This window comes from Scaptodrosophila lebanonensis, unplaced genomic scaffold, assembly GCF_003285725.1.
Source record: "Scaptodrosophila lebanonensis strain 11010-0011.00,11010-0021.00 unplaced genomic scaffold, SlebRS2 tig00000001-arrow-pilon, whole genome shotgun sequence".
Taxonomy (NCBI): domain Eukaryota; kingdom Metazoa; phylum Arthropoda; class Insecta; order Diptera; family Drosophilidae; genus Scaptodrosophila; species Scaptodrosophila lebanonensis.
The window spans coordinates 25,232,835-25,304,923 of NW_022060529.1; the positions used below are offsets into that span (position 1 = coordinate 25,232,835).

At 40.7% G+C, this 72,089-nt stretch overlaps 1 protein-coding gene across 1 annotated transcript; it reads right to left on the bottom strand.

Moving 5' to 3' along the window:
- Positions 1 to 3,170: 3,170 nt before the first annotated feature.
- LOC115624040 (protein slit) lies at positions 3,171 to 57,586 on the bottom strand. The gene is given in 5 exon segments (XM_030518621.1): positions 3,171 to 5,755; positions 15,064 to 15,403; positions 33,036 to 33,101; positions 44,512 to 44,562; positions 57,092 to 57,586. A coding segment is annotated over 1 exon segment (2,304 nt). The 5' UTR covers positions 5,497 to 5,755; positions 15,064 to 15,403; positions 33,036 to 33,101; positions 44,512 to 44,562; positions 57,092 to 57,586; the 3' UTR covers positions 3,171 to 3,192.
- Positions 57,587 to 72,089: the final 14,503 nt, after the last annotated feature.

Sequence of the window (72,089 nt, forward strand, 5' to 3'; positions counted from 1 at the left end):
GCACCTCTGTACGATGTGGGCATATAGAGGAACATACTTGTATTAGTGAGCCTCAGCCTCGCCCCGTCGTCGGCTACCAAGGACATGTGCATATGCGACATTAGCGTACAACGCAAACAACGTACACACAATTAGAAGAATTAACGGTAGTTAGGTAGTTAGGAAACAATAACAACAACAGAAGAGCATGCAGGCGACTTGTTGGCAAGAACGTCAGTCGTTCTTGTTTCTGCTGCTTGTAAGGTTGTTGGTGAGTGCACTTCAGTACCCGAGTGTGTGCTGCCGGCTGTTGTTGCCACAACTTATTGGCCACAACGTGGCAACTTATTAGGCAAAGCCGCAAAGGTTGTTAATTGTTAGCTTCTATCACAAGACTCAGGTACAAGATATCTGGAGCCAGTACGCTCAGGGAAATATGTAACTAACTAGGCTTTATTGTGGACCACTTTCTTGAAAGACTACATTTAATCAATCCCAAAAGTGGAGTAGACGCACAAAACTAGCTAGAGTTCTCTGCATTTAAAATATTTACTGAGAATACGCCCTCAATTCATTGATTCTTATGTATCAACAAACGAAACTCAATATTAGTAATATTTGAATATATAGTACTATGTAGAATTACTTTGAGCAGAGTTTCTTTGGGGCTTTATCTAATATTGCAGATAGATGTGCAAATCTTAGATCAAAAACTCTTTATACTATAAGGAAAATCAATTTCTAGAACAAGGACAGCCCAGTCGAGGACTGAACTTTTAGTAAAAACAAAAATGTAATAAATGTTCTTCAACTGTGGTAAAGCTATACAGATTTTTGGATTTTTACAAAAAGTGTTTTTATTCTTACAATGCATTGTAAACATTGCAATCTTTTACTACGAAGAAATTTAATGCACAGTATTCTTTACGAAAAATACTCCATTCTCCTGCTGATTGTTCACTATCGCATACTTTTTCTCGTATTCTTCCAAAAAACGCAAATCTATCAATAAATTTCATTATTTTTAACGTCGCGTCGTGAGATATGACAACAAAGATTGTATTGTTAACGAAAGACGGTTCAATGGTAACAATATAATATTGTAGTCTATTATACAGTATACTTGAGAGGTGCACTCAATCAAAAACAGACTGATAGATGAACTCGTCTGATCGTTCAGATATGAATATACCAATTCACTTTTATGTGTTAAAATTGTTCATGCAAACCCCAATGGATTCCTTCAGTAACTAATTACACCGATTTATCAGTAGTTCAATATGTTAAGTTTGTGATTTATTTGTGTTATCGTCTAGCTGTTGAACATTTTGCAGTTTACATTGGATTTAATTCGTTTAATCGTAATTTAATTGCTATGAATTAAAGTTTCTTGAATGCTTGTTTTGTTTTTTGTTTCTGTTCACTGCGTTTCATAGTCGATGATGTCATTTGGTTGCTTTTAGTTACTAATATTAATGTTTATATGATGCAGCATTTTAGACGCCTTTTGTTTAACTATGCTTCCCTTGTAATTTGCTCATTGCTTAGGCATACGAAATTTATCAAATTTGTAATATATGTATTTGTGTGGTATATTATATAGTCGTATGTACTTGTAACTAGTTATAAAATTGTGTCAATTTGTTTTGTTCGTATTTTGAAATGCTGGAAGTATGCACTGAACTTACGATAATTAAGTTTTAATTTATTCTCTTTAGGTTACTTTGAACTCCCTTGTATTAGTTTTGCATTTGTTCCGTTACATTTGTTTTAAATATATTTACAACTTTTTCAATAAAACTACTCTAGGCAAATTTGCAAGCAATGTGGTGTTGCAACCACACAGAAATAAAATAAACAGGAGAAGATGTTACAGTCAAGCAAGTCCGACCATTAAATACCCTGTACCCAACAGAAATCTTTTCAATACTAAACTCTGGCGTGGGATTTAAGAATTGAAGTCGATCAGGTTTTAAACATAACCAAAATCCAAGTGTTAGCCCAGACAGGTAGACGGACGGACATGGCTAGATTGATTCGCCGCGTCATGCTGATCAAGAAAGAGTATAGTGGGTACATACCCATTTTTCAGTTCAGGTATAGGGTATAAAACTCGGCCGGCTGGCTAACAAACCAAAAAAAATAAAAGCAACTCATGAATACATTTTTTCGATCATAGCTTTTTATTTACACAGTATTCTGCATTTATTTATGATTCGCACTCATATTTGCAATTTGTAGTACACTTGTATGTGAATATTACGTAGTAGTATGTATTTGCATAATTTTTTCTATATTCTTTTTAGATGCTCGATACACGTCAGTATGCATATCGTAAACTATTGATTATTTATTAATTCAATAAGTAATAAATTCATTTTTTGTCATGACTATTACCTATAAAAATCGTGTGATTGTGAGTACTTGTTGCTATTTTTCTGAATTTTTGTTTGTGGCAGCATGCTTCTACTATTTGATGTAGAACTCGCTTTTATTGTGTGGCTGGTTCAGTGTATACTTGGATTCGCAACGTACTTACTTATTATTAAATACATACATACATAGTTTAAATGACTTGTCCTTAAGTGCGAAAATAACCGCCTCTCCCAATTTAGATACATTTCAAATTGTATACATTGCTCATTACGCAGATTTAGAGTTATCAGTGTAGGTTTCATTTTTGATATACACGTATATTTACAGGAATTAAATGTTAGAAAAAACTTAAAAGTTAAGATCACTGAACCTGAACAAATAGTATACCAAGCACAGTGTTGGTAAACATGTCAAGTTGTGCGCACAAATATGTACAAAGCTTTCGCACGTCTACAATTAAATGCTAATTTATACAGAATAGATATAAACATCGTTTCTCGTATGTGTAGTGCCATAAACGTCGAATCCTCATGCGGCAAGTCGCTCAGCAGCCTCCAAATCGCAGAAGATAGCTTACCATTTAGTTTGCCTTCTCCTTGGCTCCTTCTGCCTCTGCCTCCGCCTATCTAAACTTAAATATTCATAAACTAATTCGTAATTGGTTGCTTTGCTTACTAAATTAAAGTAACACATTTTGCAGTGGCTGCCCAACGTACATTCGCGTTCATAGCCCCCTCAGCCCTTGTAGAAATGGTGCATTTCGATATCCGTGTCCAGGCCCATTGCTGCGCTCAAGGGTGTGGTGCGGCCCAGAGTGCCGCACGACTTTAGCGTATATCAGTGATACCTACGCAGACTCCCGTTGTTGTTGCCACCCGCCACATTATGGTTGTTGTTGGACATCATGGTCAAATTGTTATTGTTGTTGTTGTTAAAGGAGCGCCTGCCAGTGGTGTTGCCATGTACTAAGGCCACACCGACCCCGTTGCGCAGCGGCAATGCCGGAGGCGGGGGCGTTGGTGCGGGAGGTGGTGGCATATCATGATCGAGAGGAAGCGAGTAGTGGGAGTTGTTATGGATATAGCCGTCGGTCATGGCGTCGCAGGGCTTGGCGTAGCCTCCATTGTGGTTGAAATGGTCTTGCGTTAGGCGAATCGCCAGCGGCTGACTGTAGTGGGACAGCGTGCTCTCCTGCATTGCCTGACGTTTGGCCAGGTGACGAGGTAAGGAGGCATTAAGTGGCTTGCCGCCGTTGGCTAGCTTGCGCATGTCCTGCTCAGAGTAGTGCGGATGAGGGCTTGGGCGTGGTACCGTCGTCGCTAACGGCGTTGTGCTGTTGTTGGTCATATAGTGGATGTGGCTAAGTTGGGCGAAGGATGTGTGCGCGTCAACGGAGCTGGGCACTTGCAATTGCTGAAGAGCAGGCTTGTGACATGCTGCTGCTCCCCGACCCCCCCGAAGTTGAGGTGGGGGCGGCGCTTCTAGCTAGAGCTCAGTGACCGGTATAGACCGTGTGTACTGCGACTGGGAGGCGGCGTTGTAACTGCCTAGGCAAGGATATGGTGTCGTAGGATGCACGCCCCCGCAGCTAGGCGATGGGCGTCCCATATATTCCTCGTCGGAGAAGGTTTTCTGGTACTCCCGCTCTTTGCGACCCAGCGCCGAGTGCCCCTTGAGCGCTTCGCGAATCCGCTTTCGACAGGTATAGACTATCAGAGCCAGTGCTGTAATGACCGCAGCACAGACCATTACCAATACGCCAATAATGGCTTGCTTGCTTGCTGCTCCATGGGTGCAACCCAGCAATGGTTCAGAGAGCTGGATAAGTTGTAGCTCGCGTACGTTGGTCGGATAAGCACATAAAACGGGTGCGAACTGGCTGCTGGAATTCTTGCTTATGAGGAGGTTGCGCAGCCACAGCAGCTGACAGTCGCATACAAAGGGATTCTCCGAAAGGTCCAGTATCTGCAAGTCTTCCCAAGGAATTAGGCCTTCGGCCAGCGTGCTCAACTGGTTTTCCTTGAGCACTACAGTACTAAGGTGCGGCAAGCCACCGAGAGCATTGGAATGAAGCTCACTCAACTGCTTATTGGAAGACAACGTCAAGTGCTCCAGGTTCGTGTTCGATGTAAAGGCGCCGCTTTCCACGCGACGCAGCCGCTGTGCACCTGTAATTTCCAGCTGCCTCAATTCGCGCAGACCTGCAAAAGCATCCGCCGCTATGACTTCAAAGTCATTCTGTCCTAGTGATAGGTGCTCCAAACGGGCCAAGCGCTCAAGAGCTTTTGTAGGCACCGCTAAGAGACGGTTGTCCGAAAGATCCAAGTAGCGCAAGCCTTCCAAGCCTCTGAAAGCCTCGCTGGAGATGTTGTGCAGTCCCGCACCGTTTAGGTCCAAGCGTGTGAGACCTTTCAGATCCTGAAAAGCACCCGCCGGTATGGTAACGAACGAATTGGTGCCCAAAAAGAGTTCTGCAAGACTGGGCAGTGCCTGGAATGTGACGTCTGAAGGTACAGTTGTCAACATGTTGTCGTCGAGGTAGAGAACGCGTAAGTTGACCAGACCGTCCAATGCGTGAGCGTCGATGTGGCTAATGCGGTTCTGCCCGAGGTTCAGCTCCGCCAGCTTTGTCATTCCCGCAAAGGTACCATATTCCAGCTCGGCGAGCAGATTTCCGCGTAGGTTAAGCACACTGATGGTGGACAGGCCTTTGAACGTCTTATTGCTCACCTGACCGATCTTGTTGTGGTTGAGGTGCAGCTCCTGTAGCTTGCTCTGGAATGCAAACGTGCGCTGCGGTATTGTGACCAGGTCATTGAAAGACAGGTCGAGAAACGAAAGTTGTGTGTAGAATTGCATGGAGGAGTCTATGGACTTGATCTTGTTGTTCTTGATGACCAACCGCTCGATTGATGGATTCAGCGTGATGGGCAACACATCGAGCGTCCCCACGCCGCATTTGACCATCAACGTGTCGTCGTCACATTCGCAGCCATTTGGACAATTGGCCAGGCCATTTGCCGACGGTAGGGGAACCGCGAGTCCAACAATCAGCAGCGCCAGTGTCGATGTGGCAATGGCCGACATCGCCGCTAACGGCGGTCGTCGCCGTCCCCTGCTGGGGTTGCCGCCGTATCTCATTAAGCTATGTGGCACTTCTACCGCCGCTCGTGCGCTTTGTCCGGCGTTCTTTGTGCCGTACCGACTGCAGTTGTTGTTTCTGTTGTTACTGGTGGGCAGCCTGAATTGCCGTGACTGTCGTCCTGCGGGCTGTCCTGCTAGGGCAGTTTATGCTATTGCTTATTCTGTAGGTTTGGAACGTTTTAGCCGGGTTTGCCAATGGCTTTCGAATTGAATGTCCGACATCCGTAGCCGCAGTCTGCTGCTGTAGCTTTTTAGCCTGAAAAGAGAGTAAAAACAAGAAGGGAAGAAGGTTTTAATATGTTCGCTTGCAATTGATTTTCCATTAGGGCTTAGATATATGCACTGCCATTGTCTTTGTAGTAAGTCGGCAATGAGAGAGCTTGGAAATTAGCAAATAAAGACAAAACAACAAATTTGACAAATATTTAGGAAGGGGAATTAAGGCCAGAGCATATCGCAATGTATAGCCTGCAACTAAATGTAAGACACAAAAGTAAATAGTATATTCGAGTACATACATACTTATATTTGATCAATATGACTAAACACGTAGATGTAGCCACCTCCGTCTCTCTGGCAGTCTGTGTCAAAGCAATGATCTTTCAAAGTATAAGAGCTTGGTGCTCGATTCTCCTAGGTCGGAGAAACATAAGCATAGGAACGTTTTGTATATTTCATATTTTGTTACATTCATTTAATTAATTGAAATGAAAATATAGCTTTAATTTCCTTTTGTCGCAGTAGGTTCAATTTTTGTTGTTGAGTTGATAGCTTCCATTTTGAGTTACTAAAGTGTTTCAGAGAGTTTCAACATACCGGTTTGCCTGTTGAGCCAACCAGCGAATAATAATCATGAACCCTGTGCGTCAATGCCTTCTACAATGTAGCCCAAAGTCAGCTCCATGTACCACCTTAGGAAAAATCCCCTAGGCCCGACCAAAGATATGCCACATTGTTTGCCGAAACTTAAAGAACAACTTGCACTTCGTTTGCCTTAGGACAATTTAAGAGAAAGCGCGGCACGAAAGTGGCAAACAAAACTTAATTTAGCGCACCACTGTGAGAAGTTCAAGGATGCCAAAGGATATTGGGACACTCACACATGAGCCCAAACGGGCTATAAAATAAATAAAACAAAAAAGAAAATATACGAGTATATGTATATACATATAGAATACTTTTTTTTGGGGCAGCCCACACACACATTGACAAATAAAAATAAAGGAAAAACTTCATCAACGTCTCGTTCCCACTTCTTCTTTCACAGTCCTTTACCTTTTTCATATTTTTAAACTAAAGGCGGGTGATGGGGGGTGTGAGAGGAGTGGGCTTAGTGGTTGCTGACTCGATGGTTGTGGCCCCAAAGGCGCTATGAAAATAATCATAGATGTGGGTCATACTTCAGAGCAGGCGGATTGTTTATGCTTTTGTTATGCGCTCAATGCGCCAAAAAGGATAACAGCCGTTATAGCTGCCGACGTAGCCGTTGCCGCTCTGGGCGACTCAACTCAGAAGTCGAGTCGAGTCGAGTCGACTTGACTCTCGTTTTTATTATGTAAATATCACATAAACACCCGGGAGCAAGTCAAGCGCAATCATATGAAAGAACGCCACAAAAAAGAGCGCAGCAGTCGCCTCTGCTCCCTCTGCCAACCCATCATTATAATGCATATGCCATAAAGCAACTTGTTGAGGCGGGACAGCGACGAAGTCAACGATGGAGACGATGTAGGATATGCTGAAAGTCTGGCGGAGTCGACTTTTTGGCAACAAAGCACACAACTGACAACAATTTGGATATGCATGAAGTTAGGCACAAAGGACCCAACTGGACGACCCTCCTATTGTTTACAGACACGACATACAGGGCAGCTGTTCAGACACCCAGTTAACACGCAGTTTGACGAGTGCATGTGAGCCCTGCCCTCGGTGTGTAAAAATCAAATTTAAATTGCTAAAACGCCGCATAAATGGCCAAAACAAAAACAACGGGTACGCAGAGGACCGAAGGATGTGATGAAGGTGGGGAAAATGTGGACCGAGATGGCTCTGAGCCTCCGGCCGTTTACTTGTCGCTTTCCAATGAAGTGCTAAGAACCTTTCCGCCGTATAAGCACGTGGAGTTCTCGATTCTATCCAAAGAGATGCAATTAAGTAAATTTCTAGCCTTCGGGAACTAGCTTCATGTGTCCGGGGAAACGTATTCAAATAAAAGCAGGAAAACTAATTTTATTAAAATTTCAATTTCGCCACAGAACGAATTTCGTGAATGTTGATGCTACGCGGGATTTTGATATCACATGAGAGGAATATTTCTTTCAACAAAATATATAAATAAACTTTTGAACAACCAACAGACACACTTATTCTACAGCCCGCGTTATTGAACATTATTAACATAATTGCATGTGCTCCATGTCATTCATAAATTCATATTTTTTTTAAAATACGAATATGTACTAATGGGATGGTAATTATTGGTATTGGAAGAGCCGGTTCCACGAGCAGTAACAACCTGCTTCAATATCAACAAACTACATACATATATACTCGTACATATATGAGTGCATCGATTTCTGAACATATACATTTCTCTGGAAATGGCCTCTGAGATTTTTTTATTATGGTTACACGACCGATTTAATTCCTTGCCATTGCTGTGAGCGTTTTTTCAACAGTAGCAACATATATTTGGCGGCTTCATAGTCCAGCCGAAATGGTTATAAATGTTTGGCTGTCAGTTGAACAGTAGCTCTGGCAAAGCCCATCCTCCCTGTCAAAAAAGTCGTCCATTGTATTTATTTGTCTGTCTTGTGTCGGGTGGTTGTTCCCAGTTGGCTAGTATGGTTAGTTTTGCTTTCAAGTCTGCGCTATGACTTCCGTTGGTTGTCCACCAGCGCCACGCCATTGCAGACCCCTTTCGGAATCATCCCCCATTACGGCACTACGGCATTACGGCATTGCCGCTCTCATTTTAGCCTTCACACTTTGTTGGGCTTATTGTTTAGCTTTAGTCCGCTGGCTTGACTGTCTGCCAAGCCAGCCTGGTCTGTAGGGTCTGCCGGCCTGTGTCCGGGTTAGAGGTTTGACAATTTGCCAAGAAAAACTTTTTGTAGCAGAGCTTTTGGGCCGTGGCTAAATTGGAAAATAAATGCATGTTTTTGATTTAATACGAGGCGGGCTGCAGCAGGACTGCAACTGTTCCCGGGGAGTGTTGGGGAGTTGAGCAATTGTCACAAGTTTGAAGTCCTTTCAACAGTCCTAGTTCTTAAGGCCATCAATGGGCAGTGCAATGCAGAATGTACAACACTTCCGACTAGCTGTAATTATAAGCGATCAATATTTAAATTTCAATACTTTCTCTCTTTGGCAGTTCTACATAAACTATGTAAGTGAGCAATGTATGTTACTAGGAAAATGCATAATATTTCAATGTGACACCAGATAGCCCCACTCAGTCCCTTTACCTTTCCCTTTCCCTTTCTTGCCAACTCTCTCTCTTAATGTTATTTATATGACAATTTCGCTTGAGCACGCGTTAAAATATCGCCGGCAATATTTTATGCGCTCGCTCATGTTTTTCAGAGCACCCCATCGCCCATCAAATTCCAACGCCCCTTCGCTATGATAAACTTGGCAAATTTATCCTACTTTGTGCCATATGTCTTTTGGTACAGTTTGCGAAGCTCGGGACGTCAACGGCGCACTGTTTGCACAGTTTACAATTTCAGTTTGTAGTTGAACGAACGTCGAACGCCGCGTACCATACTATACTATATGTATGTGTGTATGTATGTACATATGTATACGTAATACGTTGTATCTTCGAGATGCTTTTGTTGGCGTAGCTAAACAAGCGCCCTACAACAGTCTAATATTTGCAATGCGAAGCACAACAACACAGAGCAACAACAATGCCAATGCTGGAGTCAACAGCAAAGGCGGCGACTTAAAAAAGTTGAAGCGCTCACGCACGTTGCAGCTTGGGTAGCTGAAGGCTGTGGGGCACGAATGGTGGCAGTGGCAGCCAGTCGTCTGTGAAATAGAAAACGAAACATTGATAGTGCAAGAAAGCGATGTGGGGGTAACAGATGGGCGGGGAAAGAATGCGAATGGATATAACCCACAAATGTGCTTTCGTGCATTTTCTTTCCTGTTTGCCATATTAAGGCACTTGCTACGGATTGGTAGCAAGTTAGGATCACAAATGACTCATTTTATACTCGTACTCGTGAACAATTGCCAACCCGTTAGCCACACACAAGGCTGCCATCGTACTAATTGCGCACCCCTCTTAATTTTCCACCTCCACTTCAAACTTCATCAAAATCTGTAATCCTAAGAAAAGTTTTTTTTGTGTCTTTCGTCTCCGCGCGCTGGGATTATTTGCTGGAGGGTATTTTCCTGTCGGGCTAACTCCACTCTAGCACTCTCTATGATTTGTTTGTCAGCTTCTATCCGCAAGATATGCCTACGCGAGTACGAGTTTGTAATTTCAAAGCAGAAACATGAATGTAAATACATAGTGTAGGATTTTCAAAGTATTTTCCATTTCATACTGGCTATTGTTTATTTAAATTATGTTTGATTTAAGTTAGGTATTGGCCGGGGCCGGGAATCAAAGATGGCCTTTTGGGGCAGTATTCTAGAAACTCACCCTCGCCAAAGTTTGGCAGAACTCGAAAAAGCAGCGAATTGGCATCGCAAGAAAGTAAAGAGTTATGCCCCAGGCAGCCATAAAGAGACCCAAATATTTTACATTTAAACGACCGCAAGCGAAGGGGGTGCTGGTACTAGTTTTGTGTTCATGCGTGTGTTTGTGTTGAAGTGTGGGGAGGGCTAGGAGATGGTACTAGAGAAGACTAGACGACGTCGCCATTTGTGCCATCATTCTTGGCCGCATGCCCATATTTGGGCGACGGTGGCACAAACGACTGCGTCGAGAACGACGCCGACGACGGCGCAAGGTCGCCGATAGGAAAACTTGTTACCTACTTTTGCCTTTCGACCCGACCCCGATCCTGACTCACTTGGCGTCTTTATCGCTATCGTCGCTGGCGTCGTCTACTTTAAGTCCAAGGCAAAGTTATATGCGGTCTACAGAGCCAGACCAGCAGACTATAAATCCACGCTATTGATCCTTGGTATATGTCTTAAACAAATTTATATGGCAAACGGAAAAGTAGGTGGCCCACACATCCACACACATACACATTCGCACACTCGTACACTCGTACACTCTCGCTGCAATCCGGGGTTAGTTTTTGAAATACGCGCATTTGGCGCAGCCGTTTGGGCCCCAATCCCTCTGTTTTGGCGCCGTAACAGCATGTCGAACATAAAGTTTGCACAGTTGGAGATTTGGCTGTAAGAATATGGAGCAACGTTTAGTGCAGTGGGCTTTAAAATTAAGCGTGCGAAATTTTTAGTGCCCTGGCTTAGTTGGCAGTTGAGTCGGGAGTGGGAGCTCTACAAACATTTTGATAGCAAACAAAGCTGGGTGTTTGCTTTGCAAGTATGGGTTGCGGCATCCACTTTGTTTGAGGGCCATTAGAAGTGTGGAAAGACTTATGGGCAAATTTCCATTGGTTGCTAGGTGGATTTTCCCCTTTCCTGACAAACTTTTAGAACTTTCCCCATAATTTCCTCGGCTGCTTATCGGCAAAAGTCAGCCAACAAATCTGATTTGTATTAAACTTAAGCACAAAGCAGCGCAAACAAAAAGGTAAGACAGTAACTTGTAGCTGAATTAAAACGCGATGAAATTTCGGATGGGACATCCGGCCAGATAAAAACGCAGCAGAAAACACTCACAAAGGATTTGCTCCGGACTGCCACTCCACTTCGGAGGGTTTAACAGAACTTTTGTTTGTTGGCAGCTACACGACTCTAATAGTACCTACAATAAGGTTGAGTACGAGGACGAAAACGTAGACAATTGGACGATTTTGTTGACACCGCCGGTGGCATTGTACCGAAGCAAAGGCTGCAACGCGTAACGGAAAGGGGGACTTGCAACATGCAACGTTGCAGCTCTTCTAGCTTTGGCCAACTGGGCTGACCGCGTGGCGTGCCGAACTATAAATCTTTGGAAATCGCGCGCACAAAGTGCGCCACAAAATGTTGAAAATTACGCGGTAAAAGGTGCCCAGGACGTGCAAAGTAAAAGGCAACCAAAGCGACAGGAGGGGGAGACAACAATCTAATGGGGCAGCTTACAATGTTGTAGGTAGGTAGCCCCGTGCAGGATTACCCTATGCAAGGGGTGGCAGGATCTGAGGCTAGCATACAGCATAAGACTAGTGGACGCGAATATTTACTGCGCTTTAAATTTAGTCCCACAGTTGCGGTGATTTAGTTGACCTGCTTGAAAGGGGCACAGTGGGATAGGCTTGAAGAGCAACGACACAGCAAGAAGAAATTAACTGTCATCTGTAACTTGAAACACATTGGTGTTTTGAGAAATGTTGAACAGACACTCTGTTGCAATCACATCATCTTCCAGCGATGCTTCGCTTTAAAAGTCACAAATTTGATCTAAACAGCGATCGTTTTAGAACACTCCATGCTTTTGCTCTCGGAGATGATCCAACACAAGCTTTTTATTGGAAACCTATTTACTTAAATATATTGCAACCATTTATCTAATGGTGTTTCACTACTTGAGGGTGAAAGATAAGATGGGACAAAGCATTGCTATATTGCTATTACTTGTATTATAATAGCATAAGAGTAAAAGTAGAAGGTAGCTGGTTCTAGATTTAGGATTACAGTTTGTAAAATACAGTCATCAACTGATTTGGAAAGAAGAATATGGCCAAAGATTATAGTCGGCCATTACTCGAGTAATTTTCGAGATATTTGAATATATTGCAGACTTATATAGTGAACCTATTTCACTATCCCTTGGCAGTACAAGTATTATGGCTTATGGGCTTGTGCCTACTGTGCAAAAAATGTACCATATTGCTTGCATTTGCTTTTAAAATTCAGCAATTCAACATAACACAACGACGACCCCGTCTACCACAAACTCTGCCCTCAGCAACCCACACCGGCACCATCGCATTACTCAGAACCGTCACCCTCCCCTCCACCGTTGAGTTTAACAAGAAGCGAGGAAAGCCGCAGTGGCGGCCTGGAACGTTACATACGAGTTTGCATGTGGATAGTCGGGGTTTCTGCTTTAAACAGTGCCATTGTTTATGAACATGCCGTGTGGGGAGTGGGGCAACGGCCGAAGGATGTATGCTCACATACACTTACACACACACACACACACACACATACACACACACTCATGCAGGGCAGGCCAGACCAGACCAGACTCATTTAAAGAGTCTGCTCTGGCGAGACCTCGGCATGAGTAAAGCGCGACGGCGAAATTTATGCGAAGAATGCAGCAGCAATATGTGCAACAGCAGTCGCAACAACAACTACAACAAATCGGACTCCACCATCTCCAAATCCAACCACATGGTGTGTGCCGTGTAGCATGTCGGAAGCCGCCAAAAGGACCAGCATGAACGCTGTTTTCTCCCTTTTTACATAAAGCACAAGACTTTTTTTGCTGGAGCAATGGTGGGCACATATTTTACGAAGCAGTGTAGCGCAGGGAAATATTTAAAATTTTAAGGCCCAATCGGGCGTCTGAATAAGCAGGCTTAAACGATCCCAGGTGAGGTCATTGGTCCTGCCGGCCATTGGCGTTTCTGATAGGTGGCCTTTCAAAGCATACTTAAGACTTTATTTGTTTCCAATGTTTCACTCAATTTTCTCACTCTTATGTTTTTAAAAGATTATTGTATTCGAAAATGTACCTAAAATCAATTATTTATAAATTGCATTCTTTTTACCCAATTTTCTTCTTAATGCACAGCTCAGGTTTCAGACAACTTGTTGATTTACAAAGAATTAGGTCATATGTAAAGTAATGGCCACAACTGTCGATTTTTCACACATTCGCTGAAGCCATTTTTTCCACCTTTCAGTTCGAATTTTTCAAAACCAATTCTAATTCTGCTCACCTACTTTGTGAAAAGAATTGCAGCTTATTAACTCTTACCGGGTTATGATGTGATAGCCAATCAGTAAGGCAATAAGCTAGCCAGGATAAACTGTTTTAAAAACAAATGTATATAGATATGTTTTTTTTTTATGTCGCCACAAACCCGACATGGCTCAATAATTCTTACAACTTGCTAATGTTCAGCTGCAACAGCAACTCAATTGAAAATCTTTTGCTATTCCAGGTCAACTTTAAAGAGCTTAAGTAATATTAATCACCCAAAGGTTCAAGAAGTAACCCGAAATCGGTTGCTTGCTCTTCCCTCGCCGCTCCCCCTACCTTTCGCCATTCAAGCTGCCACAGCCATTGTTGCATGGTCGATTGTTTAATGACGCAAGTAATTGCAACTGCAGAGCGAAGACTTGAGCTAAGGAGCTGAGCAGCGGCCGCTCTGACCATTACGATACATAGAAAGGCAACTGGAACTGCACACAAGGGAGCGACTTAATGAAAACCAAACAATAACAACAATAACAACAACAGCAACAACAAAGATGGCGAGGCGGCAGTAACAATAATTCAAAGTCGGTCAACTGTGCAGTGGAAAACGTCTCTTGGATCGAGTGAGTTGACTCGAGTGGCACCGCATGCCAACATGCCAGCATGTAACATGCAACATGGAACATGGAACATGCAACTTGCAGCAATAATTGATAAACGAACAGATGTACAAGTGTTTAAATGAATGAATGATGGGGAATGAGCTGCCAGTTGAGCGCTTGCATTTGAAGTCTGACATTATGTCGCAGACGAAAATTTATTTGCACGACCATTATTCGTATCAATGAAACCATGATGGCCACTCAACACTCAATTGAACGTGAAAATTAACAGAAATCAATTGATTTATTTACCAACCATACGGCACTGCACTGCAGAGTTTGTGTTTGAGGACAACAATTTTGCTTGGGCTTAATTGAAAACTGTAATTAAATTAATCGCCGATGGGAGCAGCAGAAGATCACTGCAATTTGTATAACTCGGCAAACAAAATACACTAATTACGTAAATGCCTGCTTAACCGGAGGGAGTAGGCGTTCTGCCTAATTGGCGATCCCTACTTAATGGTCCGGCTGAGTTGCAGTTACTTGAAGCGTGGCTGAAGAGTGCCAGATGGATCCGATAATTGTCTCGCAATTCTCAAAGACATTGAGGCGCACCAACCGGAGACAAAGTAGCCTAAGTACTGTCCATTAAAGAAATCTGTCGATCTCTTGTGGTCTTCAGAGCTACAAACAGGACATTCAACACGATTCCGGCGATATTATGTTCGCTCTGCCTCCGCCGGACCCCCCTTCTCTTCAACCTCTAGCATTTGCATTGTTTCATGATAATTGAATTGATATTGAAAACGCGCCAATAGCTGTCAATCAGGCGTGAAAAACCGTCGGCCATTGTTTCAATTAATTGCTATGCATTTAGCAAATAAATGCCAACATCAAGGCGTATTAAATATACTATTGTAGCAGTAATGTAAACAGTTTCGATTTTATTACCTTTAATTGACTTTTCAGCGCTGTTAAATAATCCACAATGTCAGGGGCAGAGGCAGAGGCAGAGGCTGCGTCTATGGCTCTGTCGCTGATGACGATGCTGGCGGCGACGACAGCGACAGCGATAACGTCAGCGTCAGTGACGTCACCATTTAAAAATTAGTGTATTTGGTTGTGTATCGCTCATTAACGTTTAACAATTGAAAATGCGTGTCTGCGCTTCCTTTCACTCAACTGTGCGAGTTCGGTTTGCCTTTAACACCTTTACTGCGCCAATTTCGAATTCAATTCCACCGGCGGAACTCTGTTGTCAAACATATTGTGTGTTGTTGTTGTTATTGAACTGCAATGAGAAAAGTGGGTGTAAAAAATGAATTATTTATTAAATATGCAGTGGCCGTAAATTGTTAATAATATCGCAGTCATGCCAGCAATTTATGAACGAGCTTATAAATAAACGGAACAAAGCATTTTCAATGGATGTGAATTATTTTTTCCGTCCGTATGCATTTTAATTTATTTATGTTAATATTGTAAATGGTCCAATTGCGTAGCCGTAAACAGTGACAGAGCGAGCGTTTCAAAATCGTCCCGCGTTTAGGAAAATCTCAACTCATGAGATTTCTGGAACCTATTCCGATCTTTATGAAAGTGATGATAGTAGGTCCGCAACTCTGGTTAGCCACTCATTAAGCTGGCAAGGCGACAAAGTATAAGAAGCAACATAGCTAGTCGTACAATGTTCAACTCATTTCGAAATATTGGATTTTTAATATATATTCATATTTTCGTGTGATAGAAATGGCAACCGAATGTCGAATGTTCCTTTTTTGTTTATTTAAATGAATTCTTAGCTAAACGGAAATAAATCTAAAGAAAACTGCAAATTCCAATTGTTCCGCTACATACATCACTATTTGTTGATTTATTAAATAAAATTTAAAAAAATTAAAATAAGATGTATTACGAGTATATAGTAATATTAGTGATAAAAACAATAAATAGACAATACCGGTAACGACTCCACATCGTTACTTTAAAATAATTTCTCGATTTAAAAGCTTCATTTTGAAAATTTCAATATGATTTTGTCATTTCATATAATAAGATTAAGACTGAATAGAGAACAAACCTTACAGTTCTTTTGTCGACACTGGAAGAGTACGAGCTCTTCGGCGTCAATGCTCAGCTTATGCTTTGCTAATTTTGTTTGACAAAAAATGATTTTTATTAATTTTAATAAATTGCTGCAATTGATTTTTTTGTAGGTGTTGTTTAAACAAATATAGATAATTATTGGACATTCAATTATTCAGATGGCAGTCATGCATTTGAATCAATTTCCACAATGTTGAGCAAATTGTAGTTAATTGGAGGGTGCATTCAATATAAAAACACACTTAACTCTATGCTTGTCAATGTTAAAAAAAGGTCCTAATTTAAAATTTAAACGACAAAAACAAGAAAAATAATAGTAATAATTATGAAATGCATAGCGTAGGGAAAAAAGCCACGAAAATTGCAGTGGGAAAGCATTAAGGATATGCAAAACGCCTCGTTGCTCACCATACTCGGCGTCGGCATGTGTCCGGACACACAAACACAATCACAAGCACAGACATACACGTATATGGCAAGTGTTGTAAGTATGTGCTTAAATACGCATTTATTCATACAAATATGGCCGGCAGCAGCGAAACAAAAGGCAGAGCGAACGAATTTCCATGTCCATGTCGTCGACGCCGTCCTCATTGGTCTGGCAACTGGCAACTGGTTACTGGCAACTGGCAACTGGAACTGGCAGCGGGAAAATCAGATGCGCAACTAACGAGCGACAACACCGACGACGACAAAGCCAACAGGAAAAAAAATAATAACAGCGACGATGTCGTCGACGACAACGACAATGTCGGAGTTGGCCGCTGCTGAACGCCGCGGGTCCTCTGCTGGCGAACATGGCGCAAATGTGACAAATATGGGCATGAAGTGTGCAAGTGACAAGTCTAACATACTTACAAATTTTCATGAGGCAGATGCAGGGACACAGTTGGGAGTTGGGGGCTGGGAGCTGCGGGCTGGGAGCTGGGAGCGCACCACTGGCTGGCAGCTGCGGTTGTTGCGGCCATATTATCACCAGGGGGCAATAACAACTAAAACCGGGCGCACCATAGGAATTTGCGTTTTCAAATGTATGTTAATGATGTTTCAGGTTCCAGAAAATGCAAAAACAACACTGATGGCGACAATAGCAACGAGATTATTTCCATTTTATGTTTGTTTTCAGACATTTCCGCGATTCATGTTGTTGTTCGTTTTTGTGGTTTGACTGTACTTATATACGAGTATGTACTGTATGTACATACTGCATTGGAATTGTGTTGGCTTTCATTTTCATAACAACATATTTCAATTAACTTTAAGCATTTGCTTTTAAATAAACAATCGCAAATGTTGAAACTAATCTACAAAATGAAGTAATGTTTTTCCCTTCTAACATTCTGCCTCCAGATAATTTTTATAGAAACAGCCCAGTAGCAATTTACTAGCTACGGCATATATAGATGTATAAAGATGCATTCATTGAACATATGTACATAAATATCTGTGAATACGATTTTCACGACGGGAAGGAAAAAATGCAATTCAAAAGTGATTTTTATTCATCGAGTAATTTATGTAATTGCAAAGCGTTGAATTTGATTACTGGTTTTGGTCAACTTTTTATTTTGTTTGGTGCTTGTTTTAGGATTACATCAGCGACATAATATAAAGTGTTTATTTTTGTACACAGCAGTTCCAAAAATGACATATAGTTAATCATGCAATTCTTCTAGCAAAGCTTTAATAATTGAAAACTGCAATTCTTGAGTTTTTATAAATTCTAGCATTTAAAAGCATTTGTTCTTATATCACGAATATGTATGAATAGGAACTCATAAGTTTTCGTAGCCTTCTCTACCGACATATCATGTAATCTCCACCGCTAAACTCATAACTTATATACACATATACATATATGTACAAGTATATATGAGCACGGAATGAAAATATAACCGAACAATTTTCTGTGACATCACCCAGCGCATCTTCAGGCCCGAAAACGAACTAATTTGATTGCGTTGCACCAACAGATACTACCACCAGCAACTGATCACTGACCTAGGAACGCAATTTACGGAGTAGTAGTTTGTCTGACCAAGCTACGCACTTAAAATGTTACGTCAGCCATCACTTGAACACTCACAACCCCCCTACCCCCACCCATCCCACAACTCCACTAAAACGGCTCACTGTTTGTCTGCCTGTTAACGCATTGCGCGTACACACGAAATTATTTAAATACCCACAATAAATTGTAATTACTGCCCTGAGATACATTTGCGTAGATAAATGCTTTTTCGTGTCCCACAGTTTTTTTTTTTGTTTTGTTTTTGTTTGGTTTTTGTTTTGTTTTTGTCGCTCTCGACGGCATTGGCTTTGAGCCGCCGGTCGCATATATACTTATTAAAGCGAGCCATTACTACACCAGAATGCAGAATCATGTATCGTGCAGCAGAAAAGTCAATTGTAAACATACTATTGCTCATACAAAATCAAGTTGTTATCAGGCCTAGATTCCAAAATTGATTTTGGTTGGTCATTATCGACCATTCACCGAGACCTAGGCCTGTTCACCGTGGAGGAGCAGATTGGAAGCCACACAAGTAGACATAGTTACTGGCCACTGAGGCACTGAGGACTGCTTCCTCCCAGGCTGAGAGGCTTAAGCGATTAGATATCCATAAGCTTATTAATCCTCGCGCAGAAGTGCTCGAGGTTAGACTATTCTTATATTTGTAAAAATGTATTGTTAAGTTGCTAAACTTGTATGCACGGACTGAATGCTTATATTAAACATACAAAAAAATTTATCGCAATCATTCAAACTGTATTCAAATATTGATATTTTTCATAGAATTCAATTCAATTGTACAGTGTCATTCCAAGCAGTGAACGTGTTTTTATACCTTCTGGTCAACTCTTAATATGGCTCCTTTGTTCGAATCTAAGCCGCTTTGTCTCCCCATGCTGAGTAAGAACATACGGGGGCGGCGATGCTTCTTCTGTTTCTAACACACTTTCCACAAATCGAATATATGCGTTTTACGCTTCGGGTACAGTGCTCAGAACCTCTTGACAAGACCCAACCCTAAGTGGAGAAAGTGACAGTGAAACTAAAAATATTTCTGACATCAATACAACACATATATATTTATTTATTTATTTAAAAATCAGTAGCAAATAATACTGCCATTTTATACAAAAAAGAAAAAATCGTATAACATAAAAAAAAAGAATTTAGTATTAAAGAAATGCAGCAATACAGTACTAATCTTAAGGGGGTGGGTATCTTAGGCGTGGAAGTAGGCAGCTGTATAACTCCCGGAATTCTTGAAATTTTCAATCATCATTCTATTCGTTCTCCATAAATGCCTATGACAGTCCGTTGTTGTTGCTGCTGCTTTTGCTCAGCTCTGCATAGAAACAACTTTTCCTCGCATGTACGAGTGTGTGTGTGTGTGCGTGTGTGTCTACTCGTAGTACAAGTATTTTATGAGTGATAATTTTTACTTTGCTATTGGAAATAGCATCCAATGCTTAATAAAAAATAGTTGACAAATTGAGCTGCCCATAAATTCTGAACAAAAAGCATTTATCATAGAAAAAGTTGGGGCAAATATTTTGTCTGCACTTGATTGCAACGGTCGGATATGTACGGACATCTCGCTCTTTTGAAGCAAAAAGCAATTTCAATAAATAAATAAATTGGGTCAATGCATTGAGGCTGCTCTCGATGTCGTTCCTATTGTCATTGTCCACGTCTGTTGCTAAGTGCAGAACATAAGTCTGGGTGCGTGTTTGGGGCCCTCAATCCCCTGAAGCTCCCTCACTATTACACTATTGAAGGCAAAGCCGAGCCCAAATGACCGAGCTAGTCACTAGTTGGCTTGGTCCAAGTAGCCCTTGACTGACTGCCTTACTGCCGGACTGCAGTATTCGTAGTAGCAGTAACACACACAGCAAAGGCAGCGACTCATTAGGGTCAGTCAGGTTAACAGCTCGTTGTCGACGTTTTGGCTCATTTATTATGGCCATAATCACTACCGGGGAAAAAAGCGAGACAGTCATTTTGTCGTTCGGTCGTGCACTTTTAGACGCATTATGCAAAATTAAACAAACTAGTTCAGTTCGGTCTTTTGTAAGCTGCATATTTAAGTTGTACAACAGTTGGAAGCCAAGCGATTTGCATATTTTACAAGCGACAACAAAAGTGTTTTGACTTTTCTACTCGGCCAACCAACAACTTTTGCCGCGACAAATTTCTCTCTCATCGTATAAATGTTCAGGTATACAACACATAGCTCATGCACATACATATGTACATATAATACATACGTACAAATATTAAATGCGAGTTCATCATGAAATAAATACGCATACCACTTAGCGTAATTATAGCGAATAGGAAATTAACATTTAAAACCCAATATATAGTATGTATATAGTAAGTAGCATACAAGTATATGTATGCATGTATTTGAATGTGTGAGTGTATTTTTTGATAAGCGCTCGCCGCCGCCAAAGCACAAAAACAACAACTTGTTTTTGTAAATATTTTTGAATATTTATTGCAAAGGTTAATTGGGTGTTGATGCGCGTTTCGCTCCATTCGGAATGTGCATGTGTGTGTGTGTGTTTACGGGTCTACGCCGAGAGCAGCAGATAATGAGCGGAACGATCCATAGAAGCTGTCATGTGAAATATGGGGTTGACTTTGAAATTTTCATAAGTTACATTTTCAGTGCTGGTTGTGCATCCAAATAAACACAATTAATCTTAAATAAGCACTAAAGAGATACAAAATATATCTATACTAATATTATTAAGAGGAAAGATTTGATTGTTTGATTGGACTGAATAGGCTCCGAAACTACTGGCCCGACTTAAATAATTATTTCACTGTTGGAAAGGACATGTATATTTGCAAAAAAAGGGATCCATACTGAAACTCCAATAATGTAACTCAAGTTGCAAAAAAGTTGCCTAAATTATTATATTCCTCATCAGGATGCTCTTAAGTACATTACGTCACATTAAATATTAAGGCAATATTATTCAAAAGTCCCTGACCAAATAAAAAATTACAAATAGATAGACACCGTCACTAATATCGAAGACATAGTCCAATATCCACAGGAATTTTGAAATTCCGTAAACTCGTCTGGACTGCCGCCACATGAACTGAAGTTAAAAATCGGAATTCCAATCATGATGTTGACCAATTGAAGGCCTTCGAGCTGCTTATTAAGGAATTGAAGGAGAATTTAATTGTAGCGACCACTGGCCCAGCAGCTGGTCAACTAGCTCACATACCGAGGATACAGATGATCCCAACTGATATGTCAATCCCATATAAATGACTTCAGTATCCGGTAAAAAGGGAAAGTTTGTGTATCTCTTGTTATGGATCAAAATTATTGAAAATTGAATATGTTTATCGAGAGATATATGTAAGACTATTTACGTACAAGTATTTACGTAACTTGGGTCATAAAAATCCCCTGGAAATGCCAAAGGATTTAGAGTCAAAGGCCAGAGTGCAACTGATATTGATTTCTGATATCAATTTGTGCAGAAAGAGAAACAATACTGAATCAGTCAGTCAGTTATTTAAGAATTGTATTTTCAATATTTGAAATGATTTAGTCTCAAATAGTTTTTCCTCACGTTATGATTTTTTTCAATCATGCTCTAATAAATAAAGGTGGAAATTGCGCAATTATATACACGTATATATGGAACCAAGGCTGGATTTGTCGTATTTTGGTATTGAAAATCGGCGAAAAGCAAGATTAATTCGTATTAAGCAGAATGTATGATAAACAAATAAAAACAGAACAGACACTTTAAACACAAACCGAATGTAATGAGATTTTTAATTTTATTTATTTGTGATTTTCTTCTCCGAGCGGATCTCAATAGCAACTGGAAAATATTTATGTCACGGTTCTTAAAAGATCCGCTCGCATTTCAAATTAATTTTGCAATATTTACTCGCAGAGTTATATACCAACAGTATAGCAGGCATTTAACTTATGCCTGCTGACAACTTGCACAAAATCAATTGATTTTTTATTTATAAAGCGTCTAAAACAGCAGCTTCAGATTAAACTCGACACTGCTCTGCATAAGCCAGGCAAGGCCTTAGCCCCTATTTACTCGTCTATACACCGCGGCACCTTAGCCGAAGCTCAAGGAAAATAGAGCCTCAGAGCTGTGTCGGGAGACGATGTGCAATGCGGACGCTTCAAGAGGCAAACAAACAAACCCATAAATAAATTATTTACTTTGCTGCTGCTGCTGCTTCAGCTATACGCCTAAAAGTTAAATACAAGCGACTCACGATTGAGCCAAAGGACTGGATAGGAAGTGGGAGCAGTATGTGGGGTGGCAAATGATTTCTTCTTTTTTTTTTGAAAAATAAATAAAGCTGAAATGACAAAAGGGCAGTTGAGCGTAAGATGACAACAGCACCAACAACAACAGCAATGGAGCCACAAACAACAGTTGGAGAAGCAATGACGACGAAGGCGATGAAGACGACGATGGTCGGGGACGGGCGGAGACGGGTGGAGACGGGCGGAGACGAAAGGACAAAGCAGGGCTTGGGCTCCGTTCATGTACGTGAACATTATCAAAGTAAACAGGCATAATGGTCGCGCATAATGGCCGGCAAAAAGTGTTCGGCTAATAGTTGTTGTTGTCGGCAGCGAAAACCCTCGACCCTCCGAGCTATGAGCTATGGTTCTGGGCAGAGCCTTCGCACAGTGTGTGTGGTCTTTGACTGGAGTCGGGAGACGGGAGTCGGGAGTCGGAAGCATAAAGCTAAGGCCTAAGCGAAAAAGGTCGCAAAGAAATTAAATGACCAAAGGAAATGGATGGAGAATTGCGATAAATAAATAAATAGCCAAGACTCAAATCGAGTTGAGCCGAGCTGAGTCAAGTTGAACAAAGTTGGCTCAAGCTGGAAATGAGGCAGCAATATAGTATAGCTTAGATCGATTTGTGTGCTGTATGCAAACAAGAATATGTGAAAGGCCATTTAGGGCGGAAGAGGGCAATTCGCTTTGTATATACGTGTAAGTGTGTGAGCTATGGGTCTGGCAGATAAGACAAAATGGACCATTTGGGTACTCTCTTATGCACGGTAGTGTACACTAGCATGGTTTGGGAAATAAGTGGAAATAAGATGGTGCGAGTGCACACTAAAGCAAGAAATGGCAGTCGGAAGAAACAGACTTTGAAAGTGAAAATGCGCCCACCTATACATGTGCAAACGCCAATGTCTTCATATTCCGGTTAAGGTCCAGAATTTGTCAACTCAAGCCTTTAATCATAGGTATTTTGAAACTTGTTCGGGCGCTTCCTGTGGAAGTGTCTGATGAATCATGGCACACGCATCTTCCAAAGCCAGGCAGCTTTGCAATTTGCTACAAATACTGACCCTGACCACCTGCTGATTCATATAATTATTGAATACACACGCAGTCGAAGAAAAATGTTTAAAAATGCCATGAAGTCAAGTATTTTCCAAGAGGTACGCTCAAGCACAAATCGATTCCCTAGGACCAACGAGATAAGCAAATCAAAGCAAAGGGTTTGCACTTGAGGCGCAAAAGCAAAGTTGCTATCAGTTGTCCAGTTGTCCGCTGTTTCCATCAGATAATATACCGCACATGACTGAGCTCCGCTGCCCAGATGCAGATGTCGCTTCTGCCTCCGATTCCACTCCATGCCATGCCATGCCATGCCATGCCATGCCATGGAAAGCCAAGCCGTGGGGCAAACAACGAGCCCAAAACATCAAAAGCCAGTAAGATGTGCCGACCAGCATCCCAACATGAAGCAACGACGCTGAAAGTGTGGCTATGTGTGTTCGTGGCTAACTGTAATTGTATCTAACAGCTACGTTTGACAACCCAGTGGGGGCCGACAACATCTTGGCATGACTCTCCGTCTTCCCAGCTGCCTGGCACTCGTCTTACTTTATATGGCCGAGAGCAACGCGTGCGCGCCACAACTTCGACAATTACAATTGGTCAACAACAAGGTTAGTCTGAAGATGGAGCTGAGTCGCTTCGAACGCGGGCCACCCAAAAATGGCAGCCTGAAGTGGCGCTCAACAGCTTGAAACGCAATCAAACCAACTCGATGCTGGGGTGCTCTGCCTACCGAGTTGGCCGCACCATTGAATTATTGTTTGAAATCAAAAACTAACCATTATTTACCAACACGGCAGCAGGGGTAGGCAAATAGACAAAGCAAAAAAAAAAAAAAAAATACGAAACTACTAATACAAATAAACTGGGCCAGGCTGGAGTGTCGGTGACAGCGAAGGAGGCGGGCAATTGACTAGAAAACGAAGCTATATCCTGATGCTCGTATGCCCCTTGCCTTCAAGTCGGCCAGTCCCTCAAGCATAATAACTTATGGGTAGTGTCAGACCAAAAGCCGTAAGCACTACGGAAATATTTCTGTTTCTGTTTGTGCTTTTCTGCCTGCCCCAGTACACTTCATGTCCCCACCAATCCCCACTTCCTCACCAGCATCGCGCTATCGGGAAATTGTATACACTCGCACAACCGTATAGCGTTTGTTGTTGTTGCCATTGCTGTGTTCTTAGTTATTGTGTTCACTGCTGTTGTTGGCTTTTCTGGGCTTCTTTTCGCGCCGCTCCGAGTTGGTTTCCCATCCCCCTGCGTTTCTCGCTTCTGTCGACGGATTTCGTGGTATTTGGTCGTCGGCATTGAACTATTGTGCAGCGCACGTTATTTGCATCTGTAGATTTTCTCTTAGTTTTGGATTTGAGTTTTCTAAGCTTTCCCTATGCAGAACAAGCCAGACTGCGGGCAAACACTAAAGGCTTTAATTTGCTTATGAAGGAGAGAATTCACTACGAAAGTAGTTTCGCTGAATTATTACTACAAAAGAAGTTTGCTGGAAAGCTGCACAAAATGTGCTGAAAGGTGAATGAAAATATTCAAATATTAACGTTCTTCAATCCAAATCTGACTTCTTCTATTTGGCATTTATCAAAGTATATTATATGTTAAGCTTGATTGAAAATATCTTCAAGAACTACATTTAAGTCAAACCGAAACATAAATAATTAACGAACAGAACGTTGAAGTAGCGAGAGCTCGACTCTTGCATACCCTGTAACAAGTCTCTCTTCAATACAGTCAACAAAAATATAATTTCCTGCACCAGTCGCAAATACTAGTACATATTTCATATCATAATGATAAATCATAAATACCAAGTTGGCTTATACTATATACATACAATAAATTATATTAAGAAGAGTCAATTTTGCCCCGATCAGTTTTTGGATAAGACAAGCCCAAAAGTCCCTAGTTTCAAGTTCTTGGTGCTCAGAGAGACAGACATATCATCATATGTACATACATATAAATAAGTAGTATGTGTATGTATATATATGCATCTTATCACTTTTGGTGAACACGTATTCATAGTAGAGCTGTAAAAATATTGGATTCAGCATCGATTTAATCGATGTTTAATATTCTTACTAAAAACCGATTTGTTTTTGGTTGAACTAGTAGCACGTCATTACCTGAAAGAAGCTGATAATGCAGACAACATCGACCTTTTAGCAGTAGTAGTTCAAAGTGAGAGAGCAGATTTATTTAGGTCGAAATATTCACATATTTGTCATATATTTGCAATCTAATTTTTTCTGTTGAATAAAGGTGCATTATATTGCCAATGATGTGCTTGGTATATGTATTATGGTGGCAAAAAGCAGGGAATTCGACACATACTTGTATAAAAACGGTGTACAACATTTCTCAGCAGGTACATAATAATAATAGTTGCCGATATTTGCTAATCAATTCTGCCAGCCGACAACTGTTCCAGTCTCTCTATCATAAATAGTAGTTTGAACACCACACACACACAGATACGTAAATATCAACAAACAGACACCCCCTTAACAAGCAATTAAAGATTACAGTCCCACACATGCAACAGTCGATGCTAGAAAATGAAATAAAACAACCAGACACGCACACGAACTAACTGAAAACAGATGACCAACACGTGCTAAGCTCATTAAATGCTTTGATTTCTCAGCCAGCAGCAGGCAACAAACTTTTTGTTGGCTTCCAGGCACACCCACATACTATGCGTTTACGTAAAACCCCAAAAAACAAGTCAGAAAATGAAAATCCTTTGGAGCAACAGCAACAGCAACAGCCACAAACTAATAACCAATAAAAAGTCTTAAGCCGCCTAAGCTCATAAATGCTATATTAAAATACAGAAAACAGCGCAAGGGGCCTGCTACTCGTACTACTATATAGTAAGTATAGTAGTATAAGGGGAATAATATGAAATTGCAGTAGTGCCGATTGGAAGCCGAGGAGAAAAGGCAGAGGCAGAGGCAGCGGCAGTAAAGTGGTCCAGTGAAGAAGTCATTCAAGTTGAAAAGCCCTTTTAATAAACATTGCCGGGCTGAACTAAAGTTGCAGCAACAAGTGGCTAGGGGGAGCCTATCCAAGGCGTTTGGCCTTTCAAGTGATGTTCATGGTGATGTTGATGTTTGAGTGAATGAAGTCGAAAGATGGAAAAGATGGGAAAGATGGGAAAGATGAGAAAGGCGAGCCAGAGCTTGATTGGCAGCCAGAAACCTGGGCCGCTTATAAAATAGAGCAGCAGCAACAGTTGCTGTCTTGTTTCTGCTGTTGTTGTTGCTGTTGTTGTTGTTGTTGCTGCTGCTGCTGCTGCCTTGCGGTTATGTACGTGGCAGCTACAATTTAGCTCACGGCCCCCATTGTAGCGCTGTTGAACTTTTAATTTGATGAATGATATACATTTGTCTCGAGTGCGAGCGGCTTGCCACAGATTGCAACAGGCCGGACAGCGAGCAGTCCAGTAATTGTCGTGTTGAAGCGATCACTACACACACAAGTGCAACTCAAACACACACACATACATACATACATACACACACAGGCCGGCTAAGTGTTGCTGGCAGGGAATGGAGCAACCGTTGTTCGCTTGTCTGCTCGCCTGCCAGCAACAGTTTTTGCTCGCAGTGGCCGATGAGGATGAGGATGACGATGACGATGACACATGCGCCTGCTGAGCGTGCTCCATGCCGCATACTTCTGCTTAGCTGCAATTATGTGTGGCAGCTGATCTTGAATCTGGGACCAGCGCACCGGAAGCCTTGCCTCGTCTGCTCTTAAACTTGTTCTTACGGTTATCTGTTGGATTCGCGAATGCCTCGAGTGTCTTTTCTGCTTTCTGCTGGCATGCCACACACAACATCCTTAATTATGACAATCAGCGCAGCTCGATGTTTGCGGGATGCTGATCCAGATCGGTTGCAATGTGTGTCGGCTGCTGTGGTATGGGGCCATGCTTGATAATATCGAGGAGAGAGATCTCAAATCTCAATTACTTTGTGAATGCAACGATGGAATGTTTTTCAGGACGTTTAACTTGACCTGGAACTTGCACTCGAAGGATATATAGTATGTACATGGGGCGTGGGATCCCAGTCAAACGGTATTTAAAGGAAAGCACATCAGAATATTGAGGGACGGACATTTGCTTTTCTTCAATTCGAATTTACAAGAATACCTCAACGACAAAAAGTAAACTACAAATATTATGTATTTTGTAATTTTACTTGTAATCTCTATCCTAGAGTTACAAATATTAGGTTACTTTTAAGTTAGTACGCTAGTCACTAAATATTTAGATCGATACGATTTACATTTTTATTTATATATAAATTTATATATATATATATATATCTTTTCTTTTTTTTATTGTACATATATGTTGCATTTTCATTTAGTTGTTCTCTCGAAAGTGTGCTTCAATACTAATTATAAAATGCCTTTCACTGCTAATTATTTTTAAGCTATACAAGTAACTCGTTCCACAGACGAACAGGAAAAAGTGTCTTTCTGAGGAGGATAATCTACGGCTAATGCAAACTACAATTAATAAAATACTATTAGTTCTTCTTGATGAGTGATGTTTTGTCATACAGATAATTCGGTTCTTTTCTGAAAAGTTGAAAGCGGGAAATATAAGCACTATTTAAGATGTTTAGAGAGTATTCAGGCCGTATCGACTATTGCTAATCAGCCCGAGACTCTCTTTCTCAGTCACAGGGCATTACCCAACCGCTAACATCACTTTCCCTGCAATCAACACATCGAAGTTGTCAGTTTCCAAGCGGCTAGTCGACAATTACGCATTCACATTCATACGACTGGCATACTGACACGCGTTGATTGATTATACAGCAGCCGGTGCCAACGAGATACAATTAAAAGCACAGCTTTCACTCTAATGCAACGCCGGCAGCTGCAACAATAATAACGATAACAACTAATTACTTTCACTGACTTGATATGGCCTGGCGGCTTGCCTGGACTGGCCTGCACTGGACTGTACTGGCCTAGTCATTGCCGTCAGGTCGATCGTCAAGTCAACTTGCAAATAAGCAGTACGAGTGGTAAGGAATCGAGCAGTCAGAGGCGGCGTTATCATGAAGCCATAGGTTAATATGGCAATTAGCCAACAACGAAACCAAAGCAAAACCAGAAAAGAAAGCAGCCACGCCGCTACCAATTAAAGGCCCCCGGATAGACTCATAACTTTCCAATGAGATTAAGGTCGACCTGCTGCCTGCCAGATTGCGTCTAAACAAAATCGACAGATTCTAAGCATACTCGTATTGCAATGCGTACTCGAACAAACAAATAATTATGTTGTTGTTGTGGCCATCAGAATGCGTTGGGAATACACACACACACACACACACACACACACACACAGGCACACTCATGCGTGTGTACCTAGCCCTGGGCTGGGACCAGGTCAGAACGGATGCTGACCACACAAAAGAAACCACAAACTTATGAAAGCACGCTCGCTTGGTGCTGGGCACGAATTTCAACAGGTTCACGCCTTGGAAATAAAAACAGAAACCGCCGGCTGAACAACAGCTTGCTATCAAAAATCGGAGAGCAACAACAACAACAACAGCAACAACAACAAGGCATTTCATGTAATTTTCGAGTGTAGAAAAAAGAAAAGTAATTGGTTGGGGCAGTGCGAAGCGGCGCTCGCCAAAGAAGTCGCCGCAAATCCAAGCCGCGCTAGTCATCCAGTCATCCAGTCAATCAGTTAGTCAGTCAGTCGCCGCATACTCTTACTATATAAGAGACAGGGGCAGAGACAGGGGCAGAGACAGGGGCAGGGGCAAGAAACAAGTCGAAATCGAAGGCTGGCCGAGGCAGCCGCTCGACTTGTAAGTGGTACATCAAATTTGAACAGTTTTTCAAGTGTTTATGATGTTTCTTGGGGAGGCTGGGACTCAGGGACTGGTGAATTGGTGTGATTATCGCAAGTAAACTATCTCTCTGGCCTGGACCTGGTGCTGTCCGGCCAGGCTGCCCAACTATCTGTCTGTCCGTCTGCCAGCCTCTTCGTTGGCCAGTCAGTGACGATGAAGATGACGACGGACGTAGCTGTCGGTTTTTCGTTTTATGAAGATGAATTTATTTCTTATTCGAGATTTATAAGCTTCTCCGGCTGCTCTGCTTGCTTTGTTGTTGAGCTTCGGCGCTGCTGGAGCTCCAATTACTTGAGGTATTGCTGATTATTGTGTGGATGCTGCATGTAGTTTTATGAGTTCCTGTTACTGCTATATCGATGAGATTTTGCCAAATCAATGAATGACTACCAATTGAGGCTGTACAAGTATGTATGGTACACACTCGTACTCTTATTCGTATGCGTACTTTGTTCTTTGTGTGGAGCCGCCGTCATGCAGAATGAGCAAATAGCTCGCATTTTGCTACGCCACCTAATAACTTCTCAAATCATATTTGTGTAATTCCATGGTCGCATTCAACCATCTAGTTCGCAGCGTTTTTACTGCTTGAGTGCCCTCGCAGCACCTGTTATCTCGGCTACTGGAGATGAGAGAACCCACTAAGCCAGTTTATCGCTGCGTGCTGATCAAAAGATTCCACAGCGACAACGACACAATTTACATAGAATTCACATCAAAAATATACATTTTCGTCAATAAATAACTGCCTCCTCATCTCTATACTAGACTACAAGTATACTATTTATGTATTATACTATTGCAGTATATGTATCTCTTTCGACGAATCTGAAGACGGCATAAATCACAGAGTGTGCCGCATTAGAGACAACTAGTTTGTGATCTCGCGCAAAAGATCTTTCCACAACTGGAACTGCACATAAATTCAAATTAGATAAAAATAAGATTTGCCGCACAGGTGATTTAGTACTTGGAATCAAAATATAGAAACGGAGCCAGCAACAACCACAACCAGCAGGTCGCAGGTGTTCCACTATTGAGCTCATATGAAAACGAGTTTGGCGTGGCTTTCTTGATTTCTATTGTACGAATACGAGTACGAGTATGTGTGTTTTTTAGTTTTGGCCTGCTTTGCTTCGACTGGCATATTTGCCTGCTAATTTGTTGTTATTTATGTGGCCGTGTCTGCGCCACAAAACACAGCCAAACAATGGCCAAGTTAATATGATTCTGGCTCGGCATGCCCGCCTGAGTAAGCTGTGTAGCAGAGACTATTGTTGTTCGCTCGACAGAATGGCAGTCACATGCTACGCATTCTGAAATATAATATTTAAACGAATATTTATTTAATAAACAAATTGTTGGCACGGCTTATTGACTCAACTGAGTGTGGCTGCAAAGTAGAAAACGCCTTTGGGGTTCCTCCATAACTAGAGTATTGGGAGCTTTTAGAAACCCCTCAACTCAAGTCCATACTCTGACAATACTATACTTGGTGGAGAATTTAACAACTGCGGAATTAAACTCGCAGAGATTAAAGACCGGTTTATTCTAATCTCTAAAGAAATTTGTCTTCTTGGACAAGAGAAGGTCATGCGACATCATTCTATTGTTTGGGAATGCGCTTTTCAGCAATTACGCTGCAGTTCAAGAAGAAGCAACTGTCTAATTCACTCTCTGGCTCTTTAAGTACCTCTTCAGAAATGCGATTTCTACAAAATAGGTTTTTATTATATTATATTTATACGTATTATCCATCTGTCTAATTGAGCTTATTACTCAGAAGAAGGCCGAATAAACGTTAAAAAGCTTGTTTTTGCGGTTCTCTGAGTGCTTTGAAAAGTGGTTCATGCGAATACAAAAGAATATTGATCTGAATGAAAGGAGATAATACATATATTTTCGATTAAATATCCTTGTTTTGGTTCTTTTTCTCGAAATATAGAAAGGCAGCCCTCGTATAATTCAGCAACGAATTTTGTTTTCTGTAACATTCGATCTTGCTTTTCTCAAGTTTTCTTATGACTTCGGTCAATTGAAGAATTAAGTTTTCTTCGGTCTATTGTTCTTCTTGTCTCTACTTTTCTCAGTTTTGTCGCCATGCGAAGCAGAGTTTTCCATTCCAGCTTTTTTGCATCGCGCTACGCTTGTTTCCCATTTTTTTTTTCACCGACAACTTTATGGCCACATGTCGACGGCGTCAACGTCAGAAACGAAACAAAAAATGTACGTCATAAACAAAAAAAATTGTTGCTTAAATTTTTGCGTTTTTTCGCGACTTACTTTATGTTGACGCGCATGTGTGAAAAAAGCAGGCGGTTGAGAGTTGTCGTTGTTATACCCTATAGCCGCTGCGTAGAAGGAGTATATCGAGTTATTGCAAATGTTTGCAACATTCGAAGCGTTTTCGGCCTCACAGAGTATGACGAGTATATAAGTTGTAAGTGAATACTCTCTCTTATTTCCGTCTACTTTATACCCTGCAGCCGCTGGGTGAAAAGGGTACATTAAGTTTTTGTAAATGCTCGTAACATATCAAGCGTTTTCGGTCCCATAGAGTCTGACAAGTATATATTATAGCTCTTAATTCCGTCTTTCTCAGCTACAGAGTTTTGCCGAAACTGTCCACAGTTACAAGAATATAATTTCAAGCGTAATTCTAACTTTTATTTTCAAAACTATCCATATCGGATAATCCTGAGACACGCCTGAGAGAATAAGGCAACGCATGTGGGGTGAAGGGTATTTTGCTGTCATACTTTCGCGCCAGTTATATTCTCTCTTGTTTCTGTTGCCTTTGCTAATGCGGTGGGTGTGGCTGGTAGCCTGGATTTCTGTTTGAAAAAGCGAGTCCGCGTCTATTTAATGAAGTGCCGTCGCCGCCATCGTCTGCCTTGGGCAGTCGTTGTTTTTGTTTACCACAAGCTAGTGTGAATTTTCACATGTTTCGAATGCACGAGCTTGAATTGTTTTCCCTAGACAGTGCCTGGCACACATTTTTTATTTCCACTTTTTGTTACTCTAACAGGCACATAGGGGCGCATTACTTATGAATAGGAAACACCTCCTTACTTTGATTAAGAAGCGAAGCCTCATAAAAATATAAAATATTGCAATTGATTGGCGCACATGCTGGCCGTGTTAAAAAATTACAATTTAGGTACTAGGTCCCAGAGGATGACGGAAAATTATATTTCAAATATCCAAGTCTCCAGGGGTATCAAAAATTCGTAATGTCTCATAACAGAATACCAAGAAACGAGTCTGGAAATTGCTTGAATACTTGTATGGTTTCTTAAGAGGCATTGCATTTTGTTAAAACTCTTTGAAGGGGCTCAAGGACATACAAGTATTAGATGTGTGTAAGTGAATGTGACATCCCCTACTCATGAAGTTTATAATTTCTGCAACGGCATGATCTACCATGTCCGTACTGCTTGTAGGATCTCTCTATTATAAGATGTAAAGCAAGCCATATCGCAACTAAAGTGAAATTTTACTTGTATTATATTTTTCTGAGTGTACTTACAGAAACTTTCACCACACATGTGCGTTCACACCACACCAATTCCAAACAATCTTTGTGTGTTATAATCTGTAATGAAGAGCAAACAAATATATTTAATATGCTGACACATAATTGATGCTTCGCAGCACTTAAAAACTAGCTGTGGATGAAGTTGAGCACTAAATTAAAAGCAGCTAAAAATGTAAAATTCCAAATTAATCCACTCAAGAAGCCCTCTTCGCCGGGAGAGGGTCGTGGGCCTGTCATAAAAATGTTCTTAAAAAGTTGCGCCTGCAAAGAAATGAAATGTTTTGGCATCTGTTTCCATTTAAGAAGTGTAATGAACTTGGAGCCAGCAAGCACTAAGACGAGGCAATCCGAGAGGAGAAAACGCGACGGCCACTAGATATTAGAGTTAGGTCGACTGAGCTGATATTTTATACGCTTATAGAACTTTTAACTAAGTGAAAATTAATAGCTCGACAATGCTCATTCATACGCACACGCACACGCACGATTCGACATCAAGCCCGAAACTTTCACTTTAATTCGGTGCAGTCAGAAACTTGAAATGACTTTTGAACTGTGAACCGAACACAACAGAACAGTACGAGGCTGAATGAATCGAAACCAAAACAAACTGACAGTGCCACTGCAACATGGATTGCTTGTCTTGAGGGTCGTCGGCGCGTAGTCGTCGCATCATAAATATTTGAAACGTGTCGCTTGCCTTAGTTTCCAGCTGTCTGTAACTGACACAGCCTGAGGGTTTCCTCTGCCTCTGCCTCTCCCTCCGCCTGCATGTGTCATGCAACTCACAAATTCCACAGCAATTTGTGGTGGCGCACATAAGGGGGGCAACAAAAAAAGCAACAGAAACAGAAAAACTCAACACAACAAACAACATTTTGACACACTTAAGTGTTAGACAGCCCTCGCCCTCGTGTTTCGCGAACCAGCATCATCCTCCATCTTCATCTCTCTGGCGAACACACCATTCGGAGTGCGTTGAGAAATGTCAGTCGGCGGCCTGTGACGATAAATTTTGAAATTATGAACATAATTCTTCATTAGCGTGCATCGATAATGGGCCGATGTCGGCGAAGATGGAACGGCGGTGCCGGCCTCTCATGCGCTTTTGCAGAGAATCGGATGAGTGAAAAGTGAAATGCAGCCCATTCCCCTGCCCACACACTCAACTTCCCTTTACTTTCGTTGCACATAGGCTTAACGCCTCCTAGTGATAAATTGGCGACATTACGTGGCGTAAATTTTCGAATTTGGCGTGTAGGCGTCAAAATGTTGAGGTCGCTGCGACGATGTCCGAGCCAGTCTAAAGCTCAGCTCAAAAGCATTTGAAGAATGCCCCCAACCCACAACCACTAGCAATCAATCGCATGGCCAACAAAGCTGACCCGTTTGAAACCCAATACGCAAACAGCAAACAAACACACACACACACACACACACCCACAGGCAAAGTTGCGTTTGTTTGGCATTAAAATTGAAATAACGTGATTTTTGTGGTTCAGTGGCGACAACGACAGCGACAAGTATATGAGAAAGCTCGTGGTCAGTTAAACACTGACATTGCACACACAAACACATATTCCTACAAATATATAATACATACTATATACATATACATATGTACATATTTACATACGCTACACAGATTTTTCCGACTATTGTTTTGCGGTTTTGTGCAGATTTTGGTTTTCTGTTTCATTGCGTTGCGTGCTTAAAAGGCTTGAACGCGTTTGTTGTTGACGTAACTAGTATCTCTATCGTTCCCATAAATATATACAAACATACACATATGTACAAGTACTATATGTGTAGGAAAGAATGTATGAGTCTCGCAGGTGTGGCTGCACAAAGATACCAGCTTGTTAAGCTCTCGTCTCCATTATATGATTCTCTACTGGCCATCAGATTATACTTGTATGATTCATACTACAACGGTCTGATCCAATTTTCACAGAAGGCAACAAATTTATATATGTTATACAATTTATTTCACTTTTCTTGAAGACTTATTCGACTGTATTCACTTATTCACTACGCACCCCGCTAATGACTGTCATTAAAATTAAAATTGTGTATTTGAAGCCGCAATTTCACAATTTCCTTTCTCTAAATTATTAAAATATAAAAAGTCTACGGATTTATGGGGAAAATATAATTTAGATCAATCGTTTGCCACGATACAAGCGCGTTAATTTATAATCAGGAAAAGGAGATATCAGAATTGAAACGACTGGTCAGGGAATTTTGACAGCCCCGCTCGCTTTGATACGCCACTTGCCGATAGGCCTAAAACGCAAGCATATTCACACGATCACTCGTGAGGAAAACTCCTCCTCCCAATGTTTCTCTGTTAGGTAAGACATATGTCCATACAAATCTCATGTATTTGCACTAAAAGTTGTTAGGGTATTGTGAAGTTTCATTTTCATTTCTGCTTTTCATAAAATCATAACATTAATGATTGATTTAAATTTTTTTAAGTTTCTTAATAGCTTTCTCTCCTAAAAAGCTTTCAATTAGATGTAAGTACATAGTCTTAGAATAGTGGGCTCACGTCATGAAGATACTACATTTAGTATGCTTAGCATATCGAATAGACTTCGTTCGGCGTGTTATTTACTTTGGGGTAGAGAGTCTACAAATTTTAAAGCTTATCTGTCACCTTGAAGGCAAGCACTTCATAACACAAATTCAAAAACGGACAGGTGAGGTAGTCGAGTCCGAGTACACAGTGAGCAGAATCAATTCCTAGCTCGTGGAAGTGCCCATGGGAAGCAAAACACACAGATCTGGACTCACGTACGTCGCAAACAGGGACACGTACGCAATTAATTGCAGAATTATTACAAATTTCATTACATGCTAAAATATGCAAATTGTTTGAGTAAAGCGTCGGTATGGCAGCCATTGCTCTGCCCTGGTGCTCGACTAGGGGAGGGAGGGGCGTTCCGTGCTTAAAACGCGCCATGCAATTAAATGCATTTGCATAATATGTAAATAAATAATGCAGCAGCCACACTGAGCGGAGGATTGCAGCACCAGGCGAAAATGTTGCTCCTCGCGTACAGTCCGTACAGTCCGATGGGGCAGCCAAAAAAGAATGCATTTAATTATCATTTTAATGTTTATGGAATTAGAAATGCATGTGAAAATTGTCTACTAAATGGCAAATTTACGAGGGGTGGTGGGGGCGCTGCAGCTGCGTCCTCATCGCACCGGCCCATCAAAGGGCATTAACAAACTACTACGCATAGACACATAAATGGAAACATTTTTGCACAGCTGGCAGCAGGCGGACGGTCGCGGGACACACCGGTGGCTCACAGTGGGTAAAAACTCACATAAAAATAGACTTACAAATTAGTTTCAGATACACAGTGGTGAGATTGCCAAAAACTAACACTGAATATTTCTATTAAAAAATATTTAAAAAAAGCAAAAACAACATTCTAATAATTAACCTTTTTTTGAGTCTTTACAAGCTATTTCATTCTGCGTTTAACAACGTCTCTGACTTCTGTGAATCGGGGCAAATATTCTTGTTGTATTCTTTTTCTACACCGCCAGCTTGGTTAGTCGACAATAAATTTTAGTCACATATGTATATAAATACAGTATAGCTATTTCGCCATCAACCAGTTTTCAAACTCAAACATACATATTTCTGAATGTAATATTTATTATCGTTTTCCGTTAAATCTGGTTTTTTTTACACGATAAACATCGAGCCGGTTCAGGTAAAAATTTAATTGAATATTCAATTCTTAAAAATGTTCAAATAAATTTGCCAATTTTGTGACAGGAAATATTTACAAAATGAAATAACTTTTTTCAAAAAGGCCTATTTTAAAGATCGAAACAGATTTTAATACCTTTAAAATACTATTTTAAATTTGTTTTTGTGCTTGAATTTATGAAAGCGAATGGCGTTAATGGGTTAAAGAGCAATTTTGGCTTCAGAAAAATGAGCGAATTTCGACTGCTTTCAGACCACTGTGGCTTAGTGGCATTCATTGGCAGAAAGAATGCCAGGGTTATGGTGGTGGTGGTGGTGGTTGTGGTGGTAGCTGCTGGCCGGTTTGTCAGTTGCAGTTTGCAGTTTCGTCGGACAAAATATTTGTTGTTGTGGAAATACTCGAAACCATTTTAAAAGCAAAAGTCCATTACATCAAATTTGCTGCTGTTGCCTGCTGACATTTGCTATTGTTATTGTAATTGCGTCTGTTTGTAGTTTGTTTTCGCAATTGTTTTCCGCGGACATACAGCCGCTCGCCCTCTGCTGGCACAAATATTGTATGTCTACAAAATATTTGGGTTAAAATTTGCCAACACACACATAACACCATTTTTTTTTTTTGCATGATTGCACTCACATTTTTGCACACAACCACACTTCCATAGCAGAACTGGCAGTTGAGTGTCAGTTGAGTAACGTGTGGCATGAAGTGCTGCCGACGAGGCGCGACGCGACGCGACGCAACGATAACGACGAGCCATAGTTGCGGGCTGCAGCATGTTGCAATCGAATTGTTTGTACAATAATTGTTTTCGCTGCTTTATTTCCACCGATTGTTTTGCCGTGGCAGGGGCAACACAAAACGCACCTTGCGGTTTCTGTGGTCGCCAGGGGAATTGGGCTGTGAAAGCTGCAGCTGCAAAGGCGGCGGGAGTGGGAAGTGCGTTGTGGGTTGTGGGCTGCACACGTGTAGTAGGTTCCCGAGTGGACTCGAGCATTATGACGGCTCGTTTGAGAAAACCAGTTAACAGTTTACCCATTGACTTGACTTGTCTCTAAAAGCAGTCAGTCAAGTTTTCGAAAAGTGGCCTTTTTTGCTAATCATAGAGATCTTGATTGATAATTTTGATTAATTTTCATTCACTCCCCATACTTTAGCTATGCTCACACATTAGCCAGCTTAAATTGTCCAAATTGCCGTTCATTTTGAGCATTTCAAACGATTTGCACATGCGCGTGAACTCCCGCAATTATAGCATTTAGCACGCATTTCAATTCGCAACTCATTTATCATGGCGATGGCAGCTCGAAATTATATATTTCCATATCATGCATAGTGTCCGATCGGGTCGTGCGCTTGTGTCTGGCCTTCCAACAGCGCGAGTCCAATGCAAAAATCATCAAAGTCGCAAAGCATGTGTACGAGGGCTGCCTTTTATTTTTCGGGAAATGCAAACAAAACCGCCAATATTTCATACAAAAAACAATTTCAATGTTTGCTGAATAAGTTTTCAAAGCACCTTTTCCGCTTCGGATGGTAAGTAGGCGTCGCATTGGTCTCTCTCCATTTTTTTTTCTACTTGTAATTTGTGGGAAGCTAACAAAGTTAATCCGATGTTGTGATGTCTCAAATAGTAAGATTTAGTTTAGATTTAAAAATGTTGGGCCGTTAGCAACTTTTCAAATGACTTCCAAGAAAAAACAAAACGCGCTCCTATGACAACAAATTCTGATTATTTTTACGCTAAAAAGAACAAAATCTGTGATGCAAATGATCAGATCTGACATTTGAATTACTCATTCCAGAGACATAGACGGCAACCTATACGGATTTTTGTGCACATAAGTGTATACTTAAGTAAGTAAATGTGTAATAAGAGAAGAGGGAGGAGTGTATTGGTGGCGACTAGAAAACATTACGCTTTGAAGCCATTTCTGCCATTCGCGCTAATTTTATTAGACTTTGGACGCCTTTGACCGGCACTTTTACGCAGTGGACGCTTTTCTGGCAGATGATGATTATTGCAATGTCATAAAAAGCAGGGCAGACTCCTCTTGCTGTCGTTGCTCGTATTGTTGCTGTTGTTATTGCTGCCATTACCATTTGACGGGATCGCAGCTGGCAACGTTCTTGCAAAACAAAAGTAACCATCCATGAAATCTATTGTCTAACTGTCTATCCGACTGTCTGTCTAGCCGTCTGTCTGCCGTCTTTCTGCCCAGACACAATTGCAGCACATTTGCTTGGAAAAGCGCGCTTGGGAAAACAGCAAAGGGAATAGCAGTTACCGCCCTAACATGCAAGAACAACAATGAACATAATTGAAAAACATCAAAACAGACACGAAAATGAAAATCAAAATATCTGTTAGATACCAGATAAATGAAATTTCCTGCGGGTGCCGCTGCTCTGGCAGGGGCCCGAGGCAATAACATTTTAAATTCTAAATGTTATTGAGTGGCTTCCAATGCTCAGCCAGCAGCGCTCACTCAGTACGAGCAGTATGAAGAAGTATTTATCAAAATCACGCCCAACGCCCCCAGCTGCACTCTCAAGGACAACATTTCTAACGCAAATTTCGAACTGTGTTGGCCAAACAATCTCGTTCATTTCAAAGGGCGCACTAATTATGATGCAAATGAAACGAAAACAATACCAAACAAATAAAAATAAATACTCGTACATCAGCTTTAACAACAGCATTGGCCAGCAGCAAGGAATATATGTGGATGGTATTTTAATTAAAAACAAGCTCGTTCATTTATATCAAGCGCAGCACACACACACATACCCACACATAAAATATCTGACCATGGTTCGCACATTTAAGAACAACTTCTGAGCTTGTTTTAATCAAGCAAAGCAAGGCACTACTGCATTCTTATAAAGTAGAATATTTATTTAGGCAATTATTTATTGCAACTGACATACATGCATATACTAGACAAATTAAATGTTTACCTAATGTTTATCAGAGCAATCGTTTCTATGGTCTTGTACATGAGAATGAGTGTAATATTTAGAAAAACGTTTTAAACAAGAACATAATTGTTAAGGTGTACCCATTTATGTATGAACATGTTTGAATGTATGTGTGAGTCCTAAGATAGAGGAGCTTTAGCGGTAGGAATTACTTTTTGTGGTAAAGATTGTTCAGCAAAAGTGTTCGAAATCGAATGATGTTTCTAACTTAATCTCAATACAATCCTCCCTCCCTCTGTTCCGAAGAAATCTCTCACCACTTACATTATTGAAAATTATTATCATTTTGATTCCATTTAAGCTGCATTTAATTTGCTTCTTAGATGACTTTAATGATGATTTATGATGCATGCAATGGCTGGTTCTCCCTTTGAGGGGCCTGATACTTTTATGTGATTCAATCAGATTCGATGCTAATGTAAAAAACGAAAATAACTTCCAACTGCAATTCCACAAAAAATATATACCTTTTGCGAGCTTATTCCTCTTTACAATGATATCGATGCCATGACACTGTTTCTTGTTTCTCGGGACTCTTTACTTTGATATGCTTGTGTACATCGAAATGTGCTTAAATTTTGCAGCAAACAACGGCCCAGAATAAAAATCTAAAATAATAAACAGAACAACGCCAACAAGAAGAGCAGTGCACAGAAGGACACTACAGGACACCAAGGCCAAATAATAGTCAATAAAATATTTGCACGAGCAAAAATCGCTCAAGCATAAGTACGAGTTTTATTTCAATGGCCAATGTGGGGCAAGGGGACTCAACAGGAGGGGCAGGGATGTGGCTGGCTGTGAAATGTCAGCAAAAAAAGTTCCAAGCTGCCTTTGAAGTGCACATGGCCGAGACCGAAAGAAAAGATGACAGTCAAGACAAATTTAACAAAAATAACTGAGCTCATGTATGGCAAGGGGTTGGGGCACGGATAGGTGGTGGGTGGGAACATGCCCGGGTTGTTGCGTGTTGTGTACTCGTATGTGTGCCAAAGAAAAACAATTTTCAATGTTTTGCTTCTAGTTGAAGACGTTTTATTCAATGCCATAAAAAGAACTCTTTACAAAGTTTCTTTCTTCGACGACGACGAGCTTTTGTCGCACAATTTTTATCCATGACTAGTCCATGTCAACAATAACAAAAAAGCCAATCGTGCGACCTCTAAAGAAAGGCAAAGGCAAAACAATGCAGGAAACGCCGGGCACCAAACGCATGATATTGGCGCATTGAGGCAAAACCCCCTCCCCGCATACTCCTGCGTTTTGGATGCGAAGAATGCGGCCTTGATAACAGCCTGAATCTCCACATGCCCATCACCACCCACCCGATTTAAAGTGTATTAAAAGATACATAGATCGAAAAATTCATCTTGGCCCACTTGTAGCTCGGATTCATTTGCAGTTATGGCCAGCTACTTATAGCCATTTTAGTTAAATTTTATGGCAGCGCGTTTGACTTTCGGTGGCGTATCTGTGCCGAGATTTCTCCGACTTCTATTAAAGGGGTGTGCAGCAGCATAAAAGCTGAAATTGCGGTCGCTGGGCGCGCAAAAAGGTCAACGCATTAAATTTATAATGCGATTGAAAGTCGCGCTCAGAAAACGGTGTAACCCAGCGACCCGCCGATTCAAATCGACCCCAATACTACCCGGCTGCCAGAGAACTAGAGCCGCTTTGGCAGGCCACATGACAAGTGCCTTAAGTAGGTCAGTTTCGTCTGCCATAAAATTCAATTGGAGCGCATTGAAGGGCCCGCGACGCCCAAGTAGGATGTCAAGCAGTAAAGAGGAATGTGGGCGCGGGACTCTTTGAGGCACACTACTGCAAAAGGTGGCTTGGGGATTTGTCCAAAGGATTGCCACGGAATTTCCTTGCACTTTGCAGAGTTTTATCAGGGTACTTCAATTTGAACGCTCTATCCAGTTGAAGTGTGTTCCAAGATATATAACCATGATGTCCAGCGGATTTGCACTAGATGACATCTAGCCATCAAGAACAACATATAATACATTTAACAAAAAACAGAAGAATGTCTGTAAAGCTACTACTTGTATTTTAAAAGGCTACACTTTCTCTCCTTCCCGCTCACTGTGAGTAATTGCGTAGCTGTCCTAATCAGAATTCGGAAAATTCGGCGGATAAACGCACATATCTATAACGATATTAAAGATATTGGAACGTATTTTCCCTCATTTTTATAAATTGTTGATTTGGTAGGCAAAGAAGGCTACTAGTGCTATTCACTTTAAATGAACAATGAATAAAAATTAATTAATTAAAAAAGCCGCTCGAAATATTTACATCGATCCCTAATTTATGTGCCTTGATGAAGACTGGTCCACAATCGTTGTGGACCATAAAGCCTAGGCATCAAGCACCAGCTAAGTACCAGAAACAAGCAACAGCAATGGATGCAGAACCAATGAGATGAGATAAAAATCGAGCAGCAAATAAAAATAACATCAAGCCCCAGCCAACAGAGTCTTTAAATTCTAAAATAGCTTATAACACTAGCAAAAATTCAATACCGATATTCAGCGACCATGCCTTTTTCCTCGACAACACTTTAGTATTTAGGTAATTAAAACAGGTTGACAATTCCTTTAGCCAGACTTTTCGAGAGATACCCAACAAGGTAGCAAGTCAGCTGCTGGCGGAGGGAGATCAGGCCAAAATAATATTTAATTGTCAAGCCAGTGCTAATTAAAGCCGAGTGTGTTCCCTGCAAATAATAGTCGAGTCGCACAGCATCCCATAAAGCCCCACACTTAACGATGTCGATGTCGGTGTCGGTGGCGATGCCAACACCGATGTCGATGCAGATGCTGCGGGGCATACTCTTACTGATGGTACATGTATAGAGCGTGGCTGGAACTTAAGTTATTGAATGGTAGTCACAGCCATGGCTGACACTGACATCATCATCATTAACAGCGGACTCAAGTTAGTCATAATTTTAATGGCAAACACTTTAACACAATATGGCCGCACTATGGGGCGGGAGTCGGGAGTCGGGACGGCGGCAACTTATGGTAATTGTTGCAAATTATTTATTTATTTATGCATTTGACTGGCAACGATGTTGCTATGTTGGTGTTGTGATGTTGCTTTTGGTGTTGCGGTTGCTGCTCCCAGAGAAACGCAAAGCCAACCAGTTGTCACCTGATAACGTTCCTATTTATGAGTCAAGCAAACATATAAGTATAGGCCTATAACAAAATGGAGAGGAGGAGCCACTGTTCGGATTGTGTGGGACAGTGGAGGACAACTTATGAGGTGATAATTGAAAACGAGCTAAGAAGTCACCTTCGTCTTCCCCGAAGCTATGCAACACCATCAGGTATAAAGTTTCTATGATATCTCATGTTGGAAGATAAAGGCATGATTTGGATTTCGTTCCACTGCCAATTAGCTAACAAAGAACCGCAACTACTGATTCACTCAGCCTGCTCGTGAACGCTTCCAGCACGGGCCCAACGGCGTTTATCAATGCAAATACTCGTACCTCAGCAGCAGTCAGCGCGAACAACAAATGCATTTAAAATAAAATAAATATATGCAATATCAACAACAACCAAACGAGCATCGAGACGCATCCATACTATACCGCCATTGACACTCGAGAACGCCGGCTAACTGATATCCCAGAGATACTTTATGGCGCATGCATGTATCGTACGTGCCTAACAAACCATTCGACAACGACTATGACGCCTATGGAGATGATAGAAATAATGGTGGCGATGCCAGTGTGGGGCCGGTGGAGACGACGGATGACCAGTTATTGAAATGCATGCGAAGGAAATTGCAGTAGCTGGAAAATTTGGCATGCAAACGATAAATGAAAAACGAAAAACGAAAAACGAGAAGCAAGCAGCTGGAGAGGTGGAGAATTTAGAGTGTAGATTGGAGTGGGGTATCAGGGTATCAGAAACGTAGAGCGGCATCGACTTCGGTGATGTCCAAGTGAACATGGCTCGGCTCATGTGTGTGCATGACTTGGTCTGTTGGCACCGGAGCTGCCCGCCCGGTCTCTAATGTGTATTCGGTGTCCGCCGTCAATCCATTAAAAATTGTAGCAGCCAAAGCAACAACAAGCATCACGTACAGCTTTGATATTTATTTTGCAGCACCGATAACATTTGTACATTTGTATTTGTGTTTAAAAGACACATTACGCGAGGAGCGGACGACGGAGTCGACGGAGTCGATGGCAACGTTGCCAATGCCAGACCCATGCCTGGGACTATGCCCCAACCAAGCCATTTGTAGTTTATCTGAGGCAAATCTTGAAGTCCGTCGTTGCCGCCACATGTCAAAATGTCAATTTTTTCCCTTGTCTGTTTTTGTGTGGCATGCAAAATGCACATGCCACATGTTGCGTAAACTAGTTTTCCCGAAGATATATCACCTGAGTCGCACTCTCAGTTGTGAGCGGCCGTACGTCTCTAAGTCTCGATATCTGTATACATATATGTACGTGTATATGTGCGTATGTCTAGTGCACTTGCAATTGCATATTTTATGCGATCCGGTCCGAGGCATTTGGCTGCTGTCAGTTGCCTGCCTGCCTGCCTGCCTGCCTGCTGCCTGTGTTTGTTGTAATTCAATTTGAATTTGAATGTCCACGATGGCGAACATGAATAGCAAGCGACAGGCGGTACAGCGTGTTTAACAAGTGGACAGAACGCGGGACGACTGGACCGTGGACGTTCTATGGGATTGATGACCAGAGTCACAAAACTTACCGCAAAGTTAGCAGAGCACCTTTCGATAAGGATGTGAGCGAATATTGTTGCCTGTCAAGATAGAAAGGCATTTATATAGGTGAGTTAGTCTAGTATAGAATTATCAAATTAGTTCTGTAAGTTATCAGGAAATATAATCAAAACATCATTCCAGCTGACCAATTGAGACACAAGTAACACCATTCATATCGTTAATAGATCCGATAACAACGACATTATCCAAGGCACAAACACTTTTGGTGGCTTTAATCGCGCCTGTCTTTAAGGCAAGCTTCCTAGCTTCTGTTTTTAGCCAAAACTTTTACGAGCTGTCGTGGCCCGAGAAATGCCTTCTTTTTACCTTTTCGCAGCATAATTAAGCGCACTTTTAAATATTTTAACCCGTGTACATGCCGACTGGCGCCCGTAAAAAAGGCGTGCCATAAAAACCACGCTAAAGTGCCCAGTGCCACCCAGAGCGTCAGGGGGGCGGGGTGGCGCCTTGCATAGATGTTGTGGTTGCCTGGTTGTTGTCTTGGCTGGTTGGCTGGTTGGCTGCTTGGCTGGTTGGCGGTGCGAGCACGCGCTCAATTGCCTGCAAAAAAGGTCAGGCTAGCATTTTATAGCTGTTTTCCGCTTAGGTTTGCGTAGCTATGTGTTAAATAATAAATACGGTGAGACTACGGGTTATTGCTGTGCTGTTCCTTTGGAATTGGGACAGGCATACGGGGAAGGGGGCGAGGGTTGAAGCAGCTGCCTATGCGAGTATAAAAGCGATGGCAGTCTGCATTTGAAGTTGCGTGTTTTGACTTATCGTTACAGCTCACTACCCAGCGAATGATGACATTTTAATAGCCTCACCAAAAGCAATAATACAATTTTTTTGTTGCCTTTACGAGCTCATCATGCTCGTAGGTCGAGAGAAAGAGAGGGAGGGAGAGAGAAGTACACATGCATACGTTTACAGAAAAAAGGGAAAAGAAAATACTGAAATAAAAGCAAACGCCGCCAGAGGCAATCAAAAACCTTTTGGGAGGTTTACTCAATTGGTATACGGGCGTTCTGGTTTTGGGCCACTAACACCTTCGCCTTAGCCTCGCTTCACTTCCTAGTTGCTATTTTGAGCACCTTTTAATGGAATTTCTGAGCACGTTAGATAGGTGCGTTCATTTGGCTTGCTTTGCAAGGGAAGCCATTCGCTTTGATGGCTTATAAAATGCGTAAACATATTGGTTATTAATTGCAATATTTCAGTTACAATATCGCATGTGTACAAATGGTGGGTAGTGGCTGCACAAGTACTATATTGATTTTTAATTTACTCTCTACTTTAAGCCGGAGCTTTTGCACGAGCTACAATGGCAGTCAACAATGAAATTTTCTAATCAGTGGCCAGACGCTCCATTAAAGCTATTAAGCAAGTAAGTAAGTAAGTAAGTAAGTAAGTAAGTAAGCAACAAAGCCAACGGCTCCAACACACTAAGGCAATTAAAGCGGCGGTCTGAAAGCAACGGCTACAGCAACACTACAGGAACTAGCAAAACCTTTTGCTGCAGACTGGAGTAATTTAATTAGTCCAGGGAAGGGGCTGAGTCGGAGCGGAAGGTATAGACGAACGTGAGGCCGGGCAGCGCCGAGACACTGTTAATAATGCTAGGCACACACGCACTCGTATATACACACAAATCTGCCGTAGCACCGAGCAGAACACGGCTAGCTGCTACGGTAAGTAGTCGTACTATTTGGCATTTCGTACCACGCGGCGTATGAAAATGTGCAAGCACGCCAGTGACTTGAAATTCGGCAAGAGCAACAATTGCGACATCCCTATCCATGCCTAGGTAGTTGCTATGCGACATATAAATAAATATTATATTACCACCACACATGTACGCAGAAACCTTAGACTCCGTCCCGACGCCGACGCCGACGCCGAACCCGACCCCGACCCCGATGTGGCCTCTTGTCCCATCTTGGGGTGCCTGCGAGCATGTGTGACTATCTCTCAACAACGATATCCGTCCTCCCACTCCGCCACCACTTATCCCGTGTATATATTTATGTGTGTGTGTGTGTGTGAGTGTTGAGTTGTTAATTAAATATTTACGCTGCTTATTTGCAAAATGAATAATTTTAGCATTTTATTCCGCAACACAATGTGCGGCCCTTGTTGTGCGACTTTTGTATGACTTTTGTGCGACTTTTGTGCGACTTTTGTACGACTTCCTCCGTAGTGACTTTTCTCCTTCTTCCTCTGCTTCTGTAACCGTCTGCCTTTTTATGGCTTTTTGTCAACTGCTATAATTCGCACAGAACATACACCTTCAAGTCGGCATCTTCATTAGGCCAGTGTGTGTCTATGTGTGTGTGGTATTTGGTTGTTGACTGATGACTGTTGATTCGACTTTACTGCTGTGAGCACCCGGGTCGGCTCTTTAATTGGCATGTAGTTGTTATGACCGACATAAGTGCTGCCTGGTTATTGAAGGGCTTGCCGCATAATGGCAGTCAGTAGGGGAGTTGCCGACAATGAGTAAATCATGGGATTATACCGAGTTCAGCAAAATGGACTATAAATTGCAGATGACTAATTTTCGCTGAATCTACCGAAGTGTCTTGAGTTTTATTCTATTACTTACTTCAAGCTGAAACATAAAGGGGTGCTTTCGAATTTTCAAGTAAACCTCTTCATATACACAATTCCAGGATATACATATCTCCGTCGAATGACAAGCAGCGAATTTGTTTCTCTTCTTTAATTCGGTTTCTTGTTTTATTTTAAGGAAATAACAAATTCGTTGAATGCATGAGACAGACATATAAAAATAGAATTGGGAGATTGAAGGATAAGTGTTTACCCTGAAGTTTGTGAAACAATCACAAGAGCCATGTCTCTTGACATGTTTTAGGTCGATCTTTCTTAGGAAAAGTTCTAAACTCAGCTCCTCCATAAGAAAGCTTGAATATTGTGCAAGAAAAGTCATAAGATTGGAAACACCAAACACTAACCAAACAAATTAAGTGCACAACTACTTTATAAAAAGTCGATGGCTATAATTTTCAAGTTATAATACTTTTCTATATTTATGTTGAAAGAGGCAAATGATGAAAAGGTAGTTTTAAGTATACTTTTCCTTTTTGATTTTCCGTTTCGTTCCTTTTCTCCACACCCTCCTACTTTTCCATAGTTCTCGGAAAGTTTCACAGAAAAATATTGCGCAATGTTTCAAAAGATTGCACAATTCAATGGTGATTAAATGCACTGCTGGTTTCCTTGGTGCTGGTGCTTGTGGCGGGAGCAGCAGAGCTAAAGCTAAACTTTATTTTAGTATAATCGAAAAACAACTAACCAGGAAGCAATTACACAGCACGAATTCACACACAAAACTATTTCGTTATTCTTTGTTTGACTTATAACAGCCGAACATTTTCTACTCAACCAATCGCACCGATATTATACCGCACTATTCATTGATTGCGCTGATATTGACTTAACCCAAATAATTTTCGAGTCAAGCAAACATTAAATAAACAAACAAACACGGCCGACCAGTTGTTGGCCGAGCAGCCGGGTGCTGGCGGGCAAACAACAAATCAATATTTTCGGGTACCCCCCCTTGAAATAGAGAGCCCATGGGCGTGCAGTGTCGCTCTAGGGCGAAGCCAGCGACAGTAGCACTCACACACTCGCATAACTAGCGATACCGTTATGCGTACTAATAGAGGACATACCATTCATTGAACCCTTCCGCCCGAGAAAGCGCCAGCAGACAGAGCGCGAGAGAAAGCGAGAGTCCCCTCGAAACACACACACAAAGCTCTTATCAGTTTGCAAGCCATAGGGGAAATGTCAATACATACTCCTCGAGAGCGCGATATTTGTGAGCATAGCTGTTTATCTAATGAGTGGCCGTGTGCAGCTAATTATTTGATCGCCGCACATGCTTGTCGAGCACACGGAGAAGCCACCAGCAACCATCAAACAGTCATGCATATTTATAGGCCAACTGGCTGTCTGGCTGTCTGGTTGTCTGGCTGGCCGGCCAGATTAAATGGCAATGCCGTAGACAAGACGCGAGTAAATAAAAATGTATGCAAGTGGTTCATTTAAATATTTAACGATCGAAAACATCCGATAGCCCATTTCTGTGGCACCGTAACGGGCGTGTCGACGACTATGCTAACAGGGCTACTTGACTCCATTCGTTGCATCTCAGTGCCATCTAAGCCAAAGTATTATTAATTAGTTATGCAAAGTTCTCTCTGGGGTCTGCGTTTTCCGACTTACAAGTTCTAAGCAATTTCGAAATTTGTATTTGCATTTAAACGACTCGACTAACCTTGAAAAGCGACCATTTAGTGTTTATTTGTGTTGCCGAGCAAAAACACAAAAAATTAAATGGCTGATGGGAGATGGAAAATTACACAATGAAGTCATTAGTTAAAATAAATGTGAACACGTTTCGAGCTTAGAATAGGTGACAGGTCGCTTCTACTTGTATGTAACATTTGCAACATTGAAAACAACATTCCAACATAACCGAGTACTCGCATAAACACCTATTAAAATGATATTTAAATGAGTCGTTACACAGTGCACAACAAAGTCTCAAAAATATTGCTGAAGGTTGACAAATTGCTCCACTTACCTAATACATCTCTAATTAAAATGACTGGCAAAACACCTTCTAAAAATGTATTTTTAAATTTCAAGTCTAAGCTAAGCTAATGTACTTTTAAAGCTACTCCTAATACCACTTTTTACAGATGTCATGGCATTATTTTACCTCCTATTCTACTTATTTAACTTTGGCTTATTCTTACTTTATTTTAGACATCCTCTACACACTTGCTTCACAGTTTCGTTTCTATAGTAATTATCCGCTGCCCCGAAGAGATCTGAAGCTCCGCGCTAATCAGAGTTTCCAACATAAGTATGCCCCCGGGACATGTATCGGCAGAGGCATTTAAAAACATTTCGATGGCCTTGTGCGAAATTCTGGCGGCAAAAACAACAGCGACAACTTAAAATTAGACAGATCACCATTAGGCAGCGTCTAGTAAAGCGTTTGATTAGCCGAAATTATGAACAGCGAAGAGTTGCGGACGCGTACTACTCGTAAGTAAGTATATGCTGGATTTTCGCTAAAATTGGCTTAAATGTGTGCCCAAGGCGATGAAGGGTAACCCAAGAGGAAGCGCTCTAAAGAGGCCCTCTTGAAGAATTTCAAAGTCAAATTGTGCATATAATAATGTGCTGCTCCACAATATACGATATACTGCTATATGATTCGCCTAAAAATAGTGACGTAAGCCACATGGACCCATAAACTCGTACCATACAGCTGGCTCCGAGCAAAAGCAACGATTCGCATAACATAATTAATTGCCATAAATGTTAATTGCGCATACGCCACGTTGTTTAACTATTTAATGTGCGTAAGTGCGTACACATGGCTTGCAAATAGGGCAGCCATATGTGGCAGAGTGTGTGTGTGTTTGTTCATGTGTGTGTGCGTGTGTGTGAGTGTGTGTACCTTCGAAATTTGTTGTTTTATTGCCAGCTTTCATATTTTCCGGGACCACAAAGTCTGTCGAGCCCAGTTGCCTGCTGCCATATCGCATTTTGCCAGCTTTTTAGTTGTCAATAACTTTTTCATCTATTTGTCCTTAGAGTGTGCCTTTATTTGCTTGCGTGCCTGACTCCCTGACTCCCTGCCTGCCAGCCTGCCTGCCTGCCTGTTTGTTTGTTTGTTTGTTTCCTTGCTGTTTGACTATTTGTCTAGGTAAAAATTTTGCGTTATGAAAACATTACGGCTGTGCCTTTGACGCTCTGCGCATGCTTTGTGTTTATATTTTCGTGTGCATGTCCCTCCCGGAGCTAAAGTTTTTGCCAGTTAATTAAACAAATATTTTTGTTTGAGCAGTTAATTCACTTCCTGATGTCGACAACCCCGGCGGGGGCAGGGGAGGGCTGCCAACCAAACTACCTTGAGCCCTTAGGCGTGGAGAACAGCTTTTGTGGTGTGGTGGCTCATGAAAAATAGTAAGAAAATACTTCGCTACCAATTGTTTTAGTGCCTCATTCCTACAACACCACATTCTAGAATACATAATCAGCAATTTCCCACTGCAATATTATTTATTACGCATTCACTTATTCATGAGATAGGTACTCATGACTACAGAATGGAATTCTCTGGATCTAAGGGGTACTCTACAATCGAATTTCATTATTAATATGCATTTTGGAATCTATTTATTACGATTATAAAAATTCCAGTTTGTTTCGGGTTAACTAAGAATTTGGTTCAACATCAAACAAAATACGATTGTAAGACTGTACACTGAAGAGAAAAATACTGTTCGGAAATATTTAAGGCTAAGGTTCTACTGACTATACTGACTATACTGACTTTGGAAAAGCAATTTGCAACTTGAACGTTAGAATATAATATAATATTTATGAAAATTCCCAGCCAACAAGAAATCTGTGTTTTAATATTTCTGCACATGATGGTCGCAATTGTTTAAAGGTTTTCTTGTGCATTTCGAAAAATGGATACAAAAAACTTGGTGAGAAAGCAGCAGAATGTGGTCGTTGCTGTTGCGATTGTGGGTCAAAAAGTGTCATCCACAGTATCAATAGGCTCATAAATTTAAGAAAGAATACAAACTTTGCAGAAAATCTTGTTTTGGCTTTTAAAAACAAAGAAACGAACAACAGAAAACGGTTGTTGTCAGCCAATTGCTTGCAATATATATATAAATGTGTATATACTTTAGTTTTTACGCCTTGTGTTACTTGAGTTGGCCTTTTGCCGCTTGCCGCTTTATTTATGGCTAGATTCTGCTCACCAAGCACAGGGGGATTGACAGAAGTGGGTGTCAACAATGTGGCCACAACATCAAAGTCCCTTGTTGTTGTTCTAATAACAAATTTTTGCATATTTTGGTATAAATTTGTTGTCTGTTCCATTTGATTATCTTGTTAGCGCCCATGTTCGTTGTCTGTTTTTGGCGTCTCAGTGGGTCGGACCCACTGGTCGTACGGACGGATGATGGAGCTAATAGAAGCTGCGGCATTTTAATGGATTTCCAGTGTATCGACATACGAGTAAGTATAAGCCGAATGTAAAACATCACATTTTTCAGCAGCATGTGAACATGCCGTTTAAGTTCAATTTCAATGAACAGAGCCCCCTTCCTAAAAAAGAACAACTCATTCTGCTATAAAAGGGGTATACTAGGGGTATGCATTTTCAACCCAATGTAGTGGATCAACGTTACTTTTGATTAACTATAGTTTTTGGAGTAATGTTCGCATTATTTTTATACTCTGTACATGAAATGTACAAGACACGCATAGACGCAATTCGTAATTTTTTTAATTTCTATAATTATTCTATTCTGCGTACATAGAATTTAAAAGCCGGGAACCCGACTTCACTTGCCTGTATTAATACCGATTACCAACAATAGATATAGTTTTTAGTAAATAAACTGCAAATAGTTCGTTAATGCATTAACTAAAAATATTTATTTTAAAAACTTTTTTTTCATTTCTTCGTTTAATTATTATACGTTCATAGTAGGCTTCGTTAATGCAGACAATGCTTAATACTGTTGCTGATTACATATTACTTGATACAATATATTTTGTAAAATATTTATTTTTTTAGTTAAAGAAAATGTAAGTCGTAGTGTTTATTAACGGTCCTCGGCTTGCCGCGAGCGTCGGCCGTCGGCCAATATTTTTGTTTTTACGCTTCCGCTTTGGCGATTCACAATATTTGTAGCCATTTCTTGGTAAGCCCTCCATTCATTCATTTCTATCTTGTTTTTGAAATCATGATTTCTATTTGCTGCTGTTAGCAAGAATCTCTGACATGAGCTTTGCTTAGCAAGCAGAGCTATTTTGCAGAGCACCTGGATGCAGTCGATTCAATAATCTGATGTGTCGGTTCAATATGTGGCCGAATCCAGTATTTGAAATTCTTTCTTAAGCTATATACACGAATTTCAATAAAAATATTAACGAGCGTGCTTTAGCCACAGGGACCACTCCTTGTCATAACCCAGAGAAAACATATGTAATCCATTATCCATTATCCAATCAAGCTGACATAGATACGTTTTTTAATTCAACCACTTTCAGCAGTTAGTTTAAAATGCGACATTAATTTCTTAACCTAAGTAAGTAAAATAATTGCAGAGTTCGTAGCCAAGAGGTTGTATTAAAACATTGCACAGCAGTCCACTATGGTTCGTACTTAGGTCTGTAGTAAGTAACATTTCTCAACTTTCGACCCATAGATAGAAGCAGTTCATTAGCTCTGACGGCTTGCACAATTGTCATTGGGGCTTATAGAAAACAAACCAAAGCGTCACCCTTTGCATACATTCGAGAAGCACGGCGACTTGTTTATCTTATCGAATGCCGTACCACGTAGTCAGCAAAGTTGGTACGCTTATCAAGAAATGTTAAAGTAAACAGACGATAAACAATACAATGAGCCAGCACTCGAAACCAGTACTCAGCACTCACGTAATGCCAAACAGAGAACGGCCCAACGAGCAGGCGGTCGAACGCGTCATTTTGTTGGCAAAACTTTCAGCAAGTTGAGTAAAAATGACGCATCAGCAAAATAGTGTTATTACATACATATATGTACGTGTATTCTATGTATCCGCGGGTGTGTGTACTCGTACACTCGTATTCAAAAGTTTCAGAACTTTTGGTGGCTATGGGCCAAACGTTTAAGAGGTATAAAAATAAATGCTTGCCACTGCCGCGAAACTAATCAAAAATGTAAACAAAAATAAGAAACAACCTAACGGAATAGGACGACGGATATAGTATAGTATAGTAGTTCCTATGGCTGCCAATTGAACAGATCTTTGGTGACAACAACAAGCACGCCAACATTTTCCATAGGCCTCAGGCAGAGAGAGAGAGAGAGAGAGAGAGAGAGAGAGAGAGAGAGAGAGAGCTAGGTCGCTCCCCCTGTGTTAGGGGCACGTTCCATCAACACTTGATAAGGTGAGGGCTAAGGCTGCGGGTCGCTGTTGCACCTACTTAAAAATGCAGCTCCCGTCGACCCCTCCATATGCCCAGATGGGCTTGTTGATAGCCCTCTCCTCCCATTATCAACTTCCTCGAATCGCTCCCGTTTTAATTGGAGCAGCGTGCGCGCAATTCCTGAATAGGCCGCACGCATCCATAGCCATCCGTCCATTCAGTGAATTATGTTAATTTAATTTATGACCATTTGGCTGCACAGTGAACAGTAAGCAGCAAACAGGGCCAGTACACAATGCCAAATTATTAATAATTACTGTGGCATGTCTCGACGACTCTCCAGTCCCTTTGGCTTCGCATTTTCAATTCTCAATGTGTCCATTGGCTACTTGTCGAATTCATTTTCGATTTGATTTCTTACAACCTCGCTTTGATTGCGTATAAAAAGCAATTGCGAAATACGAATAGACATTGCATGTGTCTGCTCTATTATTAAAGTCGTTAGTGTGGCACCGAATGGATTTGACATTGGACTCTAGAATTTGGTTATGATTGCTCAAAAATTGCCTCATATACATAATTACAAACATACATACATACATAGTATGTATAATTGCAATATGACTTTGAACCTTCGTCAATGATTAGAGGTGGAAGCGTGGATAGCAACGTTACTTTTTACCCCATTCTTGAAACCTCAACAAACTTTAAGTATACATACATATGTGCAGTCAAAATAGATCACAAATATAGTGCAGGAGAATAAGATCATGAAGGGAAGGAATCGAAAATAAGTGTCTACAGGGGATAGGGAATATAAGCTGAGCATAACAGATAGATAGGCCACGAAACGACTCTACTTTATTCGATCAAAAATTTTGTTCAAGCTTTAAGGGACATCGTTTCATAGTAAATAAGGGATCGGGCTTAATAATTGTCGTACTTCCATATCTGTGGGAGATAAACCTAACACATTTAGAATCCACTTAATGAATCCAGAAATAAAGAGCGAATAAGAACGCGCTAATATTATAGTGGACTATAATCTACTACTAGTCAATAAATGTGTAAAAATATATTGAAAGCCTTAATAGAATTCAATAAATTTTGAAAAAACATAATAATACTCAATTAGGATTATTTCGCAATTTAAAATTTGTTTTATGAAACATGAAACGAAAGTGTAGATATCGTTTAAATAGGTTATTAATCAAGTATACCAGCTATACCTTAAAACAGACAATTTTGGGTTTTTGAATCGATGCTAAATAGTAATTCTAATGAATGCAATAATGTATGTGTGCTTGCACAATTGTTGGTACAATATCTAGATATCTAGATATCACACAAACTTGCACCTGTCTGTCTCTCTTTGTAGTTCGAATTTGTTTATTGAAAGAGTGGGAGCTGTTTAGACTAAACATAGACAACATATAGGCGAAGGCATTAGCATCAAAGGCAACTGCGACCCCAAAATGTGTCTTCGTTTCAGTCGGTCGGTCCACGAACTTTAAATTGTATTATTACTCAACTCGGTGCTCGCCACATGCTTTTTAACCTTGATTGGGTTGAGGCGGCAGCCTTCTAATGACGATGCTAATGCTGGTGATGACGATGATGATAATGATAGTGTTGATTATGGTGGCGCTGTTGAAGGCGATGATGACAGCAGTGCAGCCACAACATCATTAGCACCACTCGCAACATCAACAACAAGCTCCGGCTGACTACATCAACACACACACACACACAGACTTTTTCCCGCTTTCCGCCTTTCTGCGCCTCGGCTTTCACGCCGCGGCCCGCATTTTTAATTGCCGCCCGGCACTTAGCTAATGTAATTTATAATACATCGTGTGCTCTAAAAGCTCTAAGTAGCTGAAACAACAACAAAACCCAGCTCGGCAGCGCAGTCAAGTGCAGCAGCCACACGACGATCCGCCCCGACCCGACCGGAGCAGAGCAGAGCAGAGAAGAAAAGAAAAGAAAAACTCTTGTTTATATTTACCTAACATTGTACTTGAAAGATATTTTCGTTACGTTTTGTGGCACTTTTTGTTTGAGTCAGAATGTGTGTGTGTGTGTGTGTGACTTTTTGTTCGCCATGTTTGTTTATCTAATGGCTAAAAAATATTTAAGCTGTAAAATGGCTAAAAGCGCCTCTTTTTACACAAGCCATAAATATAAAAACCTTTAGACCAGCCCCAGTTATAGCCACAGCAGCCGCAGAGCAGAGCACTGGACCAGGTTGAAAAGGTTAAGGTAGCCGGGAGAGATAAAGTTGTAAATAAAACTCGGAATATGCGATATGCTGCTTCTTCCAGCTATATTTAAAATTTATGTAAATTCGTTCACTGCTGCCGCTGTCTCAGCCTGTCTGTTATCTTAAATGTTTTTTCCCCGTTGGTAATTAAAAAGTTTGTTGCCGGTGTTGCTTTTTTTCTATCTCTCTCTCTCTCTCTCTCTGTCTCTCTGTCCCCAGCCGGCTCAGCCTACTCATCTGTTCGCGAGGCAACTGTCATTGCGTCTGACTTGTAGATTAGCTAATGTATGTAGAAATTTGTGTCCCAAAATGGCCTTGGAATTGTGTAATAAAGCCTGTTAGTGTAGCTATTAATGGTGCTGATAAGGAGCAGGCGGCTGGGACGCGCAGAGCTTTGTGGGACGGGGGTCCACCACAGGCAGGTGGATTTTAATTTGAAACTGTGCTGGAGACACGCCGATGCTTAAGCGGATGTGACACATTTGTAAATTAGTTAAAGAAACTCTGGGCACTTGCAGTACGCAACACAATAGAGGACTTGCGAATACATTTCTGTGCGTCCCAGAAAAGAACATCAGCTTTCAAAGCCCATGGTCTGGTCTGGTGAGCGTCAAAGAAGTTCCGAAGAATTATGAACCAGTTTCTAATAAAAACTCACGAGAAATGTATTTGCCAAGAGCCCCTCCCCACAACCTCACCAAACCGCAGACCGCTTCCATTCATAAAGATACCCATCTTGGAAGCAGCAGCAGCGGCATGCAACACCTAACAAGTTCTTGGAACTGCGCGAGCTTCGCCACGACATGGCCGAACCCTCACAACCAACTCCGGATCCATTGAAACCTGTTCCGTACCAAGAGCTTCCCCCCTAGTGCACATTCTGGCGAGCGCTCGGGTTAAGCAGTCAAGTCAGAAGCAAAACGCCGTACTGCCTTAATTAATGATTTCAAATTTTTGAGACTGAGAACTCACCGAAGCTATCGATCGCCCAGCGGTCTGGAACATGGGGCTGGGGCTGGATGATGGATACAAAAAGTAACTGTCACTTCGCCAAGTTGTCAAGAGCCTGTGCTGGGGCGGGGGGCGAAGTATTTTCATGACTTGTTACTTATCAGACTTAAGCTAGCGATATAAATTACACGCAAATCGCAAAGTAGAACCGACCCGGCTCGGGCGGCAACTAGCGAGTTGTCTGCCGACGCACAAACAAACAAACAAACAGACAGACCGAGAGGCGGACAGACAAACAGACAGTCCGACAGAAAGTGAAACTCGAAGCATTAATAAAGCTTAAAGCGAACTTAATTAAAACTTACGCTGCGACTGAGTGCTGGACTGGACAAGTGGATGACTCGGGCGTGCAGGGTTCTCGGATTCGCGAATTCTTGGATTAGCGGACACACAACGCGCACTTTTGGCCCGGCAAGATATGAGCGACAATTATTTGCCAAAACGAATAACAAAAGTAAGCTTGTTTCAGGCGTTCCAAGCACCAAAGCCGCCTATCGTCGGCGTCTACTTCAATTCTTTCAATATGTATCTATTAGATGCGCGACGACGCTCGGGACTCATTCATAAGCCAGACGTAGGCATTTCGTTAATTTTGCACACACGTCGCAAATGCCACCGAGCCCGAAAACAAGTTCCACTGAATGTGTTGCGGCAAAGGAAACGACAGCGGGGGACTCCGAAATATTTTTTGTTTTTTTTTTAACACGCGCGCGCCAATCTGTGAAGCTTTGGGTTGCTTGCTTGTGTATTTCGACTTGTTCGCGATCGCTGGGCAAAAAATCCAACGTCCACACACGCTCACTGTTTCGGCTCAACTGTCGTCAGTGAATGAAGCGACCAGCTGTGTGGTGGTGGCTGTTCATGTGTACGTGAGATACAAGAACGAATGAAACGAATGGCGCACGAGAGCAGCCGAAACGTGCAAAAGTATCTGAGAGACGCACCACAAACAGAGAGAGAGAGAGAATGCGAACCAGTGACACTAATAGGAAAAACTCAAACTGGAATCTCATTGAGTTAGATAAAATGGGTTCGTCACTTGGCTAAGCGCGTTTAATTGTTTGCTATTTAAATGAAATGCATTTTTCTAACTGAACAAGTTGAATTCATACGCAAAGACCAAGCAATAATTCCTACAGAACTGAATCGATAAATGAGGAGTTTCAGCTGTTAGCTGTCATGAAAGTGGTTTCGAAGTGTTTTTTTGCAAAAACCATGGACTCTAGATAGACTTCTGAATTGCCCCACTGCAGTGCACTGCCGTGAAAAGCACACGCGGCAATCAGATAAAGTTTTGGGAGCGGTCATGGCAGCAACAACAATGCCAAAAGCACCAACAAACCTACTGCCCAAAAAATGCAAATGCACAGCAATGATGCAAAGATAAACACAGAGAGTACTGCTCTCAAACTGTTCTCGCCATGTCTATTTCTCTCTACCTCTCTCTAAAATAGGCTACTTGATTTTCTCTCTCTAGCTTGGGCTCAGATAAAAGTGCATGCTGCTAGTTTTTCCACACAACAACAATACTTCTGCTAATCTCACATAGGTGGCGCTCAAGTGAAAGATAAGAAAATCCACCAAGCCCATGCAACACGGCAACAACTGTGAAAATGAAGCGGCAACTGCAGCCTGCACTTTTTTGTTTACAGCCGGCGTGCGTGTCAACAACAACAAGTGTGAGTGGGGGTGTGGCAAGGTGTGGGGGGCGTTTTCTTGGAAATGCTTGCAAAAAATCTGACAAAACGCCTGGTAATCATTTTTTCTGCTGGCGGATGTTGCAACACGTCCTTGTAGTCGCATATGCTGGCACACCCCGACAATTGCAGAGCTTGCATTGCCACCAACCCCCAACCACACACACACACACACACACACACATATGAATGTACGAGTACATAAATGAAAATATTAATAGCAAATTTTCAAAAACTTCAAACTTGGCTGCCAGCTGAGTTATTGCCAGCCCGAGAGTTGAGTGGGAGTTGTCCCGCATTGTGCCACAACATATACATGCATATACACACACATACACATAAGCATGTACATGTACATATATATAGAGTCCCCCCACACCAGCCCAGCCAACCCAACCAGCCCAACCTCTAGCCACAACATTTGAAAAACGGTTCTTCTACTGTTTTGTGAACATGTGTGGAGCGACTGCAGCAACCGCTGGCCAGAGTTGCAACCCCCAAGTTTTCGGAGCTGCTGCGCCCTCAAGGCTGCGATTAATCATGAAATTCTCACAGAAAATATCCATTAGATACGAATTAAGTCATAATTGAGAGTGCAGGCGTGCAAGGAGTGCAGTGACGACGACGACGACGACGACGACGACGACGTCGACGACTGCGACAATGCTGACGGCTTTAATGGATGCGAAAAATGCCCAGGGATCCTTTAGATGGAGGGCAGGAGTGGGTGGGTGGGGGCTGTAATCATTGTGTGAGCCTGCATAAATGAAGAGCCCTGGGGGCATGCTTTCTTACTGAGAGTGTGGGCAAGCGCCTCAAGTGTGTGTGCGACACACATGCTACATAATATTTGATAGGCGTTGCAAGTGCATGTGGTATGTGGGTGTGAGCACAAATTATGCCTAAAATATGCTTTGAAGCGAAATTAAAGCCTCTTTTCGATGGAGAACGGAAAGTTGGAGTGTTTGTCCAACTCATCCTTAATTGAAGTTTTATAGGCACTGAATAACTGGCACAGCAATCTAGACAAGGTATAACTATAAACGATTGTGACGGATAGGTACGTACGCCATTATGGGTCCTTTGTGGGGGTACCCTTTTGGGGGAACCCTTATGATTTGTGTCGAAGTCTTTGCCCATGGCCAGGCAACTCCACCTTAAAAACGCTCTTTATTTGCATATACTCTGATACAAATAAAAAACAACGGAAATTTCAATATTTACACGTAGATTTAACTATTTTTACCATCGATTTTGCACCATCGTGTATTTTAGTTAATATAAAGTGTGCCTACTTCTTAAATTTACAAATTAATATTTAAAGTGTGACGATATTAAATCACGAGTTATGACGTGGTTTATTTGTTATAATTATAAATTATTTTTTTCACTTTTTTGTCTACTCTACTGTTTTTCAAATCTTTTCAATATTGACATTTCCATTATGCATATTTTATATATATATATATTCTACATATATATTTTCTTCTATAGAACCATTTTTAGCAGAAAGTAATTTTAAAACTCTTTTGTTTCATTAATTATCATGATGCTTTTTATGCCTTTTAGTATATAAATAGTTTGGATCAATATTAATATTAAAAGTGAAGGAGCATCTGATTGACCAACACTTACTTGACACATACCTAACGACCATATCTGTCAAGCAGTTACACTTTGTGTTTATACCACACAACTGCTGAAAACCGACTTGAGAATTCTAGTCAATTGAAAATTAATATATTTCTAGTATATTTAAATCGACTACAAAAAACTTAAAATTAAAGTTCAGAAAAATATTATAATTTACTATGGAATATAGTAAATTTAACTATTTGTTTTTTGAAGTGTGTGCATATTAATATTTAATATAGTTCAACATTAAATTGAATAACAACGAAGTTTTACACTTTGTACATACTAATCACTAATTGAATATGTTTTTACTAAAATTTACGATGTTTATATTTGATTTGAATATGAAATAGTAGAACATTAAATTAAATATGATAATATTCATCTGTACTATGCAACTTTTTTATTAGTGTATGCATACTATAGTACCTATCCCCAATATGCTTAGGTGTTTCATTTTCATTTTTCGACCCAGTAGCCAAAGGGTGGAAGTGCACCGGGTGGTCCATTTATTTGTTTTTAAACATAAAAAAAAGAACATAACTCATTATTTATGGAACTGCCTAAATCCTTAATCGATTGTGCACATAACATCGGTGACATACGAGAGCGTTGGAACTATGGCACTTAACAAGTTAACAATGTATTCTTAGATATTCTTGATCACGATGACAAGACGAGTCGATATAGCCATATCCGTCTGTATGTATGAATGCAAGAAGAGATACAATAAGCAGCCTCGGTATCCCTATTCTCGTAGGTCCGAGGAAAAGTTTGTAGCTTTTTTCCAGATGCACCCCCATTATCCAACTATACATAACTTTCATAACTTTCGTAGTTCATGGAATTTATAATCCAAATTTGGTAATTGGATTCATTCTGTGTTATTTTGTTTTGATTCAAAAGCAAGTTATAGCTATAAATGCAATCTCTGCCCATGCTCTGCCAGCAGCTGTTGTCTCTGCTTTGTCTCAACTCTCAGCATGTATGATAATAAAACTGTACATAAAGATATGACTTCCCCTATGTGTTCATAAAATTTTTAAATGTATTTATTTTATTTTATAAACACAATCACTTTATATAGGCACATATTTATACGTATTTTATAATACCATTATAATCTGAAATAAACAAAATCGGAGCCCTACATCCTAAAGCCGTCATATGATCAAAGGTAAAAACCGGTATATTAGGTTTGTATGTACATATATGAATATTTAAAAATGTTTTTGTTCTATCTAGATCTGTCCGTGCCTGTGTCTAGATGAGCGGAAACAGATCAGCCTATATTGATCATACTTGGCTTGGTGAGATCACTTTCCTAATCGCTGTGTTGTATTATTTATTTTTATACCCTGTACCCGTAGGGTAAAAAGGGTATATTAGGTTTGTGCAAAGTATGTAACATGCAGAAGGAAGCATCTCCGACCCCATAAAGTATATATATTCTGAATCAGCATGACGAGAGAAATCGATCTAGACATGTCCGTCCGTCTGTCCGTCCGTCTGTCCGTCTGGATGAACGCGAGGATCTCAGAAACTATAAAAGCTAGAATAACCAAAGTTGGCATCCAGATTCTCCTAGGTCCGAGTAAGGACGAGTTTATGTTTTTTTTTTTTCATTTTCCCCCCTTCCCCCGCTACAGAATTTCGTCAATAGCGTCCACATTTCAAATGCTACCTCAACCAAACTTTGCACACATATGATGTTTACCCTACGGGTACAGGGTATAATAACTCAGTGACGGAAGTTTACCTGGGTACAGGGTATTACACTGTCGGGCTTGCTCGACTGTAGCGTTCTCTCTTGTTTTCGTCAGCATCTCATGTGCTTCGAGGGATTAACAAATCTTGAACCTTTCGTATATCTATTTATATCTATATCAATTATTTTACAATGTGGAAAATGAACAGTTTTTATTTGATGTAGTTCTACAGTTTATTATTTATTTAATATTATTATTTATTTATTGTTTATTTATTATTTATTAAGCATTTGAAAGCAATAAGCAAAATACAAAGCCAACCTGCTGGCGATTTTGATTTGCATATACGGGTGGATTGGTAACCCCCCTGAAAACCTATGCATTTCTTTGGGCAGCAATCAGTTGATGCCTCTTAAGGCGATGGGTGGTTTTGTTTTCCATACAAGTGTCGGGCAACTGCTGCGGAATGTCACATTCCTGATCGTCAACTATAGGATCGTGGCTACCAGGCGCCCCACCTTACTTCCCGCTCAGTGCCATCTGGACCCAGATATTTCAAATGCGACCGACAACCGTCTGATTTATGTATATTTTTATGCTAACAACTACATACTTACATACATACATAAACAAAAACCACAGTGTAACAGCACACACACATACATACATATTTCTGACAGGTCTTTGACATCAAACTCAGATTCCCGTGTATGTGTGTGTGTGTGTGTTGTATGTTAATTTGATTTTGGTGTCAAATGTTTTGTTTTGTTTTTTTATAGTCTGCCTGCACTTGGCTTGCGCTTTTATAGCAGGCGCGACTCTCCTTCAGCTCTCTTGATGGTGTGTGTGTGAAGTGGTTGTTGTTGCTGTTATTGTTGTTGTTGTTGTCGTTGAAGTAATTGCTTGTCTGTGGCTGCCTATTTGGTTTGATTGTGCGCACTTATGTCTTTATTGACAACGCCATAATAATATAAATAATTTACTGCATTCAAGCATTGAGCAATTTGTAAATGGACATGTATGTAAATTTCAATGCACACACACACACACACACACACACACACGCACCTACCCGTGCACACTATATGCATGTATGTTTGTAAGTATGTGCATTTATCGATGTATTTAAAGTGTGTGGAATGCGAGCTTGATTTTCACATATTTTCCAATTCGATTTCAAGCGTGTGTGCTTTGAAGTGCAAATTTGAAATTTCCATGCAGGTAAACAAAGCAGCGGCAGGGTTGCCAAGTGGCCAATGGAAACTGATGTGCATGCATTCAGGGCCGAGCAAATACAATTATAATGTTTGCATGTAAATTTGTAAATTTAGCAAACAAATTCCTTGGCCGCACTGTCAATTATTTAGGCAGCAAACAAAGTAATTTGTTATTGCCAAAAATTTGTCATTTCAATTGTTGTTGTCCCTCTCTTTGTGCGTGTGCGAGCGTTTGTTTTTATTTTTATCAGCTCGCATATATCTAGTAATGCTCCAGTGAGCAGAATATAATTAATTTGGCCCGAAAAACACACGCATAAAAAGAAGGCAGCGCACAATGGCAAACAAATTGATTAATGACAGCGTATTAAACAATAATCGAGATAGGCCGGTAGGCTTGGTGGGCGAAAATTTTTTCGCACACACAGGCTAACACGTCCGTGCAAACGTGCAGAAAAAGTTTATACAAATGGTAAAATGTTTGTGCGCTAAATGAATTGATGTTACAGTGGTTTTTGTTGTTGCTTTTGCTTGGGCAAAACAATTCATTTAAATAATAGCTGGCACTTCCTGAGCGCGCGCGATTCCCAGAAAAAAGGAAACACACCATTTTTCATATTTTCGTGGTCGCTACGGAAATTAATAATAGGTAATTAATATTTGGCCAGCAACTGTACGAGTACAGTATATAAATGGGGAGCAAAGATTAATCAACACAATTTTATTAACGACATTTGACAAAAAGCTGACAGCCCTTCTCGAAAAGGGCTGCTCAATCTCTTTGAAGCTATCCAACGAAAATTCTTAATTAAATGCGCTGCCAAAACTATTTCGCTTCCAATAAAAACTTGCGCCATAAAATGCCGCAACGTAACGAAACATAACATACCGCTTAACGTAATAGCCTTTCATGTTTGCTTAGTAACCCACATCAATTCTAATCGCCAGGAACAGTGCGGCCAAGCCACACACATGCACAAACATGCACACACGCGTACACACACGTCCACACACTTCCACCCACACACAAAGTTATCTGCACACGTTCAGGTCAGAGACGACGCTACAGCCGCCGCAACAAGGCAACGATTTATGGCATGCTCTCGCATACTTTCACCTGGAGAATAGTTCTACACGGGCACACATACTTGTACGTCCGGACTCCGGACTCAGGACGCATAGTTGCGACTGCTGCCACGCCCCGATGTGGGCGGCCAATGGACTGACTGCACTCTTAACACACACAGACTTTTGTCTAAAGTTTATGCGAGCATATTCCTTTGGCATTGAAATTGAGCTCCAATGCACTTTCCACTGTTTCATCGCCATAAATTTTCAAAGATAAACACATAGCCAACTAAGAAACTTTACAACACTGACACGCTCGAAGCGCCATCTTGGTTTAACAAAACGCAAAATGGCATCTGGAATTAATGCATCTTCCGTTTTTAAGAATGTCACTTCCTCGTTCCTTGATCCTTTTTGTTCCACCAAGATTTATTTATTTATTACTGCCACAGACCATTTCCGAAGTTATCAACTATTCAGGACTCCGAGGATGTACTTATTATGCACATCCTCCAGCCCCTATTCCACCATAAATCTGTGTTTTTCCCGCAACAGGCTGCAACAAAAACTTGCGATTGACTTGGCACTTTTTTTAAAAAAAAACTTTAATTTGAATTTCGTTGCTGCCAAAACTTCCAAAACGGAATAAGCAATAACACTCATTTATTAGTATTAAATTACATTTTCGTACAATGCAGTTTTGACGTTCCATGTACATGTATGTACGACTATATGTACGACTATATGTATGTACATATGTATGTACGTATGTACGTACTATTCTACCCAGTCATGGACAAAATTTTAAATGAGCATAACTTTTAAACGAAAAGGGATATCAACAAAAATTAAACGTATAATTTTAGATAAATGTGTAAACTTAATCACAATGACTTCATTTTGTTTTATTTATCTTAACCTTTTTATACCCTGTACCCGTAGGGTAAAAAGAGTATATTAGGTTTGTGCAAAGTATGTAACATACAGAAGGAAGCATCTCCGACCCCATAAAGTATATATATTCTTGATCAGCATGACGAGAGAAATCGATCTAGACATGTCCGTCCATCTGGATGAACGCGAGGATCTCAGAAACTATAAAAGCTAGAATAACCAAAGTTGGCATCCAGATTCTCCTAGGTCCGAGTAAGGACGAGTTTATTTTATTTTTTGGAATTTTCCCCCCCTTCCCCCGCTACAGAATTTCGTCAATAGCGTCTACATTTCAAATGCTACCAACCAAACTTTGCACACATAATTTATATATAATTGTCTACTGTTGTATAAAATTTTATTCAATTCTGTCAATTCTAAGAAAAGTTATTAGCGAAACAAATTCTCGCCAGTACAACCCCCCCAAACTGCAGCAACAAGTTCGCTCTTCTTCTTCCTCTTTTTGCTGCTGCTATGGGCGCATATAACTCAGTGACGGAAGTTTACCTGGGTACAGGGTATTACACTGTCGGGTTTGCTCGACTGTAGCGTTCTCTCTTGTTATACTTAAAATCCGCAAAAAAATTAATAAATTCATTACAGGTTTCAAAAAAAGGATAATTTGAGTTGCGAAATTGTTTTAAAATGTTCAAGCACTTACGTGTAATTCACTTGAACGTGAATACAATAGATAAAATATCCAAAATAACAATAAAATAATTATCTGAAGCTCGAAAATATTTCAAGATGTCGGATAATAAAACCATACCAAGCCGCGGAATGAATACACGACGAGCGGAACAAATTTACAAGACCATTTAAAAAGCTGTCACCCACGCGTGGATAGTCCTGTAACCGAATTCATCAATAATGCAATAGTTACAGATCCCAATCCATCAAGTTCAACCCGAGCGCTTGCTCGTTGGAACTAGCCAAATGGTTTCAGTCAGGAGGACTCGTCTATGAGAAAGATATTAATTTGTTGCCCATTTTAAAAAAGAACCCATGACTTATAACATATTTCTCCACCTCTAATCTCTAATCTAATCATTATGATGTCTCTAGCTCTTATAGAGTCTGAGATCGAGGTGTTCAAACGAGTGAACGGATAGACAAGAAGACATGGCTAAATCGACAGTTCGTGACATGCCGATCAAGAATATGTATACAATCTTTGTTAGATCTATAATGTCTCTGACCATATATGGCTGTGAATCGGAGCATAGCTGGCCAACTGGCAAATAAAATGCGCCCAACGTGTCGGAGGCATTAATAGAAGTTATTGTACAGCTTTTTCTTAGGCTTTCACATCTTTTAAGTTTAAACTATAATGTTATATTAAATCATACCTTCATCTAAATTTGTATATTATAATATATATAAAATGTTAATATGTATTGTAATAATTATAATAGAATGTATCGTCAGAACTACTTGTTGATTAACTAAATAAATAAATTATTCAATGCTTTGTTTGGTCTGCCACGCCCTCTATCTGCATGATACGTTTTTCCCTTCGCATAAACCTAGTATAAGTACCCTAATTTCTTTTAGGCACCTTTTAGATACAAGGTATACAAAGTAACAGCAGCAAAAACCTCAGGTGGTGGACATAGATTACAGTAATAGCTTTAACTTTCTTTAGAATCGCTCTATTACGATGATCTTTAACAAATTTATAAGCGAAACAAATTGCAGAAGCACTTTCATTCCTCTTGATCGGCATATGGTGTTTCTTGGCCACAGGGTATTTCACTGTCGGACTTGTTCCAGTCGAGGGACTGTTGCTGGACTTGCCTTTATATGGAATAATAGCTAATCGATTATTAAACATTCTGAGCTCAGGAGTCAAGCGCAAAAACTGCAAACAAAATAAGTTATAAGCAGCTAAGATTAAAATTGATGAATGGGAAGTGAAGATGTAAACACGATAAACGACTGAAATTTCATGTACGGAAAGTTAAAACCCCAAAAAATCAAAAAATCATGTCAATATGTATATATATAATTTGAACAGGAATATGCGTGTGAAGTTTTTGTTTCCTTATTTGAATGTTTAGTGCGAAGAAGAATGCTTTGACTTTCGACCTTTATATATGTTTGTATGTAGATTGTGTGTACATTGTACAAGCATGTGACCACTTCCTCATAATGGCTCTACGCAAGTGTGGAACGGAGCAGCGTTTGTACACCCGCTGTACGACAATGCGACACTATTCCGCCTTATAAGGCATTCCTGCAGCTGAACCCACCTCCGGGGCACCTTTGTGACCGTTGCGCAGCACTAACTTGCAATTTCCCCGACAACATTGCTGCAACATCCTGAGGCGCATACACACAGACTGCATCAAGGCACAGACACAAGAGCAAGCTGGTAAGTAAATTTTATGTTTTATTATATTTGGGTCAAAGTTTTTAATAGTTGTGCAGTTAAACTTTTTCTGCCGGCGCACCAACAAAGTAGCTTTTATGGATCGCCCTACCCGAGCATGCTGCTGTTGATGCTGATAGGTAAGAGTATGAACGAGTCCAGAGGTAGGAGCAACCTGGCGGGGAGACTTGACCAGCCCGACAGACATGAGCCATCACAACCATGACCCAGTGGGCTGCTTCGAGCGCACGTGTGTGCTTCGTCGTAATGGAAAAGATTTGTTTGTAAGAAATTTAAATATTTGACTAGGCAGCTCAATATTTGTAAAAGCCAGACTGGTCCTCATTGCATTTTGCATGTGCTGGGATACATTTAATACAGATACTCGTACAATCAAATCAATTACAATGCTTGGCCCAGAAACGACCGTAGGGTAGAGATATAAAATGTATACATATATGGAAAATCTGCCAGTACTGCCTTGCATATGGGCACATTTAACGGCTTCTAATTGCAACGAACCGCACGAAATGTCAACTGCTTGGCATATTTTCGGCGCTTTGTTGCCGCAGGTGCCTCGCGTCGACGGGCAAAAACTTTTTGCATTCAAACTGCGGCTAACCTAGAAAAGAAAAACTTAGCAGCCGGGCCAGCAAAGTCTTTTCGGGGTTTCCACGTACAGGTTTCTGCCGCCTGCTCGAATTTTGTGAAAGGCAAAGCTAAAGCTGTTGACGTTGTCGACATGGCCAAAATCGTCGTCGTGGTCGTATTCGTCGCTTTGGCTTCGAGATTAGTTACACTTGTGCTCCATTTAAATGGCATGGCAAGTAAATTATGCGAAATTCTTTTTAGCGACGGGCGTTTCGGCAGTTCAAACTTCGCTGCAACAAATTTAGAAAGCGAAAGACGCGGCGTCGTGCTGCAATCAAAGAGGGCTCCCTTTCCCTGGTGAATGTTGGTCCGTAATGGGAGTGGTATCTCAGCAGCTCTAGGTGTCAAATGTACAGTCGTATTCAAATGTACTTTTCCAAACTAAATATTAAGCTGTATAATTTAGCTCGCTCAGATCAAAGCACAACCTACTTTATTCGAGAAGTTTACCCGCTTCTGTGTGCGTTTCATTTTATTTTCCATTAGAAAGCACTTTTCTTACAAAGCCAGCCTTTTATCCAAATCGGTTTACTACAAAAATCAATCTTTTCACAAGAAACACTTTTATTTATTGTAATAAAATGTAAAGTTTACGATTTTTTAGAATGCCTCCTTTTAGTAGAAGGGAGATGCCGGAAAGAGGAGTCGGTAAAGGGTAGTGTTCTATACGCAACATATAAGATGTGTGTTCCCCAACATCGAGATAAGATTTGGAATTGGGATAAAATATATATTTCTTTCAGCTAACGTAAACTGATATTTCTATCTAAAGAATTAGCTGTACCTAAATGACTAAATATAAAAGAATATACATACTAAAACATTATAATATTAGTACTAAAAACCTGTAGATAACTGATTTACAACAATTTCGTACAAAAATAGGTGAATCTGGATGTTGTTTGACTCATTATACTCTGTACTTACAAGGTAAGGAAAAATATGTGTGTCTCTTCTAATTAAGTACATATGTGTTCAATATTTTTTATATTATTTTACTGATTTAATTATAAGAAATTATTTTGTAAAAAAATGTATTACTATATACTTATGTATAAGTTCCAACAAGCACGTACCATTGCACATAACATCAGAACACATAAAAATTGTAAACAAACTCCCGAAAAATGTCTGGTAAGGGACTATAAAAAATACACACGAGTACCAAATTTAATTGCGATATCTTAATAATCAAAAAAGTTATTATTCTGAGTAAGTACTAGGCCAATTGGTCAAATGGCTGCTATGTACCATACCTAAGGAATTAATGAATTTGGCTATAAATATATATATAGATTATATTTAAATATGGTTCAACAATAAATTGAGAGAGACAAGCATTAAATGTATCGATTTCATTCAATTTAATGTTAGCTAATTGTACGTTGTTTGTATTTAATTTGAATGCGAAATATTATAACAATGCATTGAATATGCAAATATTCATATGCGCGTGCTATGGAATCCTCGTTCAGTAGTATTCTCCTGAATTTTTGGTGTACGGGTTGTAGCAATGAACTTGGAATTGGCGGCGCACATGTGTGGACAGACATTAAAGCCCGCTCAAAAGGATTTATTTAAACAACTTTTATAAAAGCAAAAATGATGTTTTACCTTTTTGGCTAAATGCGCGGCAACGACCCACGACAGAGGACGACTAGCTCATTAAAATGCCACAAAATCAAAAGATGAATTCGCAAACGAACACGCAATCACAGAAACGATGGCGTCTCAGTTCCCGGTATTTAGGGTGACGAAATGCCAAAGCGCAAAAGGTCCCAGGCACCTGGGCTATTTCCCATCTCCAGTGGCATTGATTCCACACAGCAAGCACAACGAGCTGAGAAGTTATTTTCGTCTGCACCAAAGCTTTATACCCTACTGAGTCTGAAATATCTACTCTTTAATTAGAAAGCATAATTTACTGGCTCATTTAATGTTAACAACATTGATCTGTTTTAAAAAAGCATTCTCTAAACTATACACTGCCATGCACTTGAATAGGGACAAGATTTTGTAGCATTTGTATTGTGTTTTTCTCTTTTTGGCAAAGGGCTGCCTTCAAATGCTTTGGTGTTTCACTTAGAATGCAGCATCAGGGAACTGTACAAATTTACAGTTAGCTTTTAATAATTAACCGTTATGGACTATCACTGTTTTGCTTTTGACTATGCTAAAAACACACAGTTTTTGCCATGCACTTGAATAGGGACAAAGAAGATAACTTTAGTGTGTGTGCAACTATGAACACAGAAGGTTGTATTTTATTAAAATACATATATTTTGATTAAAAACAAACCAAAATGGGCCGTGGTCAAACACTCACTTCTGAAGAAAAGGGCAAAATATTAGCATTTAGGGTGTGACATGAATATACGACAAATTGCCGAAAAAATTAACAAAAGCAAGTCTGTTGTTGGAAATTTTCTCAAAAACCCATTGATGTACGGGAAAAATATGAAAGGACGCACATTAAAGGCACTTACATCTTCAGACGAACGACGCGTTCTTCGGGAAGCGTCAAACTCACATTGCTCCGCATCTGCAATTCGCCTAAACTTGGGAATAAATGCAAGTGTTGAAACAGTGAGACGTGTTATACGGAAAGCAAAACACCTTAAAAGATTAAGACTAAAAAAAAAAACCACCTCTGACAAAGCCACGTAAAGACATGCGTCAGCTCTTTGCCCGAAATCATATGACATGGAATAAGGAGTGGCATCGAGTGCTTTTTTCTGATGAAAAACGATTCAATTTAGATGGACCTGATGGTTTCAACTTCTATTTCCATGATATACGTAAGGAGGAACACTACCTGGCTCGTCACCATAGCCGTGAAGGGGGTATTATGGTATGGGGCGCAATTTCATATTACGGGACAAGCGAGCTCAAATTTGTATCATCAAGCTAAACGCTACTTCATACAAAAGCTTGCTTGAGGAGGCATTTCCTTACTTTGGCAACATTTTTGAGCCTATATCTTGGATTTTCCAGCATGATAATGCCCCGGTTCATACCGCACGTGTAGTCAAAAACTGGATAAGCAAGCAGAACGTGTCCTTATTGGAGTGGCCCCCTTACTCTCCTGATCTCAATGTAATTGAGAATGTATGGGGATGGCTTACACGTAAAGTGTACGCGTCTGGAAGACAGTTTGCAGACGTCCAATCATTAACAGAAGCCATAGAAAGCGCCTGGAGCGAAATTTCATTAGACTATATAAAGTCCTTATATGATTCCCTTCCTCACCGAATCTACGAGGTTATTTCCAATAAAGGCGGTTACACACATTATTAATAAAGCCAATATTAATATAATAAAAAAAACTGTAAGGTCATTTTTTAATTAGCTTGCAACATATAGAATGTTAAAGTTTTTGTCCCTATTTAAGTGCATGGCAAAAATGGTGTGTTTTTGGCATAGTCAAAAGCAAAATAGTGATAATTCATAACTGTTAATCATTAAAAGCTAACTGTAAATTTTAACAGTTCCCTCCTGCTGCATTCTAATTGAAACACCAAAGCATCTAAAGCCAGCCCTTTCCCCAAAATAGAAAAACACAATACAAATGCTAGAAAATCTTGTCCCTATTCAAGTGCATGGCAGTGTATATCCAATATCCTAGGAAACAAGAAGTTCTTCACGTCGTTTGTATGATCAGATAGCTCTAAGACTATGGGAGGAGTAGTGCCAATTACACTGATCATATACTTGTATGTATGTTTAACATGTGGTCTGCGATAGTTTCTTGTGTGTTACAAACGCACGCACCAAACGCAAATACCCTTGCATTTTTCATTGAAGAGCATGAACAGAACATGAGTGGCAAACAAATTATTACAAGTGCAGTTGTTGTTTGGGAAATATGTGGAGGGCAGCTATCAACATAATCAACAGCAAATACCTGGACACGGCTGAGTGCATGGAAGCTAAGTGGTGCAGCGTGGGGCTAAAATATTTGCGGCGGCGATGGCCAAAGGCGGCCTAGGCCAGTTCTATAAACCTATCGAAGGCAAGCACCC